The following is a 67997-nucleotide window of genomic DNA, read 5'->3' on the forward strand; positions in this document are numbered from 1 at the left end:
TGTATTCGATATACGATGTATAGAATACGGGCAACAGTGTCGTATTCGGCATAACATAGACCAAAAAACATTTTTTCGTACCAACATGACCGTGTACTGGAAAAGCAGACGCGATATAACCGTGTACCGAAAAAATATTTTTCGACACACGATGTGCCGAATACGATACTGTTGCCCGTATTGACACACCGTGTGTCGAATACAGTCCATTTTCAGCACACAGTATGCCGAATATTATTTTTTCGGTACACGATGTACCGAAAATTCATTTTTGATACATCATATGCCGAATATAGATGCTAAATTAATAAATATGAGTACATGTTATCTATTTTAACAAATATGTTCATATATATTGTCTAAATTTTGAATTTTTATCGCCACCTTATGCTTCATGTACACCCCTATGTACATGTATTTACCATGAAAATACATGTGCTAGAAGAAGAAGTCTTGGAGACCTCTTCACATGCTAGACCACTCTTAGATCATCTACAACGATTTTTCTTTGAGGTCCAAAATATTTTTACGAAGGGATTTTTTTTTCCTTCAGCGCTCTAATGGTTTCACTTTACGTTTTCTGTCACGAAGAGATTCTTAAGGTCATTATTTTTAGGACGAAATTATTTCTTATTTTACTTTACAAATCCCTTTGAAGTGAAGCTGTTGAAAATAAAATCAGGAAAGAAAATGAAAGAAATATGATTGAAGATGATCTTACGGACTTAAGTGTAATCGGGCCGAAGCTTAGCTTGTCCCTGACCCATCGTATGAGTTGGGCCTGGTCGGGGCCCGCACGCCCGGATAGCAACTCGGCCCAAATCGAGTCAACACACGAGATGAAGCACGTCAACACGAACCACTCGCACATCCATCCAATTGCAAAACCAGCTCGTGCTCGTCGGGGGCGATCAATCATTCAAGACTGTTTTTTTTAAGGATAAGTCGACGCACATAGGCACTCATATCCACACATACTTATTTTTTTAAGTACTTATGTGGATGTATTCTAGTTAAGGATACAAGTTTTATATTTTTAAATCATTGTGTCAATTTTTTAAAAAAACAATAAACTAAAGATTCACTCTCACCTAATTAAATAGAAAAACTAATTAATGACCCAAAACTATCCATTATCTTGTATCTCTGGTTCTAACATTAGAGGCATTCAAAACTGAATTGTTTATGTGAGGCCGTATATCCTGTTCGGGTCACAGCTCTGGAGCAACGGATATGAACCCAAATATTCGCCTACTTTTGGCGGATATTCGCACGGATGGAGACACAATCGTTCGTCTCAACACGTAAAACTGTTAGTGTTTCGTATATTTTCTTGTATGCAGGAGTTGTAGTGCGGAGCAACTATGTAAATTTTGGTGCATGATTTATATTTATACAAAAATTATACTAGTTCTACTTTTTAGAACGTTGATTTCATTTCATCGTTCCGGAGCCCAAAAAATCAGCTATCGGCAAAAATTAAGCATCGTAATTACGCATCATAATCCATATAGGTGCTTATGCTAACCATAGATTAACACGGTCTAACTCACCTCTTAATTGGAACCTTTACCGTATAAAACCTTCGGTTCTTCATTTATTTGAACCACCCTCCCTCAAAAGCGTTCTGTACACCCCTCTCCCGTTTCCTCTGCCTCGTGTCGTCGTCGTCCTCCTCCTTCTCCCCTCGCCGGCCATGACGAACGCCGGCTCCCCAGTCGGACGCGCCCGCGCCCGCGCCGGCAGGAGGTGCGGCGCCCTCACGCGCGTCGACCTCCTGACCTTCCTATTCGCCGCGGCGCTCTGCTCCGCGTCGTACTGTCTCGCGATATGGCACAACGGCCGCGGCGCCGCGGACAGCCGCGTTCTCGGTCCCGGCGCGGTCGTAGCCGACGCCACGTCCTGCGGGCGCGACGCCCGCGCCGAGGACGAGCCGCTCGACTTCGAGGCGCACCACACCGCCGAGGGGGCCCGGCTCTCCGTGTCGTCAGCAACGGCGACCACAAGCACGCGGCGGGCATTGCGCGGCGCGGTGTGGGCGGGGAACCCGGCCCGTGGCGCCGCGGAGGCTGCTGCCGGCGAGAGGTGGGCGGCTCGCGTCGACGGCGACAGTCTCCGGTTCACGGACGCCGGCGCCGTCCGCGCGTAGGTATGGACACCGCGTTCCGGGCCTGCGTCCCGGCCTCCGTGCGCGCCGCTCTCGACGTCGGAGCCGTGGTGCGTGGTGAGTTCGCGGGTCTCGGCCGTCAATCCCAGTGCATGGCGTTTGTTCCGGTTGGGTGCAGTTTTATCTTTTAGCCCTTTTCCGTTTCTTTCTGCGAGTAAAAAAGATGTGAAGCATCGATGTGAAAAATACCTTTGATGTGATAGGGACTTTTTGGAGTATGTTTGATCCAATCGAGTAGTGTTTCCAATTTTTTCCTCATCATCTAGTGTGATGCGTATGTTCGGACGGCGGGTTCTTACTTTAGTGGCGACGACAACCGATGACCTCGTCACCAAGAAGACTTCATAGTTGAGTTGACATTTTCGTTGGGCCACATGGAAAATATATCAGCACCAAAACCACAACGATTTGCAGTGGCTTGCACATCGATATGTCGTCTATTACATATATTAAAAGGCAAAGCATGAGAGCAATTCTGGTGGTTGAGTACCGTAGCTACAAAGGCGAAGAATTGGAGCAATTCTAGTCGTTGAGTACTGTAATGACGGCGATTCTAGTCGTTGAGTACTGTAGTGATGATTTATGTGTTTCATATATATATATATATACACACACGGATACGTATATATCCATATATGTGTATGTATATGTATGTATATACATACATAATTTTTTTCGAAATTCTAAAAAAATGTGGAAGGAATAATAGCTATATTGATAAATCGGTTGAAATAATTTAAAATGCATAGAAAAATATCTAAAACTCAAAATAATATGAAACAAATTTAGTTAGGTTCGTATTATTGTCCATTACATCTCAAAATTACGTGCATACATAAAACTACATCTTTTTTCCTCATAATTAAGTGAATATATTAAATATTGATAGATTTATAAATAAATATTAAAAAGTCAAAAAATAGTAAATCTAATTTTTCAATATTCTTTTATTATGCTCCCTGTAATAAAAAATAGTTGCGGCGTACACGAGATAATCCACCTAGCTTTTCTTGTGAGCTGTTGGGACCATTGCATCATACTGTTTTGTTCAGTTGACCAGTTCAGAGTTCAGTCGCAAGCAGGTTTTTAGTTACCATTTTACAAACAGTTACCGGTTCATAGTGGTAACCGTAGTTACCGGGGTAATCGTATAATAATTTGATGGAATTCGATAGAAACTGATTGAATTTTATCAAAAAATTTATTTATTTTGAATTTTAATTTTATGTTTGATCAATAACTGTTTGGTTTATAAATACGATACGGACGGAATCGTCCGGTAAACACGAAAATATTTGTAACCTGTTCGCAAGCACGTCGCTCCTCTGTTTCAGCGATGCTAGTTCCATCGAGTATTCGAGTATACCAGATAAATTACATTGGAGTCTGGGGGCTTGATCCTATCTGCATACAGTGACGCATTAGTGCGCGGTTAGGCAATGATGTTTCCAATCGTCGATGGCAAGACTTTCGGCAAATAGGGCGTGTACTTTGAATCGATCGGCCTCGGTGTCTGAAGAACAGCATTGGTTTTCTACCCGACCGCGACTTCCATCTGTCACGGTCGTTGCCTCGACGGCAAACAATAGCGCGCGGAGCTGCCGTCGGCCTCCCGTGGCGACGCGGCGTCCTCGCTGCGTCTGCCCGTCGCCCGGGGACGTACGTGCTCGCCGAGCTCGCGCGTCTCCCGGCCATGCTCCGACGTGATCCCCGACGTGCGCGCCCAGGCTGCTGCTCCCGAAACCGACGGGTATTAGACGTCGCATCGTGCCCGTCGCTGCAGATGTAGATGCAGCGGGGAGGGGTTGGTTTTTTTTACTCCGTCCGTACCCACTAGTATGTCCTGCACTGACGCCCTGCCCGGCCCCGAGGCTAGTTGGATTTTTTCCTGCCCCGCTCGGTCCTACGGAACGAAGACTTACACCCACCCCCGTCAGGAGCACACAATTATAAACTAACAACTCGTTAATATATATATATATATATATATTAAAACAAAGAGCTAAAAGAAAATAAATCTTAGAACTCAAATCTGAACCTTCGTGATTTGTAGCTAAAAACACAACGTTTTTGTGCATTTCTATTAACAATTTTCACCTCAAAATCGAAATTGTGACGAGATCTCCATGTGAAATTGACCTCCCGAGCTACACAACTAGGATAAAGAGGATAGATACCATCATCTTGCTGCAAATTGGAAGTAGAGGTCTGGATGCAGCAGAGTGGAGCAGCGAAGAAATGAGGAAATTGGATCCGAGTAGGAGCTCGAACCTTATATATGGAGCTGAGGCTAATTGTTTGTCTATAGTTTGGAGCTGGCCCAGTGATATTTACATACGAGCCTGTTCGAATTCTAGGCTCATGTAAAACACATTGCCCCTGTACACATATACTCTAAGATGAGGCAGACTTTGACTCTCTCCTGTCCTGTCTTGATTGGTATCTCATCTTATTTTGCTTCTGATATAATTAAAATAATAATAAACCCGTCCTGTTAGAAGCGGAGTGGATGGAGACTCAATAAGTAAAGTATAGACATAGGATATATTTAGTAGAGTTCTTAGAGGAGTTTTTCGAGTAAAATTAGGGGAGCTCTGTCAAATATTAGTTTTTAGTTTTAGTTTTTAAGTAAAATCTGCAAGAGTGATTTACTGAAATAAACTAAATGTTATGAGCTGAAAAAAAAATAGTTTTTCCAAATTCACTTTTTATGTAGAATCACTTACTATATAAAATTTATTATAGAGAATCACTAAAAAAATCATTTTCAGCCACAAAATTACTTCAATCATAAAATCACTTCTTTAAAAAATTTATATCAGAGAGAACTATACCAAATAACCCTTATACCCCCACTTGCTGCCTCGCGGCATGGCACCACTATATTAAAGCACCTGATCCTCACAAGCAGGAACTCCGCTGTGCATTCGTCGACGCAACCTCGCTACTATTGGTCGCTAACCGACGTGTGCTCCAGTGTCCAAGTGGGGTTCCAGACGGAGATCGACAACCAGCATGTCTCAATAAGTTGCCGAGCTATCCATCGAGCCCATGCAATTCTCCCCTGTTGTTTCTCCTGGGCCCTCACTTTGGTAGCATGGCTCGGCTCTTCTCCTAAGCCCAATAGACCCTCACTGTATTGTTTCCCATGTGCCTGCGACGTGCATCGTACCGAGCCTCGTGGCGACGCGCCTCAGTCCGACCCCCCGCTGCGCCAACCTGGGCGGTAGGTTCCACGAGAGGCGGTGGTGGATGGCTCGGGCTTGCAGCGCCCGACAGGGGAGGTAGCCAACTCGAGCTCGCAACGAACGGGGAGGGAGGGGCTGAGTTGGTTGAAGGTGAGCTGGCTTCGGAATTCGAGGAATGAAGAATGCTAGCTGACGACATGGTGACGAAGGAAGGGTAGGGGAGAAAAGGCCACTGACGTGGAGGCGGAGGTCGGAGACGGAGGCGGAGGGGAGTCTGGGCTCACTGGCGGCAAGAGGCAGCTAGGAAGGATGGGGAGGGTCTCCCGGGCGGATCCATCTTCCGTGCCTTCATGCTGCTCGTGCTTACAACTCGGTGCTGCTCTTACTCCCTAGATTTTTTTTAAAGCTACCAAGTAGGTGATTATATCAGATAGAGAAGAAGATACATCAAACATGCTTACGGAGCGATTACATGCATACAGGTTGGGCAATCCTTAAAGCCGATGTAAGGATACGAAAAAAAGTACAATAAAAGAATCAGAGAGTCATATTAAGATGAAGTCTCACGGCTATCTCTAAGAGTTGATAATGTATGAGCGCCTGCTATACCTGAGACCATGGACTCATCTTGTATCCTGTTGAATATTGCTTCTTCAGTAAGCTCTTCAGCCTGAAAAATCCACAAGTTTTGTTCTTTCCATCACTCCCAGAGGATCAAGATAATCAATGTCTTAACGCCTTTTTACAAGCTTCCCACTTGGTAGGTTCGTTCTCTCCACCACACTTTAATGGAGGTTTTGCTGGTCTATGCAGAAGGGTTTAAGGATGAAAGGTGTAGCCACCCCCAACATGTTTCAAAATTCTTCTAGTAGCCACACACTTATTAAATAGGTGCACCGAGGTCTCCAGATTACGAAGGCATATTGGACAGAAATATTAGTTGGTACAACGTCGAAGTAGTAAGCATTAGGCTGTCCAAACTCGATCCCAAATAAGTAGACATGAAAAGAATTTGTGTTTAGGTGGCGCCCATACCTTTTGAATTATTTTATTGTATCCTTTGTTTGGCATGTCCGCAAACTGGGCCAGATTGGCGGATTTGGATGTATATGCTCCATGTGGTGTGGGTGTTCAGGTGGTTGTGTCATCCATTTAGTTTAGCTGCACTGTATGGATTCTATTCTATAATACGACAAACTCAATGATTAAGGTCATCTTCAACAGAAACTTTAAAAATTCATCCCCTATAATAATATTACAACATCCCCTAATACTATTACAGTATCTCCTATTTTTTTTTATCTCTAACAGTTACTCTATTTCCTACCTTCCAATCCTCTCCCTCTCTCTCCGGGTCCACAGTCATCCATGTGCTACAGTGATACGGGCTCCTTTTTCTTCCCGCAAATTTGTCGACGCCAGCATCCTTTAGTATTGTTGTAGCACGCGATACAGCTTCCGTTAGAGAGCCCTTCCGCCAGCTCCAATCGGCAAATGTCAAAAAACGTGTTGCTACAATGTTTTACGGGATGGAAATCGTCTCCGTTGGAGATAGGCTAAGTCTGTTATCGAGTTACGACAAAGGTCACGGATCCAATTGTTATCCTAGAAGACATTGGCCACTATTCTATTATTTCTTCTCGAGTGCAAGTAAAGCGATGGGGTTATCTTCCTTACATTTTCAAGTGTGATCTTCCTTACATTTTTCAAGCGATGGGCCTCCCCATCCAACCATGGAGCGCACCAGAAGGTTGTCTTCCTTCCATTTTCAAGTGTGATCTTGGTGCAAGAGTGGAACAAAACTATATCGGCATGGCACCAGATGTCTTATCCAGAGGCTCTCAAGTTTTTCCCATTAAAACCACAACCACCGTAATCAAAGTGCCCGATTGAACTTCTGAAGAGCTAAGATTGCTAGACCTCCCTTTTCTATGGCCGATAGACCGCTCCTACTCCGTATATCAGATCGTTGTTTGACCCAATTTGTTTTTTGGACCGAATAGAAGCTTGCATATGTACTAAACTGCTACTTATCAAAGTTGGCCCATGATTCTGGTTGGGAAAATCGATTCTGGTTAAGCTTTTAAAAAAAATCGGTTCTTGTCGGGGGATAGACAACACGACTAGGAATACAGAATACAAAGCACTCATGTGCGAAGGTGTAAGAACCAAGGTTCACGCATTTCAAATAGCTGAATTAACAGAATGAATCATCAATAAATCAGGTAGTCATAACATCATAACTCATAAACTCGGGGAGTCATCTTCTGACATTATGTACAGTAAATGTTGTATCTATGCGTCGAAATGCTTGCGCGAAAAATGCGCTCATGGCCCGTCTCCTGGCTTTAGTCCCTGGTGTCTGCACAAATTCACTTGCCACAGCTCCATCTCGAGGTCGGAACGCAGCTGAGGTAGTGGCACCACTGGCAGTGGTCGTTCGCGTTCACTCCTCTGAGCAGCATCCCCATCCCAACCGCGAATCTGCGCATGTTACGCACCATAAACATGAGTTCAAAATGAGCCAAACCGATCTAACTGACAGAGTATAATTTTTTTTGGCGGGGGGGTGGGGGGTGGGGTGAAAGCTGACAGCATGCAATAGATTAGCATCAGTGTGCATAAGATAGATCAAGTGGCATGTTAGGTTGGCCGAGGAAGCGGCAGCAGCATGTGGATGCGATGCTTACCCGATGACAACGAGGATGGAAGCCACGGCCAACAACACCCACTGATAAGCCAGGTACTTCTTGGTGGTGTACTTGACGTTGGAAGGCAGGACATAGCGCTGCATCCAGCCGTAATGCGGGCGCACGAGGAGGATGAATCCGAGGAGGAAACCAGTGAGAAATCCTCCGATGTGCGCAAAGTTGTCGACGTGCGGGAGGATGCCTATCGCGAGGTTGATCGCGATGACGACCAAGAGGGTCAGCAGAGCTGCAGCCTGCAGGATCGCAGATGACCCAAGTGAGCCTCAATTTGGAAACTACATTTACTGCAGAAAGATTTGCACTGCAATGTGAAGAAGTTCTGTGGGTATAGACAGTAGGGAAGAAATGCACCTTGTTTGCGTAAATGGTCCAGTTGGTGAAGAGCTCCGACAGCATGGCTCCAAGCAGTCCAAACAGAGCTCCAGAAGCGCCAACAGAGATGTTGTTCCTGATGAATAGAGACGAAAGCACGCTGCCCCCGACGCCAGCAACAAGGTAGATGATACCAATTCTCACTACAAGAAAACGGAAACGTTAATTCAGATTCAGATATTGTAGAGTACTATCAAGTCGGTGTCTTGGGCGGTGTAATTTTACATAAGAGCGGTGCATACCGTATCCAAACTGCTGCTCAAGTCTGAGTCCGATGAGCACGAGGCTGATCATATTGGCTAGCAGGTGCAGAACGCCGGCGTGCAGCCAGATGCATGTCACGAGCCTCCATCCCTGGTGTTCATGCACAACTTTGTCCCACTCAAGTGCTCCCAGCTTCTGTAGACTGGGGAAAAGATAGTTTTGCGATGTAAGATATCGTCACCCATTTCACCAATCGTCGAGAACAATACATGGCAAAACAATTCCGAATCTCATATCTGTAATGAAGCTGTTAGAGTATCTGACTTGAATGACAAGACAATCAGAGATAGGATAGAATCGGTTATGATTTGCATCTGACATGGTTTCCATCTATCTCTAGTAGATTGATCTCTAGTCGAGGAAGAAGCTTCAAATTTGTTTCAATCGAAGCAATCAGCAACAAGAACCGGATGAAGATATGGAACTGTAACTGAAGGAAGCTGGAGATGGATGCTTGCACTTACGTGGCCGACGAAGGGCCGAAGAGCGGGTTCTCGCTGAGCGGCTGGAAGGAGAAGCGTCGGAGGAACCCAGCGACGCAGGCCCCGCCGCCGCGGCGCGAGGAGGCGGCGTGGGCGGGGCAGTTGTTGACGTACATCGCCACGGCGAACAGCGCGATGTTGGCGGCCACGATGGCCGGCACGAACCACGGCACCCACTCCCTCTCCCTCTCCCCCTCGCGCTGCGGGTACTGCCCTGGCGCCGGCGCCGGCGCCGAGTAATCCCCCTCTCCGTTCCTACCGCCCTTCTCCACGTCGTAGCGCGAGGCCATGGTGATCGTAACGTAGGACGCTGCTGCTGCGCGTTGGGTTCTTGAAGCTTTGGCTTGTGGTGCTGGTGGAGTGGTAGTGGAGGTGGAGGTGGAGCCGGGGAAGGCAAGGCGTGTAAATAAATGGCGCGGCGGTTGGGTGGCCGCGCAGGTTGCAGTTACGCGTTGTTTCCGGCGCGCGTGTGGGGTGGTGGCGTGGACGCGTACAGCACGGCCTGGTGGATTCGCGAGTTGGCAGGCAGGCAGGCAGGCGAAGCCGCGCGGCCAGTGGGGAGGAACGTGCGAAGCGAGGCTGGCCGCGCCGAACTAGTCGGCGCGACGCGGCGGTGCGGTTCGATCGGTTCCGGTACGTGGCACCTAAACGCGCTTGCGATTTGCGACCCACCATCTGTTGCCGCACGGCCCGGGCTGTCCTACGCGCGGTACGAAGGGCCCCTGTGCTGGAAACGGGCGGTACGACGGCCCAGGCGGGCTGGTGGAAACGAGGGCAGATGCCAACGAGTTGTCGAGTTGACGGGCCGCACGGTCCTTGTGCCGGATGGTATGGCTGCCGCGTTCGGCCCCAGCGTGCCCTTCGTACCGCGCGTAGTTAGCCGGCCGTGGTGCGGACTGCAGAGAAGCAAAGACAGCGGAGCTGCCGAGTTCTTTTTATATTTTCTAACATTAATATTTAAATAAATAAATATCTGATAAAATAATTTATAAAAATAGACGTCTATCATTTTTTTAATATGGTGGTTAGATCTTATCACTCTTGTAGAGAGGACGGTAAACATACATAGTATAGTAGCAGCGCCTTACGCTCCTTGATGGGTGGTTAGGTCCTTTCCACTTATCAGAGTGCGGTAAACCTCGTGTGAACAGTACTATATCAGAAGTACTGTCTATAGCTTTATTTTTTTCTCTCATTTTTTTTTACAAAATAGTGGTCTTCTGTTCCTCTAAAAATTCTAGAATTTTTTATACATGTTTTATAATACATGTGCAACCCATTTTAATTGATTAAAAAAACTATATAGAATTTAAACTAAAATTCTATAAAGGACTACTTTTATAACTTTTAACGATTGTTAGGGCCTCAGATGAATTTCTAAAAATTTGGAATAAAATCACTAATATTCTTCTTATATGATGAACTAATTTCTAAAATTATTTTTGGCCCTAGGTTATATGACAATAAAGTGAGTTCTTTTATAATACTCTATTTATATATATTTTATCATTTCATGTAATATTCTTTTTTTTATTCAATTTGAATTGAAACACATACACCCTTGACCGTGTTAGAAGTATTGTTCATAGCTCTATTTCCCCCTCACATCTTTTCTCTGATACGAGATGTTAAAGTACCAGTCAGTTCTATTTATTTTTCATTACATAAATATTTAATATTACACTGCATGTTACATCTGGGAAACCTTACATCCTAGTCATCATTCAGACCATACCAAGTATAAGCACAAACATTATTATCTCAAGGTGGTTTAGACAGTTTCCATTTCATTCATCTTCATAGGCACTTCTTTCAGAGCAGACAGTTGTAACCTCATGTCATGTAAAACTTCTACTTTGTACTCTGCATGTGCATTTTGGTTCATCACTTCCTCGATAGTGTGGCTTATGTTCTCCTCCAACACACCCTTCCACATGAAAAGGTTGTATTTTCTGCAACTCATGAGAAAAAAATAATAAGAACCTTCAAAATCCAACTGATGTTGCACATAGGAACAAAATTCACTATAGCATAGCATATGAGGAACACCCTATCATAGTTTGGTCGAAGTTCTAGCCCTCCATCTTGTAGCTTTGCTCTTGCAATCACAACAAAATCTGGACAAGCCTAAATACGTAGAGCACTTGGGTCCGCTGGAAGCATTCCTCTCTGCCCCCCCTCTCTCTCGCTTCTCTTCTGTTTTGCAACCATGTTTCCACCGTTGGTTGGCTATTTATAGCCATGTAAGGGTAAAATAGTTCAGTTTCTGATCAAACTCTCTGACTTGACGCTGTGAACCGTCCATTGCAAAATAGGGGCAAGGCGATGACTTCAAATCAGAAAAGCAGGGACACTGACACTTTTGACCCATTAAAGAAACTAGAAGAATCAGGAAAATAAGTTTAAATGAAAGATAAAAAATAGTTTGCTAAATGAATCCTAATTTGTTGAACGTTAATTATGAGACCCTGTTCTACTATTTAGTTTTATTTGTAGTCCAAAGAATTCCATACCATGACGTATCTGGGATATTAGTCATTATTGAAAAAGAAATGGTTATACAAACTAGTGAAGTAAACTCATCTCCAATAATCCATAATTCTTATCTTTAGATCACTCTGAGCTGTTTACAAACGAGTGAAGTAAACGAGTTAAGTAAACCCATCTCCAATAGCAACCGCCCTATGGAGTTAGGTGCTTGAGTCTATAAAAGCACATGCATGTGTTGAGGTAGCTCTATAAAAATCGTTTACAACTCATGCATGAAATGACTACCGCTTTTCAGCAAATCAACCCCTGAATTGTCATTTCATGCTTAAACCTCTATCGTGTGGTTGCTTCGCGTCTGAAGCCTTAGTCAGGATAGAGGTGTTGACATTTATATGATTAAAGCTATATCGTGTGGTCAGTTTCGTATCTAAAGCCTAAGTTAGGACAAAGGTATTGTTGTTTTATGGTTAAAGCTGAGTCGTGTGGACATTTAATGTCTAAAGCTTGATGCACGACAAAGTGTTGGTATTTCATGTCTAAAGCTCTGTTGTGTGGTCGCTTCGTGTCTAAAGTGTGAGTCACAACAGAGATGCTCTACTAGTAGTAGGATGTTATCATTTCATACTTAAACCGAGTCATGTGGCCATTTGCTCTTTGACACACCTGGTTAGTGGAGAACGTAATAGCCAAATTCATACAATTGGAAAGTAGAAATTAGTCCATCACATAAGAAGAATATTAGAGAATTTTACCAGATTTTTGGAGCAACACAAGTTATCTATTTTGTACAGAGAAGATAGGAGGGGAAAATAGAGCTATGAACAATACTTCTGGCGCAGTCAAGGGGTGTGTATGTTTGAATTCAAATTGAATAAAAAGAAGAATATCACATGAAATGATAAAAATGCATATAAATAGAGCATTACAAAAGAACTTACCTTTTCACCATATAACCTAGGGCTAAAAATAATTTTAGAAATTAATCCATTACAGAAGAAGAATATTAGTGATTTTTTATAGATTTTTAAAAATTAATCTAAGACCCTAACAATTGTTAAAATTTATAAAAATAGTCTTTTTGAGAATTTTAGTTTAAATTTTACATAGTTTTTTGGTTGAATCTAATTAAAATGGGTTGAACATGGATTATAAAACACGTAAAAAAGTTCTAAGATTTTTAGAACAACATAAGACTACTGGTTTATACAGAGAAAACATGAGAGAAAAATAGAGCTGTAAATAGTACTTCTGACACAATAATGTTCATCAAGATGGTAAGGGCCTAACTGTTACATAAGTGATGGTAAGGTGCTGCCACGGTACTATAAGTGTTTACCGCTTTCTAAAGGAGCGGTAAGGGCCTAACCGCTCTACGAGAAAGCGGTAGATACTTATTCCTACAAATATTTTCATCAGAAATCTATTTATTTAAATATTAATGTTAGAAAATAGAAAAATAAAAAACTCCTGAGCTGCCTGGGGAATTCCTCGTCCGACCCGTGTTGTTCCCGCACATCCCAGCTTCGTTTCGTGGTGGCCCAGGCAGTAAGGTGGGTGAAGATCTAGACTGGAGCTTTTTTTTATTTTTATATTTTTTCAATTAAAAATTTAAATAAATAAATTTCTTATGGAAAAAATAACAAAATTAGACACTTACCGAGTTACCGTCCTCTCATGGGCGGTTAGTAAGCAGTCACGGGGCGGGTAGGCTTACAGCCATATGTGAACAGTACTCCGAAGTTCAATTTCACATCACATAATTTTAGAAATTATCACATCACATAAAAAGAATATTAGTGAAATTTACCAGATTTTTAGAAATTTATTTGAGACCCTAAAAATTGCTAAAAGTTATAAAAGTAGTCTTTTTTGGAGAATTTTAGTTTAAATTCTACACAGGATTTTTGGGTGAATTCAATTAAAATGTGTTACACATAGATTATGTAACAGGTACAAAGAGTTTTAGGATTTTTGGAGCGACATAATATCACTGTTTTGAATAGAGAAGGTAGGAGTGAAATTGAACTTCGGAGTAGTGTTCTCCGACATTTACTGTTCATATAGAGAAGGTAGGAGTGAAATTGAACTTCGGAGTACTGTTCACCGATATTTACTGGAGCTATTGGAGGGTGAACTCCTAAAGCAGGGATCCGGAGGGACCCCTTTGAGATTCGGCCGGAAGGATGATTCTGAATCTGTCTTGCGGGAGAAATAAATGGGCATAAATGCGATGATATGTGGAATGGAATGATCGGATGCAGAATGTAGTAAATGAATTGGAGGAATTTTTAGACAGGTTCGGACCGCACTGAGCGTAATACTCTACTCATGTGTGGATGCTATAAATGCACTGAGAATGTCTCTCAGGGATGTTGCTGGTTACAAGAATGTTTGTCTATCCTAGAGCTTCGGGCTCCTTGTTCTTCGGTGATCTCAGATTATGTGTTTGTCCTGGAGTGTTTTTCTGTCTTCGATCTTCATTCTGGGTCCGGGGGCGGATCCTCTTTTCGTATCCACCGGCTTCTCTTAAATACTCGCCGGCGGTAGCGTGCCCAGAAAGGGAGAGCACGAGTTCTAAGGTGCTATAAATGGAAAGCAACCATCATGGGTTGTTGCGCGAAGTGATGGGGGGTTGAAAACGCGCCCCCGTCTGGTCTCGGTTGTCATGATGTCGTTCCGCGACGGGCGCCGCGGAGAGGGCCCACCGGGCAGCCACCGAGCAGCCCGGCGTGCCCGTTCGGTCTTGTACGTCTGACACAGCAGGGCGGTAGACGGGGCGCCTTGGGCCTCGCGATGCTATCCCGAGGCGCGCCGGATGACGCGGGATGGGACCCGTGCATTAAATGTCCCCACACCCTTCTACCAGAATGTGGCAGGGACTGACACCGAGCGTGGCAGGAGCAGTGGGAAGTAACAGGCCACGCGCCCTCTTAAATGCGGCATCGGACCTTTCACTGGTTGACACCTCACCGCTAGACCTTTGTGGGGACCACCGGCGAAGGACTTCTTAGGTCGTCGGGGAACCGATTGCTCGGGGGTCACTGTTCACAACCCTGAGCACTCTCTCCCAGGTATGCCCTTTCTTGGTCCTCGGGGAACCGAATGCTCGGAGGCCACTGTTCATGGTCCCGAGCACTCTCTCCCGGAATTGACTGTTCAGATCCTCGGGGAACCGAGTGCTCGGGGGCCGCTGTTCACGGCCCCGAGCGCTCTCTCCCGGAACTATCTTTCTTGGGCCCTCGGGGTACTCGGGGCTCGGGGGGCCACTGTTCACAGCTCCGAGCACACCCTTCTCGGTACTCAACTTTTCTGATCGTCGGGAGACTTGGATGCTTGGGGGCCACTGCTCACGGCTCCGAGTACTCTCTTCCCGGCACTTGGTCTTCGCGGATCATCGGGGAACTCGGGTACTCGGGGACCGCAGTTCATGACCCCCGAGCACCCTCTCCCGGGACTTAATCTTCTCGTACCTTGCGGAGATGATCCCCGCGGGAGGGCACCACGTGGCAAATTGCTGATCTGGTCTCGGGACTCGGGGACCCCTGTTTCCTGATTCACCGACAGTAGCTTACCGCCCCTTCAGAGAGCTATAAACCTACCCGCCCCATGAAAGAGAGGTAAGAGTCTGTAGGACTGCTTACCGCCCTCTCAGGAGGTGGTACGCCCATGAGAGAGCGGTAGGCGTTTAGTTTTGTAATTTTTTTCATGAAAAATCTATTTATTTAAATTTTTAATAAAAAATAAAAAAAATAAAAAAAAACTCTCTAGATTGCTGCCACGAGCCGATGACTCCTCGACGTTGTGGAGCCGATCTGACAGAAGCAAGCACTGAATCAGGCACGATGTAGTCCACAACGCAGGGCCATCATGGTCGTGGCGGTTGCGTCTTGACCTGTGATGGCGGTGGCGGCGACCTGACAGACGCAGGACGATGGAGGACGTAACCGGGGAAGGCTTGCAGTTCAAACGGCGACACCAGTGGACAAGATTCGGTGCATGCGTACAGTTCTTCACGTCACGCTAGTTCGGACGAGAAGTTATCAGTGCGCCAGTCCTCGGCGCGACCTGCTGGTCATGCTTGTCCTACGTGCGATCGCCGCATCGTTCTCTGATATCAGCAGCGAAGTTCCCGGACCAATGATTGTCGGATGCATTGTGTCGTCCTGATAAGCTGTTGCTTCTCGAATTGACGCTGCTACGCGTTCACACAAATTCCATTGCTGGTGCTGAGAGGATCGCCAATTGAGCTTCAGCGTGGAAGTTCCCTGGCCCCTCGTTCCCTAGCAAAACACGGACAAGAAAATCCAGAGGAAAAAATAACTGTTCTTCGGAGTTAAACTGAAGTCGAGCAGTCATGCATACTCCCAAGACATCTGGGTTCTGGATGGAGGTGCTAGACTAGAGCTAGTCTAGCCAACATTTCGGTGGTTCTTGGTCCGTGATTAGTACCATAACCTAGTCTAATTGCAACTGTAACCCTACCCTATGGTTGAAAGAGGTGCAGCTAAGATTGGCGTCAGCTCCAAGGAGATTCCATCCCAGTTCCGGATGAGAACCAACAGAAAGAGGAAGAAGAGGTTGGTTTCGTTGGGCCGGCCGCGGACCGGGGCTTGCGGAGTGGCCGCCACGCGCGCTCCGGTTTCGAGCCCAAATCGCGAGCGACCGGCGGGCGGCGGGAGACCAGACCGCGAGCCGGATATCCCGTATGCTTGCTCTGCCCGCTACTGGTCGTCCGATCGGGTGGGCATGAGGATCGGACGGGTGAGGCATGGGAGGGGACCGGCGCGCGGGGACCGACGGTGGTGGCAATGATTGGGCTCGCACCCGGGAGCTTTGACCGGCGACTCCCCTCGCCTATGCCCAAAAATTCCGGTTGGATCTCTTTTGCACTTTGGACCCCGGAAGATTGTCTAATTACCAAAGATGTTCGCCTATCTTCAAAGTTCAAACAATCAAAAGGTAATTTCTCTCCACTCCGCGTAGTGATGGACTAACCTATTTAAATCTCTCTAAGACAAAAAGTTGGTACAATTTAAAGTTTGGATCTAATGTTACATTCATCGTCACATTCTTCGATCTTCATACCGGTGGCTTAACCGTTCGATCTTCATAGAAGCGGTTTGACCATTTCGTTGTTATTTTGTAGTGGCCTATATTTACCATGAATAGCATTAAAAAGTGTGTCATATTGCTAGCAATTTGTCGTTTGGCATCTAAGTGAGTTATAGCTGATATTTATAGTACTAGAATGAATGTAGTGAGTTTAGGATGCCATCCCCATAATACCACAATGAGTCACAACCGTTATAGCATCACACCATTGGTTAACATCGAGTTAATTCTACCATGAGTAATACTAGAATAAACCACACATCCTATATCATATTGACATTACTTTTGTAGTGATATAATTCTATCTGAAACCAGTTTCACATGACTATAGCATCTCCCTTTACTTAGCAATGAGTTAAGTCTACCAATACCGCTATAAGTGTCACACCACTATAGCTTTGTGCTGTTACCTTGTAGCATATGTAAGTATACATGAATCCTGATAGCCATGCATGTTTCTGATTAAGATCACGTGTTCAGTCTACATAAACCAATACCAAGCTAGCTGAACAAAGCATATCCAAATTACTTAGACACAAAGTGCAAGGGGTTGTTTGGTTACGTTACAAAGTTATCTACACATTAAAGTTCGACGAAACTCAAGATTTGGAAAGGTTCTTACCAAGTTTTGGTAAAAAAAGATGGGCCCAAGAGCTACGAAGGAAACTTTGGTATAACAATTCTCTTCCTTCTCTCTTCATGACATGCAAGCTCGTCATTGACATGCCAAATTCTATTTATTATTTAGTTTGGATATACTTGGATTGTTGTTTGGTCCGCGAACACATTTTTTTTGGGCTCGCACATAATTAGATCATAAAAAAGTGGGTGGTACATTTATAAAAAAAATGGTATTACACAACAAGCCTCATAACCATTTGAAAAAAGCCCGAATTAAAGATACAACAACAATCTAGGGTGCTGAATGCAAAGGACTTCCAACTTTGCCATTTTGGAGACCATCAGCAACAACCGGAGGAGAGAGAGCGCGAGTCACAAATCACAAAAGCTAAAAAAAGCACCGTGAAATCCAGTGGTGCAGCGAGCGAACCCTTCCCCTCCCTCCCTCCCTCCGTTTCCCACTCCAAAATTTTTCACCTCTCGCCGCGACGACGACCCCCGAAGAAGCTTCGCGAAGCTTCTAGGGTCCTCTCCCGCCGCCTCTCTCCCAGATCGCGGCCTCCGGCAGCGGCAAGGCTGCATAGCGAGGGCGGAGGAGGAGGAGCCGGGCGACGGGGACGACGGAGGCGGGGTGAGGCTAGGGTTTGGGCTCGGGGTCGGGCTGCAGCGGCCGGTGAGGGAGGAGGATGCATATGATGCGGCGGCTCAAGAGCATCGCTTCCGGCCGCTCATCCGTCTCCGATCCGGTGAGAGCTCGATCTCCCGTCCACCCCCCCCCCCCCACACCAGCGATTGGTGGCCCGAGCACCCGCATTGGGTGTTTCATGACGCGATGCTAAGGTTCGGGTTCGTTTCGGTGGGATTCGTTCGATCGTCTCTTGCAGCAGCGTCTTGGTTCGTTCTGTTGCTTTGCCTTGACGCCGCTGCCTCTTGTCTTCGAAAAGCGTTGTACGGCGGCCATGCCCTGTTGCCTCATCAGGTGGCAAGTGCTTTATTTTGCTTTAGTGGATTTGGCATTGAGCTCCTTGCTCTTTAAAGGCGATATCTTGTTTGTTTCTGCTGAAGTGTTTATTTTGTCTAGCTAGTTTAAGAGACGCGGTTTTGGCTGTAACGAGTTAGCATTGTGAGCTTCGGGTTCATGGACAATGGATGGTAGCCTAGTCGCCCAAGCTTTACTAGCAAAGGATAAGGTGCAGGTTTCAGTTAGTTCGTTGGCTTAAAATTACTCTCATGGAAATAGTTTACTCAACGGATTAACCAGGAAATGGCTCCCGTTCAGGTAAAAAGGGAAATGGGAAATGACAGTTTTTAAATTTGAAAAAGCGTTTGCTTATTTCTTCTTCTTTTATAAATGCTTAAGAATCACGAAATAAATCATCTCATCAGTTTCTAATTGGCTATTTGCTTACGTTGCTTTGAAAATTTTCATTACTCTTGTCAGGGTGGTGACTCTGGCTCCAAAAGGCCAAAATTTGATCAGGATGGGGCAGGAGATATTGTTATCGAACCACACTTAACTGACGACAAACCTATGCGGATAGACCAAAAATCATCGTCTTCATCCAATAGAGATGCTGAGGCAAGCACATCTACTAGCATGAAGCCTGTTAAAACTGAAGAAGCAGGGGCAGATCTTCTTCCAAAAGAAATGAATGATATGACAATTAGTGATGATAAAGTCGACGGCTATAATGATAAGGTTATTTGATTTCATTCACCCATAGTTCGTTGAGCTCATACCATTTCTACTTTTGGTACTTATTCCTTGTATTTCTCTGACTATAGGAGAGTGAAGGGGTTACTGTTGATGGAAATGGAACCGAGACAGGACAGATCATTGTGACAACAATAGGAGGTCAAAATGGGAAGCCAAAGCAGGTGATGTATTAACCTATATCTTCACTATTGTCTCGTATGTGTTCTAGCATTGAATACCAATTACAGTGCATTAGCATAGAAATTCCCTGCACAATGGGCAAGCAGGGCCAGTTGCTTTTTCCTTTCAAAACTTCTCTGGGGAGGACATCGCACTAGGCTGCTTTAGTGGCTATGATTATTGGATATTTTTTGTTTATAATGGCTGCAAACTTTTGCTTTGATTTTTTTTCCTCTGAATGTATTATCCTACTACATAGTACATTCTTTGTTTTAGAACATACTATGATCAAACTCCAACATTGAATCATTGATACCGGTGCTAATTGTCTTACAGAAGGTCTCGTACATGGCAGAACGTGTCGTCGGTACTGGTTCCTTTGGTGTAGTTTTTCAGGTAAGTTATGTGACATCTTTTGGCCTCATATAACACTTACTTTCTTTAAATGGAAATTTACAATGATGGGGCCAGAGTCATTGAATACATCTGGCACAACAGGCAAAGTGCTTGGAAACGGGAGAAACAGTGGCAATTAAGAAGGTTCTACAAGATAAGAGATACAAGAACAGAGAGCTCCAAACAATGCAGTTACTTGACCATCCAAATGTAGTTCAGCTAAAGCATCACTTCTTTTCAACAACACAAAGGGGAGAAGTTTACCTCAACCTTGTACTTGAATTTGTATCCGAGACAGTCTATCGTGTTGCCAAATACTATAATCGGATGAACCAGCGTGTACCCATAATATATGTTAAGTTGTATGCGTATCAGGTTTGTGAAAATATTCCGTTTCATCTATCAGCTTTTTCAACAGTTTAGATTCTTTGATTGTTAAGGAATGATTTGTTATTCCATCTTGTCATAGATGTGCCGTGCGCTTGCATACATCCATCGTGTTGTCGGCGTGTGCCATCGTGATATTAAGCCTCAAAATCTACTGGTAAGTTTCCTTTATTCTCTCTCTTTTTTTTCTTGGGGGCAATTTGAGGGTTGTTGGTTTTGCAAGTATTTTTCCCCTTTCATTTTTTGACCCTTTGGACATCATCTTGCTTGTGTCACCTGTAATACAGATTTGCAGTGTAAGTGTATGTTTGCAGGTTTTCTCATGCAAAATCTGTCTGCTTACATCTTTAAGTATTTTCTATTCTGTCTTCTTCAAACTGCTGAGCATGTTTCTTATTGCAACTTGATTAACCTTTCAGGTCAATCCGCATACACATCAACTTAAAATTTGTGATTTTGGGAGCGCTAAGAAATTGGTATGCTTCTCTCGTTTGGTTTGTTCCTGATGAATTTCTCCATGCATTTAACAATGTAAAAACTCCATTTCAGGTCCCTGGTGAGCCTAACATATCATATATTTGCTCGCGGTATTATAGGGCTCCTGAACTAATATTTGGAGCTACGGAGTATACCACCACAATTGATATCTGGTCTGTTGGTTGTGTAATAGCCGAGCTTCTGATTGGTCAGGTATAGAATCTCATTCTACAAGTTCACTTTTCTTCAAGCTGATTATACTGCTCGCTATCCGAGTGGGAGATAGTTTTGATTTACCATTGTAGAATCTGCTGGCCTCAATTCTTTTTGCTGAAAATTATGATACTAAACTACAAAAAATACAATTTTGGACTTTGTGGACATTTGGGTTTAATCAGCTGGACAATTCATCGAGATATCCTTTCCTGTATCAGCGGACAATATTTGTTGATGTCTCTTCTGTCCCCCAATTGCAGCCTCTGTTTCCTGGTGAAAGTGGTGTTGATCAACTGGTGGAAATAATAAAAGTTTGTATCCACTGTCAAATTTTGTTATAAAATCCACTAACATAACTTTCTAGACTAAAGGTTTATTTTTCTTATTCAAGATTTTGGGTACTCCAACAAGAGAAGAAATCAGGTGCATGAACCCAAATTACTCTGAATTCAAGTTCCCTCAGATAAAAGCTCATCCATGGCACAAGGTTAGTGAATCCGTGATCTCTATGGTTTTTTAGTTCAGCTGTAGACAATTGACCTGCTCACCTATAAGTTTGTTTTTCATGCAGCTTTTTGGTAAACGCATGCCGCCTGAAGCTGTTGATCTTGTGTCAAGGCTACTTCAATACTCACCAAATTTGCGCTGCACAGCTGTAAGGATGATTTGACATCTTAATTGCCTGAATCAATTATTAAAGTCAAATTAGTATAGATGGGCTGCTATTGATGCTAAGCTTTACATTCTCCTTCAGCTAAACAAATTATTTCTGCTATATGCTAATTGTCATCTGAAGCAGTATTATATTTGCGCTATCATGTTCATATTATTAAGAACCATGAATCAGTGGCCTTTCTAATTTTGGGGAAATAAGACTACTTTGAAACTTGAGCGCTTTTCTGATTAAACATATTTAATCATCCTTTCAGGTTGATGCTTGTGCCCATCCATTCTTCGATGAGCTGCGGGACCCCAAGGTCTGCTTGCCAAATGGACGGCCACTACCACCGTTGTTCAACTTCACAGCAGCTGGTAACATTTCATTGCACTTAATGTTGTCAATGTTTCATTGGTACCCTTTTCTCTAACCCTACCTTTGAAATGTGGGATGCAGAATTAGAAGGGCTCCCTATTGAGCTCGTCCACCGGATCATTCCTGAACATATGAGGAGGTGAAGAGGTGGACAGGTTGCAAAACTCCGTTTCTCTGTTAGTTGGGCTGAGAAGTGCGAGGAATGCTATGGAGTAGGCCTTTAGCTAGCCAATGCATTGCTAGAAGTAAAGAGGACCGATAATTCCTCATTGTCGCGTCACAAGTGAGCGCAGAGGCAAATATAGTGTTTGCTCGTTTCCCATGGTAAATTGTGAAATCGGCTCGTACCTTTGGTCACTTTTATCTTGAGCCCCTAGATGTGTATCAGTTACTAGGCTGTTGTATTATCGGAGCTGTTGTTTTTTCGGTTTCATGCTGAATAGATAAGAGAATTCAGAGTGCTTGCTTTCTTATCTGGAAATCCCAGAATGTCAATTTTGGTTATTACACGTCTCTCTTTCCATTCCTCTGATGTCCGACAAGTATCAAATTGTGCCCATTATTGACTTACGTGTTTTAGGTGATTCTCTTTTATGCTCATTTCAAATGGATGGCTCCACGATCACACAAGTGTCCCAGACTCCAGGCAACTATTTGGTTCTTCCATTTTCTGAAGATCTCTGAATCTTTCATGATTGATAGATACCTTTGACTTGAGCAAGTTGCCGACAGTTGCGTTTACGGCCATCAAGGCAGCATAAATCTGCATTGCTTCTCTCCAGGTGCAGTGTGATCCGGATCTGGTATCGACAAATTGGAATCCATATAAAAAACAACAGCCTAGTCTACTTACACGTGCATGGGTTATGACTGTATGAGCAAGGGCAAATTTGAGAATTTAGATAACATATGCGGCTGTATTTGCGAAATTAGACAAGCCTACGAGCAAGAGATGCAAGAAAAATGTTTGTTTGCCCAAATAACTTTCCGGTCACCGATCTGGAAATGGCAGATGACAGTTCAGTAGCTGAACCGAACCTCACCAACAGCCCAAGAACATGTCATTTGTAGGTTGGTGACAAGTTGAGTTAAAATAAACAGAGAAAGATTGGTGACAAGTTGACACAGCACTAGCGTAGATATTTTCTTGTGTCAAATAAGATAACTGCGTGTAAATAGGACGGGTCAGTATATTAAGAAGGGGCACATATTTTATACCTGTGAAATTTTAACGCATCCGTAACAGTTAGTGCATTGTGCCGTGTGGAGAGAGCAAGCTCCGATTTAAAGGGTTGAGCTTTTTTTTATAACAAATATCGGTATAACTCTTAGACATATGTACACATTTACACCACTATATATATATGCACTCATAAAATATCTACTGAAGATCAGAGATGTGGAGCTTCAAGATTAACGAAGTCACCACAAATATCCCATTGTCGACGGGTACGTCATCTACCACTAAAACAAAATTCTATTTTGGTGAGGCACATAAGGAGCAAATCTGATATTTGATCTTTGGTGGGAAGAGGGTACAACCACCTTCACTAAAGGTGTATTTGGTTGCCTGCATCAGGGGCATTCTAGCTCTGTCTGTGCTTATATTCCCACTGAGAAGGTCGTTTGGTTGCCTGTATGCATTGTTCCTTCCTGCATCCACGGATGCAATTATACGGTTGGAGTCTGGTTCGGTGGATACGTCCGAAAAGTGCTTCTCTCTGAAGTCTGGCCTGGTGAATACATTGCATTTGCTACAATGCTGCAATGGGCCCACTCGTTACTCTCAAGTGTAGGATCATTGCATCCGCAGATGCAGACAACCAAACACCATTCTTTTTGGAGTCACTGTATCTGCTCAGCCTGCTTCTACTCATCCACTATATACCCTGCAGCTCTACGAAAATCCATACGGGCAAGCAAACATACCCTAAGTGTAACACACTGAGTTTTAGCATTTTAGAATATAGCAAAATTCCCTCATGTTTAATTTTTTTTCTAATTATTAACCAAACATAAAATCATGAAAATATATATTTGATGTATATATACTCATATGTATATATTAAAGTATATTATTTTGGCTAAGTATTCCAGAGAGCACCAAATTAATTTCTAAATTGATCCATGCATTAGTTTGAATCATATGCATTTTGGTTTAATTGTTTTCATGGTTCTTCGAGTGGAGATTTGAATTTAAACCTCTCTCAAATTCAAATCTATTTCTTAGATTCTTTTCATCTGAAATTCAATCGAGTTCAAATCTTTTAAATCCAACTCCTCTCCCAAAGTCAGAGCTTTAAATCCAACTCGTAATTCAAATACCCTTATTTGAATTAATGCCAAACTCAATTTCAATTCTAACTTCAAATATTCTGTTTGAATCAATCTCAAATCCAAATACTCTTATTTGAATTAATGCCAAATTCAAATTCAAATCTCTCGTTTGAATTTATCCCAAAAACATTTTCCTTTTTTCCTTTTTATTTTTTCCCTGGGCTCAATCTCTCCCCCTCCCTCTTTGCGCAGCCCAACAAACAGCCAGTCGGCCCGGATCCGTTTCCCCCCCTCCGCTCCCCGCGCTCGGCTCACAAACACGCCTCTTGGCCCATTCCCCGCACGCCTACGCAGTCCGATCGCGCGCACGCGCGCTAGCGCCGTGCTATCCATGCGTGTCGTCTCTCTCCGCCAGCGCGATGCTGCCGCATTGCTGCCCCGCCACCGTAACGGCCGGCGCAATGAATGCGTCGACGATTTTCTCACTCCTCCTCGCTCTCTCTCCCCTCTCTCTACCCTCACAGCACACAACCCGAGCGTCTGACATCCGCAACTTACGCGCCCGCGCACGCACATGACCGGCACAGAGCGGCCATGCCGCGGGAATTAAGATGGGCGCCGCCTCACCGCCGCTACCGAGGATAGCGCAACACCGCCCACCGCCTCTCTATGCGCTCTCCCCCCTAAAAATTGAGCGTTCGACCCTCTATTCCTCTTTTTTCCCATCTCCCCGCCACCACAGCACCGTTGCCGCACAATTGCTAGCCGTCGCTGTGTTGCCGTCGCCATTTCCTTCCCCGTGAGCTGCCGAGGAGAACCAAAAGCTCACAGCCAACCCCGTGCCACCCTCCCTCGCCCGGAAGCCCGACGGAAGTGCATCCGAGCCCAAGCTAAGCATCGCTGCTGCTGAAGCTCCGCACCGCCGACCGTCGCCTCTTCTTCAACTCTGGCCACCTCCTCACCCTTTCCAGCCTCGATGAGCTTCCCCTCGCTCTTCTCTTTCAATTGCGTGCACCGTTTTTCCTCTGGCTCGATGCCAGCGCACCCTTCAGCAACGACCGAGTGTTGTCGTACCTCACCTGCACATTGTCGGCTGGGCTACGGTCTAGCCATCGACCCTTGAACCCCCTGGCTGAGTTCCCCGCGTTGCACCGCACTTGTAGGCACCTTTAGCCGGCCAAACCCCCCTCCTCCTTCCTCTTCTTCGCTGCCCCAGCCGTGCTCCGCTGCCTAGCTTCACTCCAACCGTCGTTTGACGCTGCTGGTCGACGATAAGCCCCCAAACGGAATCCCCATCACATGTAGAGGTCCTGCGACCGTTTCTCTTCGTGAATCACCGGCGGGAGCGCGAGTTCGACGAGCTATCTAGCGTGACTCCACCGTGATTGCTCGCTGTCGGTCCCCCTTCGCCACTTCGCTTTGCCAGGCCAGGCCAGCCATCAAAAGGCCATGCCCCAGTGGGCCGGCCCAATTTCCTTAGCCCGCGAATGCAGTCAGGTCGACTTGAGTGGGACGACTACTGTGCAAGCCCAGGCCCAGTACTAGACTGGCCCATGCCCAAATCCAGGCCTGAGCCCATCTCGCCCGTTATGGTACTGTGCAGTGGGTCCCATCTGTTACTGTTTTGTGGGTCCCACAGTATTGTTCAGTGGGGCCCACATATGAATAGTGTAATTTCACGTTTTCTTGATTTAATTTTAGATTAAATCTTCTGACAGCCATAACTTGTCCATTTCAACTCCGATTTCGGCGATTCTTTCGTCGATATCCCTCTAAAATCATAATCTATCTCCCGACCAAATATCATAATTTTTGGAGTTCGTTTAATTTTCTCATCCGGTATTTATTTTGTGTCACGGCGTTTAACTTAGAATATATTTTGTCTTTAGTAAATAAAGTTGAGTTAGTTAACTCAATAACCATGTATAGGTATAATCCTGGATTAGCCGCTTATGCCAATCTAGCTTAAGTGAAGGTTTAATCCTTATGTTAATTAAAGAATTAATCTTCTAATTAAATGTTTAGAAGTAGATTGTTATTTCATGCTTTAAGCTATAGATTAATTTTAGTATAATTAATGTAATAAGATTAACTAGTATAACTGCTAAATAAATAAATACCTATCATTAGAAAATGATAGAATAATTTAATGTTGGTAATTAATTAATTGAATATCTTTTTAATAATTAATTAGATATAAAGAATAGTTAACCTAGTTAACTAATTACATGCATGTTTTTACCATAGCAATAAAATATAGCTTAATTAGAGTGGCAATTAAGTAACACTAAGTAATTAAGTTTAATTGCTAGATAACTTTAGTTTAGTGTTATAGCTTAGATTAATTAATTGGTACTTAAGCACATAATCACTTAGAGGTATATTTACGTATATATGTATGCATGCTCACATAAATATAGACGTAATTATCACATGTACATATATGTCGGTACACATGTACTCACTTGCACGTAGAAACCCTAACTGGCATTTTTCGGCAGTTAGGCTACTAAACGCTCACCTAGTTGAGAGTAACTTGATTATGCGCTCTCTCTTAAGTTAATAAAACGAATAGGTGAACAACTTGTCCTAATTTCACTAGATAACTTCGCTAGTCTTTGTATGTCAGTTTTGTTGCAGCTTAGAGTTGTCGATCGTATTTCCGCTAGGTTATCTTTCGTCGTTTTCCCAATCATTCTTCTTTCGCTTTGGTGTTCCTTGGTTTTGTTCTAGTTTTCCTTTGCTTAGTCGTTATGCATCTTTCATCGTTAATCTGCGTAGGCTCAAAGTTAAGAATCTAAGCCAGGATGCAAGGAAGGAACTGAAGGCAAGATTTGGTGATAAAGAACCCGGAAGACCCGAACGATAAGACCAATCGTGAATTGAACTTCGTGAAGGCAAGTCCTATCTCGTTGATAATATTGAACCCATGTTTTCAAATAATCTAATTGATCAATTTAAAACTTGACTTATTATCGCATGTGCTATGTATTGCACTATTTAAACTATTTGCAGTAGTTAAATCCTATCAAACAATTGCCATACCTTAAATGTCATCTGCCATAATACATATCACCTTAGGATTACCTGTTGTTATCTATATTAATGTCGGACGACACCTTGATATCTAGCATGTTTAGGATTAAATACGTCTCTTCGGAGATGTCACCTTGGAATACATCTCTTCGGAGATGTTACTTCATTGTTTATCAATTAACTCATATACCATAGATTCTTGATGGTTGTGAAATCCTTAATGTCGTGTGATATGACGGGTGATGTGTAAAATGAGTGAAAACTATTTCTAGCAGGGGCAGGTAGAGTAGTTCTTCGAGGAGAATGCTCTTGGAGGCTTGAGTTACTTGGTGATATTCATTACCAATGAAGATGCTTGCCTCGACTGTATAAGGACCGAATCAATTGCTCTGACATGCTAAGCCACCCCGTGCAACCATATGTCCTGAATAGGTAGGATTTGACTTTTCTTTCACTGGACCGAGTTGGGTATCATACTGGGAGGCTGAGAGCAACGCATGATCCAAGCGACTATCTGGCCCTCTGTTTGAATGTTTCAAATGACGGTAAAAGCCAGTTTGGCATTTAGTATGAGGTCACTGGTACTTGATGGATCACATAGAAAAACCTGATAGGAAAAGTGATTGAAGTGTCTCAGTATGATTCGCTCCTCTGCTTGCAACGGTTGGAGGCTGAGCATATTACGTGGGTATAATATACAACCTCTGCAGAGTGTAAAACTATTCGAATAGACGTGTCCATGGTCATGGATATGCGAAGCATTACCTCACTTGATTAAACTCGGGGTGTGTGTCTTGATGAGTGAGTGTGTAGACTAGATGTCTGTGTGATAAGGTTACTAGCTCAATCCGTTAGGAGCTATATAGTATTAGAGGTACACCAGACATGTGATAGGGACTGCAGAGTGAGGTGTCGCCCCTCCCAGGATCGAAAAACCCAAAGATATACCTTGTTATCTTATTTAAACTATTTCAAAAGCTATCAGTAGAGAATATATAACTGGACACCTGCATAAAACTACTTTACGCTTAAAAATAAATTGTAAAGCCTTGTCCTTGCATTATCATTTATACATCTATCAACCCCTTGAAGTAGTATATGACTTGTTGAGTACCTTCCGTACTCAGTCCTGCCGCTTTCAGATTGTTGAGATGGAGATCAATCTCAACCCAGATGAAGTTAAAGAGGAGATGTCTAAGGTCGCATCCGCACCTGAGTTGCTTGTGGCATTGTGTTTCACCATTTGTTTCACTCCGCTCCGCTGTAGGCTCTTATGCCTCGCTGGTCTGCTGTGGATCCTTGCCCACGAGACCATCTTTCGCTCCTTTCAGGTAATTATTTTATTCGAAGTATGTATTTGATAATATTCTGTTGAATTATGTGTGTATCAACTATTTGATCCAGGGACTGATACATGAGGCGTAGGAAAATCCGAGGTCGGGGTCCTGACACTAAGGGTTTGAATGGTTGCCTGCATGAGAGGAAACTAGTCTGGCGGATGTGAAAGTTGCATCTAGCACTTATGTATGGTTTTAGTAATTAATAACAATAGCTATGGACTAACAATGGTGTTGAGTTTGTTAGTAGTGTATTCCATAGGTGATGCATAGAGAAGACATATGCATCAAGATGAATGATCTCTAAGTGATGCTCGGGTAAGTTAATGATGACAATACATGTGGACTAACAATTTTGTTGAGAATTGTTATTAGGTTATTTCATAGAAGATACATAAATGATGAAGCGTAGATTCATTAAGAATTGCCATGAGTTCAAAGAATTGTATCAAAGTCATTGAGATCTTAGTGATGCTCATAAGAAGAAGAAGCTTGAAGTATGAAGGCTAAGTTACTTCTGGAGATCAAGCAACTAAAGGTATGCCATTATCAATTAGGTTTTATGCACTAACCCATATGCTTTATGCTTGAGAGTGAGTTGGAGTTAGGATCCATAAGAAGTCATAAGTTGAATTGAAATCATACATGCCAAGAGTGAAGAACAAAATTGAACTCCATATATGATTAATTGAATTTATTGAAGATGCCGGATACAAAATGGTTTTCTATGGCAAAACGGTGAAGGGCAAGTAAGACTTGGTTGTGATGGACCATCCGGTGGTGAAGGGAAAGCAAATGGCTTGGCGTTGAATGACCAATGCGGTGGTGAAGAGCGAGTGAAGGCTTTGCGCCAATGGACCATGTGAGGTTATGGGAAGCTATGAATGATTCGTATCAATCATATGAAGAATAAAGAAGAGATAGAGTAAAGATTATATGGAAGTTGACAACTCTCAGAGTTCGAAAGAAAGAAGCGGTGCTCGGAGGTATTCGAAGGCTCAAATGTGATTCAAACGAGTTTTATCTTTGAATTTGAGTATAGGTATGCCGCAATATTAAGAGGGATGCAACATAGAGCTAATTGTCGTGTCTCAGTGCTCAAGAGTTTCTAACCAAACCCAAAGTGAGAGTTTGCTTTAGGAGCCTGGTGCGGAAAGTGTTAAAGTGTCCGAATTGGGTTTCAGAGAGTTCTTAGTTTGATACTATAGGTTTAATACTATGAATTCAGTTGGGATATGTAGTCCTCTGAGTAAGCTTTTTATAGAGTCTGAAATTGTTGAAATCGGACTTCAAGATCAAAAGTTACGATGTTTTCTTTTTAGTGACCTAGGTTATTTTGTTAACCTACGGAGTGTCCGCACTTTTTTGCGGATAGTCCGCATGTTTGCGAAGGGTCCATAAATTCTAGATCTAACGACTAGTTTTTTGTAAGCACTGGCTAGTTGGGTTAAAATCCGAAGGGTCCGTTGGAGTATTCGCATTTAAACAGGACTGACGGCTAGTTTTTTTTTAGGGGAGGGGTTGAGTGTTTATACCCTCACCCCTTCCTTTGAGGGCTGCTGGTGCCTCCACAAAAATACCTCAAAGCCAAAGCCATTTTTGCTCTCCCCGCTTTATTTTAGTGAGATTTAAGAAGAAAAGTGAGTTGAATTGAGAGATTGGAAGATTGAGAGCAAGTGAGCATAACTCCCATCATGAACACTCGAGTTCATTGGTAATAAGTTTGCGGAGTGTTTGTTACTCTTGAGGATTCAATCGCCTAGGTGGTTAGATGTCACCGTAGAGCATCTAAGATTGTGGTGTGCTGCAAGAAGTTTGTGAAGGTTTCGATTTTGCCTCCGCAAGGGAAGAAATCAAGAGTAGAAGCCAAGCTCAAGTGTGATCGAGTCCCTCAACAGAGACGTAGGAACCTCTAGATGAGGTGTCCGAATTTTGGGAAATAAATTGTGTGTCTCCTCTCTTATTTCTTCGTTTTGAGTTCTTGTTCAATATTTATGCATATTGCTCGATCTACTTTTTTTGAACTTCGAGCTGTAGGTACTTATTAAAATAGGTTGAAATACATCTATTGGTGTTGGGTAATTTGTGGATTTCAACTATATTGTATTGCATAGATATCTCTTGAGTTTTTACTGAAATCTTTGAAGTATCTGCAGATTTCTGCTGAGTGTCCGTACTTTTACGGAGACTCTAAAAAAAATCTACGGATTGTTCGTATATTGCTAATTCACTGCATTTAGTTTGTAAAATTTTCTAGGACACGCATATTCACCCCTTCTTTAGACGATATCGTTGTCCCTTCAGGATACGTATAATCTTAGGAAGAAACATGTTTGATTGTCCTCATGTATTGTTATAGTCTGGTTCGATTGGATGCAAATGTACGCTCGTAGCCTGGCTCGGTGGATGCAGTCTCCTGCATCCGCTCATGCAGATAAGTACACATGTCAGTATCACCAAATCAACTTAATGCAATCAACCAATCACAATCTTAACTCTTACATTCGCTCGTGTGACCTCAGATTCAGTCAACCAAACAGAAACTCTGCTCAACTTATCTAGATAGATACAACCAAACACTATTTTTTTTAATAAATATAACTCTAATCAACCTATATATACGGTCTATACAGATAATAATCACACCCTAATCATCTAAGCTAAGACCTATTCTTAGAAAAGGGTTGAGTTCTCGCCAACCATACATTAAAATCATAGGATTTGGTGATTTCCAAGTCAATAGTGGCACGTACCTATCAGTGTGATGCAATGAGTCACTCACTTCTTAATCAAACATGATGGAGCGCCTACTCATGAACTGTCAATGATGATGACTTGCTTAATATTAGGTGTGTTTATAAATTCATTAGATTTTTATGATCATGGGTCCAAGTGTTCACCAGGGAACAAATTGCCGTCCATCGGTCGGTCGTCTATGAAAGAAAACATATCACAACCGAAAAACTTTGTCTTCATCTCTCCGTTTCTTTGCTCTTCGGTCCCGTTTCTGGAGAGGACAGATCCAACGTCCGTATCAAAAACCTGTGACCTGCAAACACGCAACACCTACCCCACTCGCCTGCCGCAGCATTGACCCCATTCCCATTTGGCCATTTCACATCGTAAATTTTTTGCTTTACCCCCCAAAAATGCCGGTTAAAATGGAAAATGCCAATTAGGACGTACAAATTTCGTTTATGAGACAAGTAAAGGCACGCTATCAAATGAAAAGGGTGCTATATGTTTTTTCCTAGATTTTTTTCCACATCCTTTTCTCTGAAGGTGGCTAAAACTACACATCGTGATCAGAAAGGGACTTTGTGAATAAGAAGGATTGGTCCTAGAGTTTTTTTGAATTATGTTGATGATTTGATACCAATTTCACTATCTAAAGTCCAAACATGCAAGTGCACAGATCATTCATTGTACATTCGTACCGAATCACCCGACAGATATTAATAATCAGCTGTGGATAAACATCTTTACTAATTTGGGAGAAAAAATTAAAAAAGTCGAAGCGAGGCAAATTCAAAAGAACTTCTTTGAAGTTTTTAATGAAAGAGATATCTGTGGCTCATTTTTTTCTAGAATTCTAGATAAGAAAACAGCTGCTCCTTCCACCAAAACAAAAGGTGGAAAAGCTGTGAGTCTGTGACGGTTGGGGCACGTCAGTGTTATCATGCAAATCAACTTGTGTTAGCCACTAAGCACAACCACAACAAATGATTAAAATTTCATCGAAATTTCATCAATTTTGAGATTTTTAAAGGGAAATGAAATATCTAATTTCAGAATTTTCTTTCATTGATACGTAGAACCCACTTAGCGGATGACGAAAAATGATCGAGATTCCGATGAAATTTAGCATATTTCAGTTTTTTCGTTGATAAACAAAAAAATTATAAAATGAAATTAAAATTCCTAATCACAACTCACATGATCACATCCACACTAGCTTTACTCACTCCTGCCTGCCTACTGCTCTATCTGTAATGGCGCATGAGTGAGCCAAATCCAACGGCCCAGTTAAATCCAAAAAAAATTCAAACCAAGAATATAAAATGTGATAAGAAAAAAAAATTAATAAAGGCCTTACATTTCCACTCCCTCTCCTCCGCTTTCCTCCGGAGCTGCGAAATTTTGAGACCCCAAACGGACGAAGCGAAGACCACCCACCCCACCAGCCCCCGAAATTCCCGCAAATTACAAAAGCGCCCTCCCCTCGCCGCCGGGCGCCGGCGATTCCGGCGAGTGGTCACCGGCGCAACCCCGGAGGCGGCGGATTCCTCGCGCCCTCTGCCGGCGTTCCGCGTGGTTGCGGAGGAGCCGACGCTCGCCGTCACCGGCGATGGGCAATTCGCTGGGGTGCTCGGCCTCTGGCGAGCGGCTCGTGTCGGCGGCGCGCGACGGGGACGCCGTGGAGGCGCGGATGCTGCTGGAGCTCAGCCCGGCGCTCGCGCGCTACTCCACCTTCGGCGGCCTCAACACCCCGCTCCACTTCGCCGCCGCCAAGGGCCACCTCGACGTCCGTGCAATTTTCTCGCGCCCCTTCTGTATTCTGAGTGCTTCCATTGGATTCGATCACGAATTGTGGTTACCCGCGCAGATTGTCACGCTGCTGCTGGAGAAAGGTGCTGACGTTAACGCGCGGAACTACTGCGGACAGGTAGATCTTTGTGGACTTTCTGGGTTACAATTTTTTTGATCCTTGTGTTTCACTTATCTTTGTGCGTGCAAATAGAACAAATGTTAAGATCTGTCACGTAAAAGTGATAAATTTGGCAGCTCTTATGTCGTGTTAAACAAAAAGTGGTGTGAAGATTCAGTTTTTAGGTGGTTTCTTGTGTTACTCTGTTCAGCGATAGGACAAAAAGACTCATTATATACACTTTTACCCGTGCTGGAGCCGAACCAAGATTCGATTTGATTTTTATTGCTTTGTGGCTTTCCTGCTCCTCTTTTGGCAATGGGATAGGTGTTACATTTCTATTCGTTTCTTCAGTATCTATATGAATTGGATAGTTTGTTGATTGGTTTTGTTTGTTTGGATGGATCAAGACTGCGTTGATGCATGCATGTCGGCATGGGCACTGGGAGGTGGTTCAGATGCTCCTGCTCTTTGGATGCAATGTATGACTTTTTTTGAAATATAGCTTTTCCTGTGTATTACATTTCTGCTTTGACACAAGTGAGGTGCTGACTGTTTCATGTGTTTGGGTATCTTGGAAGGTTTCAAGGGCGGATTACTTAAGCGGTCGAACAGCATTGCATTTTGCAGCACATGATGGATTTGTTCGGTGTGTAAGGCTTTTACTTGTGGACTTTGTCCCAAGTGTTGCCTTGGAGGATATTGCCTCTGTGGTGGATGGTGGTGATTGTCAGACGAATAGTGGGAGCAGTCCCAATTCTTCATCGGGACAGAAGTTTAATGAATCGTACGTATTGCCAATGGATAATAGCTTTACTGTTTGAAATGACCTGTCGTTAACACCATGTTTGTTTTAGTGCCCGTGTGAGGTACATCAACAAGCCTGCTGATGGCGGTGTAACAGCACTTCATATGGCGGCGTTGAATGGTCATTTCGATTGCATGCAATTGTTGATTGACTTAGGTGCCAATGTCTCAGCTGTCACGTTTCCCTACGGTACTACAGCAAATTTGATAGGCAAGTGGTTGTTGTTAGCTTGGATGGCATGCATTAAACAATGCTAATTACCTTATATCTAATGTGGTTTTAACTATGCGCTGGTCGAACAGGAGCTGGCAGTACTCCTTTGCATTATGCAGCCGGTGGGGGGAGGCTGGAGTGCTGTGAGGTAAGTTAATGTCATAAAGCAGCATCGTCTTTTGGACAACGACCTGTTTTCAGTTACAGTTGTCCCAATTGGAATTGATTTGTTCTGATATCTGATGATGCCACTATTTCAGCTACTAATATCAAAAGGTGCTAGCAGGTTGACACTCAACTGCAATGGGTAAGAATTTAAAATCATGGATTAATCTTACCATATAGTTATTTAATAAATTCACTTGATTAGTTTTATCTTGTGTTTAGGTGGCTTCCCATTGATGTTGCTAGGATATTTGGACGGTGTTCTGTGGAGCCATTACTTTCTCCAAATTCAAACTCGAGTGTCCCTGTATTTCAACCATCCAGTTACCTTGCCTTGCCACTCATGAGCATACTTAATATAGCCAGGTTAGTGCTTAGCAACTCATCACTTGTTGATTTCGTATGTTGGAAGTAAATATAAGAGTTATTACTTTTGTGGACAACAATGAGTGCTGGCTTTTGATGTGTGCATGTATTCTCTGTGCTAAAAGGCTTTGGATATGTGAATGTATGCTCAATGCTTTTCGAAAAAATAAAGGATGCAATAAGAGCAGTTTCATTCTGTATACCAGGGGATCTGATATTTGTGAACATTTAGGCATCTTTTCTGTTGTATGATTGCAATATTTCCAGAAATGGGTACTTTCATTCAGGCAGCTACTGAACTATGCTCATTCGTTGGGTTGAATTTGTTGCAAATATTGTCATTCATCTTTTTTCTTTCCTTTTTCGCCTTCAGTTTCATAGTACAGTCAGCTCTCTTACTGGGCTATTGATTACATCTGTTATTATCTGAAATTTACTTAATTGACTAGACTGAACTAGAATTGCTTCTGCTGAATCTCACCTCCTTTTGCTAATTTGGCAATTTAACCTTGAAGATGCCTGGTGTTTTTCCACTAATAACAATACCACTCATAAGCGCTTCATTTCAAGATTCTCAAATGGTAAAAACATATTGAACATTTATTTATATATTTCCTTTGTTGTGCATTTGCAGAGAATTTGGTTTGCTGCATACAATACCCTACGTTGATGATAGCGATCTTTGTGCTGTTTGCCTTGAAAGGTCTTGTTCCGTAGCTGCGGAAGGTGTGTCTAATGCTCACATTACACACTTGCTTCAATATTATCCCATTCCTTCACTTATATTGATGTGTAGTTGGGTTACTTTCTTTATAATTTTGTGAGGAGATGGCTATCTAATCTAATCTATGCTCTGGTTTTTGTTGGTTTGGCATTGCTTGTGATATTTATTTTCCTGGTTTGTAGATGCGCAGGTGCTTCATCTTCTCTACCCTTACAACTGTTGTAGGAGAACAACAATGTATTTCAGCACTTGTAGTTTGTTATTCAATCTGATAAGAACACTTGAACAGTTGAACTGTTTTATTTCACAACTAACTCAAAACATTCAACGAGAATTGCTTCAGTAGTAGACCTTGCTGTAATGATACAACTTTAGGCTATATTCAATGGTGTAATGATTTTGAATTTCCATTTCTTTAAAATTTACTCACCTAATAATGGCTCTTCTTTAATTGGTTTTTTTTGGCTAATCTGACGAATTGCATAAGATGCTACCATTTTGTGAATTATATTTATGTCATGAAACCTTGGAAAACAGTGAGAGTAACATAAAAGTAAATATCAAAACACTGATGGCTGTTGCATAAGCTGAACCTGACTGTTTGGAGTACCTTTACGCTTTCAGAAAGCTGTATGTTTTTAATAGAATTTTTCTTGATCGTGTACATCATGGTACAGTGTGCCACAATGTGAAAAATGCACATACTATGCTAACACTATATTCTGTTCTTTCAGGTTGTGGTCATGAGTTCTGCATCAAATGTGCTCTCTATCTTTGCTCAACTAGCAACATCCGCGTCGAGTTCACAGGCCCTCCTGGGTCGATCCCATGCCCTCTCTGTCGGAATGGAATAATGTCATTCACCAAGCTACTAAGCACACCAACAGAAGGGCTAAAATCAAGTTCAGCACTCACATTCTGCAATCCATGCATGCTAAACACTCGATCTGTGGACTCGCCAGCAACTGTCTGCAAATCTGAAATCAGGCGCAACCGTGTAGCAGCTGTTTCTTCCGAGCTAGTTTGTCCACTTACCTGTAGCCCGTTCCCGTCATCAGCCCTCCCGACCTGCAGGTGCAACAACGATGATCCATGTGGTGCTACAGAAGCACAGGATGGTTCCGAGGTCCAATCTCCTCGGCCCTCACACAGCACAAGTACGGAGCTGGACAAAAGGGACGAGCAAGATCTTGACCGGACCAGCTGCTCAGGCATGTTCTGGAGTCGAAGAAGCTGCCACAGGGAGCAGCAGTGTAATGCAGAAATCAGCGCGTGATTCTTTTTATTTCTGGTTGTGAATATATTTGGGTTCATAGCAGCTCAATGTGGGAGATGAGCGCCGGTTGTTTTTTCCTCCCCAGCTGTTTCTCCTATTTACAGACAACCTTTTCTTGATTGGTAAACCTTCAGCCTTTGCTGCCGTAGTGTGTACTGTATTGTATTGTAACATTTTTGTTACAATTGGTCATGTGCCTCTAGATAGCTTCAAAATCGCTAGTCAGTTACTGTTCTTTGTAGCTGTATGTAAATTACAGGATTTGGATTAAATTGCTTTCTGATTCTGATGGTAAAAAATTATGTACAATGAGTCAAATACCCATGTTAATGATATATAGAACTAGCAATGTGGCTCACGTTAATAGCATGGCTAGTCTCGCTATAATATTTTGGTACAATAATATTTGATTAATTGTATTTTATTTGGACTCTTTATTTAGATATTTGATTTTCATAGTAATTTGCTTTTTTACGACTATATTTGATATGTATCTTTTTTTCTATTCTAATTTTAATTCTAATTTCAATTATTGTTTATTTTATTTTATTTGGAGTCTTTATTTATATTTAGATATTTTGCTTTCTAAACTATATGTAAATTGAACTGTTAATTTTTTATAATTTTTAATTTTGAATTTAACTATTTATTAATCATATTTGATATATTTTTGATTTAATTTAGATCGTCAGATGTTTACAATAATGTGTGGTTTAGATTTTTTTTCCCGATTAATATGGTAATTTTGTAGCTTTAAGAATGAACTTCCTGCCAGCCTGCATCACCATCATCACCCCGCGAACGAAGCTTCTTTTTTTCTTCAAATATTAAGATAATAGATTGATTCATCATCAGTTTCTTTGTACAGTATAGTAATGGCTCAGCCTAAGCTCCGCAGGAAGTGCTCTTCTTCAGCATTGCTTCTAGATTTGTACCTACAACAGATCAGTCATATACTTCTACTTGCAAGACGCTGCCGTCTTTCGGGCTGTTACGCCGACGCCGGCGCTGGCAGGAGCGTGCTGACGATCCTGTCGCTGAGCCCCGGCACCGCCGACAAGAAGTGCCCCGCCCCGGGGAGCTCGTGGTAGTTGACCCAGCCGAGCCGGCGGCATATGTGCCGCTGCAGCTGCACCGGCACGACGCCGTCCTCGTCGCCCTGGAACAGGTGCACCGGGAACGGCGGCTCCTTGAGGTCGGTCGGCTCGAACTCCGGCCACCTCCCGAACATCACCGCCATGTCGCGGTAGAACGACTCCTGCACCCCCTGCTGCGTTGCCAGCCTCGCCTTCTGCACACATCGCAAGAATACACCACTGCAAATGAGCACGGCCTCTGCAAGGTGCCAGCCATATGGCTTCAAGATTAACAAGCAACATGCGATGCAGCACGAACGGACCTTCTGGAACATTCCGTTGGAGAGGGCCATGACGCGGTTCTTCTCGTCGAGCGCGTTGGGGAAGGGGGCGGAGCCGTCGATGACGGTGGAGGTGGGCAGCCAGGTCTGGTTCATCCACCAGTGCAGCAGCCACGGCGCGTAGTAGGCGACCCTGAGCGACCACTGGTCACCGACCGGCTGCATCCTGTACAGCTGCCGAGCCAGCCCCCGCGGCAGCCCCGACCACCGGTAGTTGATCACCGGCGCCATCATCGCCACCCCTGCCAGCCTGCATCACCATCATCACCCCGCGAACGAAGGTCGTTTTTAGACCTTTTCACGGTCTCCAAGACGTAACTTTGAACCACGCTCGCTTCAGCGATGTCAACTGTGATGTGTGTTAGTAGTGGTTCACCTGTGCGGGATGTATTTGATGGAAGCCCAGCCGGCGTGGCAGCCGAGGGAGGAGCAGATGAGGTAGAACTTGGAACCGAGGCCGAGCGCGTCGGCGAGGTCCTGGATGTCCAGCGCCGCGCTCTTGAGCGACCGGCGCCGGTCCGGGTCGCTCTCGCCGTACCCGGCGCGGTCGAACGCCACCATGTACACGCCCAGCTCCTCCAACAGTTCCTGCGTGTCAGGTAGTCCAGTCCATTCAGCAGTTCAATTAGTTGCACTGTCGTGTACAATTTCTACGGCGGTGTCTGGTGAGCCGCCCTGAAAATGATTAGCCATGCATGGACTGGCTTGCCCAGCCGTTTTCGTGGAACAGGCTTGCCGAAGCCCGAACGTCGACGCTTGTTTTTGACGGAAGTTAGGCGAGCGAACATGACGCCGGCGCGTACGCTACGTAGCTAGCAGCCTTGGCGTCCTTGGACGAAACGCGCGCGCGGTTGGTGGTGGAGTTGGTGCTGGCCACCAGCAACTGCACGAGCCGGCCGGTGCCCGTTCATGCACTAGTGGTTTTGCCACAGCCGAAAGCATGTGGAAGCGCGCGCGCGCGCGCGCGCATCATGCGCTGGTGCGCGGCGGCGGCGCCATAGTGCCGCCACTACGCGATCCATTCGTTTCCGGCACAAGAGCAACGACGAAACACAGTGGCAAGCGCCGAGACGAACCTGGGAAGCGCGGGGCGAGTCCATGCGGCTGCCGGAGAAGCCGTGCGAGTACACGACCTTGAACCGCGCCCTGTCCCTGCTCACCCCGGACTCCGCGTACGCCAGGTACCGCCCGTCCCGCATCCGCACCCTCGGCGCCGTCACCGGCGGCCCGCCGGGCGTCCCGCACGGCGTCGGCGGCGGCGGCCGGACGGCGTTCACGAACCACCCCACCACTAATGCCGCCACCATAAGCACCAGCAGCCCCACCGGAGTGCTGCCCTTCCCTGCATGCCCAACCAATATCAACACATCACACATCAAATTTTAAAGAAAACCAACACATAATGCACGCATTCGTTTCACTGATCAACTAACAAAAGCTGCTTTGTTTTTCATTCTTGTACGTACTACAGCTAGTGTGCAATTACCTGTGGAAGTAGCTGCAGCCATTGGAATACTGGAGTTGGAGCTGGGAAAGAAATGGATTGGGTTATGGTGTTGATCCCTTGACGGGGCAGGAAGGATCTGTGGGGAGGGTTCTTATTATGTGTTAGGTAATGCGCTAAGCTTTTGCAAGATGAATAGTGGTGACGCTTTGCTGAAATGTGGTAGTGGAGGGGCAAGCCTTTCACCAACCTACCGACGTCTGTGTGTGTGTGTATATATATATATCGATCTCACCAGTGCATGATTTTTTGGTCATGCCAAATTGCCAGTAAGTAAGATCCCACCTACCACCCGTTCAATTGAAAGGGGTCTTCCCAATCCTACCTGAAAAGCTTTGTTTTCTCTGGAAAAATAATTAGGCCAGTTTATTACTAGACGTGGGTCATGTAATAAACTATAAATTGCAGTTCCTTTTTGAGTAAAATATTGAGTTTACATGAGTTATAGTCCTTTTTAACCAATGATTAATGCAAACTCTATGGTCTTCTCAGACATACAACTTACGAGATCATAACATATAGATATTCTATGCCGGTTTGACTACAGGTTGCTCAATAGTTGGTGACGATTTCATAAACTCAAAATGTGAAATAGATTTTTTATTACATGGGCATGACATAGGCGATGATGTTTTGCCAAAAGTTGTACTGACTGTAGCTCATCGTGGAGGTGGTGGTGCCACCAATAATCTATCATGCAACCTCTGAATTACCTATCCTACTTCTCTTTTTGAGTAGTAGTTCTTCTAATTTTTAGTTGGGGTTGGTGGAGAAGTATGAACGGAGAACAATCCCTTCCCTTTGGCATCTCATGTCAAAGCACCTTTCTGGGATCTCCTCACCAACTCCAAATGCTGACCTGTTATGGCTCTCAAAAAAGAAACGGTGACTTGTCGTGAGAACCTGTAGATTGGTGACCAATGAGACGCTACGAGCCTTTGTGGGTTGCTAGTGATCTTGGTAGGTAAAGACTTGTTTCAGAAGTTGCTTTAGTACACGATTAATTTGTCAATGCACATTGGTCTTTTGGTAAAAGTACGGCAGCACCTGACTTGTTTGGATATTAGAATCATTCTTTAGACTTGGTTAGCTCCTTACTCTCATACCAATTTTCTTCTGATTTCACATCTCCTAGTCTTTCCAGCAGTAGATTTCCAGTTAAAGCCGAAGAACACCGAGTCAGTAACGTCATCAATGCCCCAATATTTCTGTCAAGAACAGAGTGTTGACATTGTGGAGACAAGAACAATCCATCAATCAACCTGTTGTGATTTGTGAATTCTCTGAACTTGTCTTTATTATCATTGACCATGTTTAAGCTGTTCTACAGTAACCAATGATTTTGTCAATGATGACTTTTTAAAAGAGTTATGTTGTCAATAAAAATGATTCTTCTCCTGAAATTGATGGCATTCCAGGCAAGTCATGTTCTGTATCAAATGAAATACTTTCATTTGTGCAGTCTCCTAACTCAATTGATTTTTCAAAACAATGGTAGGAGCACTGCCATCTATTGAAGAAGAAGAGAGATTTTTACATTAACAGAATAACTGCCGAGCGAAATCGGCAAGGAGCAATGGCTAAAAAGAGAACATTCAGGGATGGCTACAAACAAGGAAAATTAACACCGAAAGAATAACATATAGATATAACATCGTAGCAGGCTTAGAGGTTTGGCACCTTCTTTGTTCCTAGTTTTACCGTGACCTCATCTATCACCAGAGAAGAAACTTGAACTGGTTGCAACCTCTTATTTTGGAAAATTCATCTGTTCTTTTCTTCCCAGATGTTCCAATGGGTATAGATGAAAACTGGATTAGCCACTTTCTGGTCCATCTTGGGGATCGCCGCTATCGTTTCTTCCCACTAGGTTGCAACCACGGCATGGTCGTGCAGGAGCATCGCTCTAAATTCTTGTCTCTGTGACTAACGAGAGACATGCTCCCAAACCTCTTTTAAGAAAACGCATTGCAGTTTAAGGTGTAAAGCTGATTCTTGTTTTTGATTACAGAGTGAACAACGAGAGACATAGCAAGTTCTTTCGTGCTAGATTGTCCAACATGTTTAGCTTGTTTTGAACCAACAATCAAGAAAAAAAAATCTACATTTGTTCTTCACCTTAGCCTTCCAAATTTGAGTAGCTCTAAATGTGCAAAATACACTGTACAAGATATACAAATTTTGCACTATAAGCACCATTTGTTGTCCATTTCCAAACAATGTTATCTGGGTGAAGGACAACACATTGGATTTTCACCCAGAGATCAATGAACTTGTGTAGTTGCGCAGACGTCATGATGCCTCTCACCGAGTGGATCCAATTATCGTTTTGTAGCTCATGCTCCACTGTTCGGTTCTTCCTTGTAGTGATGAGAAAGAGATTGGGAGCTACATCCTTTGGAGTCTGACCCTGTAACCATCTTATATCCCAGAATTTTGCTTTACTACTGTTGCCAATGGTGACAAGAATAGAGGCTGCAAATAGGCGTCAATTAGTTTTATCACAAGGAATAGTAGCTCCAAAAGTGTGTCTTTTCGGTGTTTGGTTAAAGTGTTTCGAGATATTTAGTTCATACCTTAAAGTGTGGCTATGACTTGAATAAAGTCCTTCTCTTGTGTGTCAATAAGAATGCCACAAAAGTGGAGATATGAGCTAAATATTCTAGGTCCTCAAACCAAGGCTTGATTTGTTGCATGCTGTTGTTTGTGATAGGATAGATTTTTTTAAAAAGAAGAAGAAGAAGAAGTTTTAACAAAACTAGTGTGTTTTTAAGAAAACATTTGATTTTTGATTTTATGATCATGTTGATCTACTTGTGATCATAGCTATGTAATGCTTGATTGTTCGTTGATCACAAATGGAAAAACCTCTTATGTTCAGCTGATCAACATTTAATCGAAATCGGTTCTCCAAATCTTTTTAAAGTCCTTCTGGTGTATGCCTGTTCTAGATAACTCAGAAGTTCCGGGCTGATCCTGGAAGTTCCGAGTTACCTGGATATTCCAAATGAAACTCAGAAGGAGGTCTCCGGGTTGCTATTCTGCTCCAATCCGAATGTTCTGAGTTGTAATCGAATATTTCGGTTTCTAGGTGTTTTAACCCCAACCTAGAGGAAACTTACCCCCCCCCCTCTCTCTCTCTCTCTCTCTCTCTCTCTCTCTCTCTCTCCCCCCCCCCCCACGATGCCATCGCCGAAGATTGGACCAATCAACCTGATCTCATCTTATAGAGGATCTTGGTCGAATCCCTTTGGTGGATAGGTTCCCTAGGTGCCGTAGAACATTATGCTCGAGAATCATGTGTTTCCCTTGGTTACTAGGATCAAACCCTCGAATTAGGTTTTGATTTGTGGAACTCGGAACTACCGAATTTAAATCAGAACTTCCAGTTTTGCACAGTCAAAACTAAATTCGAGTTTTTGATTCCTTTTGACCCAATCTTTTAAGGTTCTCAATTCCATCATTTCTATCTCTTATAGAGTTGCTCGGGATGGGGGAAGGAAACATCAAGGCTCATTACGAAAGGAAGAAGAAGGCGAGGCAAGAAGAGGCTTGAGGTGAGCCTCAAGAGGAGGAAATGCATGTTCAAGAGCCCCAAGGCCATGTTCGACATGCAGTACACAAGCAAAGAGTGTCTCAAGCGCTAAGGATAAATGAGTCCTTATAGCTAGCTCAAGAGGGGACTCTTTGCCGCAAAGGAGAGCTGATTGCAGTAAAGCTCCCGCTTCTTCCTCTCGTGCTGAAATATAAGCATCTGAAAGTGAGGAACAAGAGGAGGAGGGGGAGGAAATTGGACCTCTAAGGCTAGATATTCCCAGTTGGAATGAGTATGGAAGACATGCTATCAATTACAAGGGAATAAGTGGAGAAGTGAAAAGGCAAAGAGAAAAGGATCCTTGCTTGTATCAGTAGCTATTCGATGACCGTCGTTTCTGGAACTTTTTTCAGCAAGACTTTTACTCTACTGTCATCGTTCCAAGAAAAGACCCAGTTTTGCAAATGCAATGGATTGACTGAAATACATGGAAGAAAAGCATGATCTAGTTTTTGATGAAGTGATTGCAGCTTGTGAAGCAAAAGGAGTTAAGGAGATCATGGGTTTCAAGTATAATTGGTGTGTTGAGATAATAGCCCAATTCTATGCCACCATCTACTACCTCCGTTCTCAAATAGATATCGTTTTAGAATGCGTGCAATCAAACTTCAAAAACTTTTACCATTAATACATACAAAATTGCTAGGATTCGAGACATGCAAATGGTATGAGTGGATTCGCCATGAAAAGTACTTTCATATGATTATATGTTTATTAAATTTCACTAAGAAATAATTATAAAAATAATGTTAAAATATGTGTATTGGAGACCGTGTCGATGTCCTAAATGATAAGTAAAAAACAATAGAGGTAGTACTTTGAGAAGGATAAGGCAAGGACCTTTCTTTGGATGACCCAAGGCACATGGTATTGTGTGACCTAGCGTCAATTTGCTCGTTTGCTCGGCTTTGATCCAAGTGATATTCAAACGGAAAGCATACACTCCGATGAGCAGTTAACATCATCCGTGATGGAGTTCATGTATGTGACCGAGGGTGAGGTCAACCTCGGACACACAAAGGGGCTGCTACCATTCTTTCATTACCTTAATAGGATGTTTTAGGTCACTTTAGCTCCCAAGGGAGGGAATGCATTGCGTATCATGACCACGTCCGGAACTTGTTGGCATGGATGGATAGCAATGCCAACACCTTCAGCGTGTTTGATTTTATTTGGGAGGAGCTATCAACCCTGCCAGAGGTTGTGCTTATGCTCTTATGTGATGTAACTGATTGAGAAGGTGATAAAGAAGAAGTTTGTGAAGGAAGCTAAGCATGAGCCTCTGAGAATCAGAATTCTACTTGGTTAGTCTTCTAGGGCGGCACTAGAAGGGGTTCTTTGAGGTCTCAGCCTCCAGCTACATCATCGTGTGCTCCCCAATCCTCGTCATCGTCTTCACCAATCCGCTCTTTTCTGAAGGCAGTATTCAATATTTGTAAGAGTAACTCCGTGAAGATACATAAGCAGTCTCAGAAAATCAACAAGAACACCCAGCGGCTCAAGAAGATTCACCGCCACCTGCACATCGAGCCTCCATGTTCTCCGGTTAGTGCGGAGATGGAGGAGAGCAACCCGGAGGTGTTTGAGGACCCATTTGCTCTCTTTGAGGCAGCCTAGGCTATTGCCACTTCCTCTTCTCGTCGTCTTCACCGTGGAGTTTGTGAGGAGTATGAGGAGTCCGAGGAGAAGGAAGAGACCGATGCCGACGACGATGAGAGCTAGTGATCGTGTTTGTTTGCTTCTTTCTCTCTTTTTTGTGCTTGATGCCAAAGGGGAAGAAGAAAGTTTAATCATTGTATCGCTCTTTTATCTTTCTTTGGGATGTTGGACATGAGAACTTTTTTTTAATGATGTGTTGAACAATGTGGTGTGCTAGGTAGATGTTGAACTTTTATTTGTAAGACTTAATTATGTTAGTATGATGCCTAGGTGATGTATTAGTGTAATGTTGGTTTTATTTTCTTTGTGTGATATATCTTGTCATATGCATCACAGACTTAACATGTACACTCACACTCTTTGCACCCCCCACGTATGCTAAGATATAGGGGGAGTTCTCGTAAAATCTTTTTGAATATGTGCATTTGATATCAATCAAATTTATCCAATGCACACATTTAGGAGAAGCTTACCATATATCTTAGGATTCAAAATGTTTATTTATAAAATTATTTGTAAGCTTTAATCGGGTTTTCATTAATCACCAAAAAGGGAGAGATTGAAAGTTCATCTAGGCCTGGTATGTGAGTTTTGGATGATTAATGACAAATGATTAAGGAACTAATGCGTTCAATGAGTTTATGAGCAGGTGATAGTCCTATGAAACAATACTTGAATGATCAATAACAATGAAGCAAATAACTAATGCACTCATTGAGTATATGTACAAAGGATAGTCCCATCTAGAGAATACTTGAGTGATTGATAGCGAAAAAAATCAAGGGACAAATGAGTTCAAGGAAAATATAAAGAATTGATAGTCCTGTTGGATGTTTGTGAAGACAATTGATGACATAGAAGAATATGGAATATAATTATCATATTATTGATTAAAATGACAAAGTAAAGAGATTGAAGATGCCAGATACAAAGTAGCTTTCTATGACAAGACTGTTAAGGGCAAGTAATACTCGGCTGCGATGGACCATCCGGTGGTGCAGGGCAAGCAAATGGCTTGACGCCGAAGGACCAATGCAGTGATGAAGGACGAGTGAAGGCTTTGCGTTAATGGACCGTGCAAGGCTATATGAAGCTATGAATGATTCACATCAATCACATAAAAAATCAAGAAGACATAGAGTGAAAATTATATGAAAGTTGGCAACCCTCAAAATTTGAAAGAAAGAAGCAGTACTTGAAGATATTCAAAGGCTCAAATTGGTTCAAACTAGTTTTTTATTTTGATTTTGAGTATAGGTATGCGCACTATCAAGATGGATACACCGATGAATTTACTTGACATGTCTCAGTGCTCATAGAATATTTAGACTAATTATGAGAGACACAAGATACTCCATGTACACCGGAGTTTGCTAACAGATCTTCTGTACCCAAAAGTTCCAAGTAGCCAGAACCTCCGGATGGGGCTCTGGGCAGGGGTGCTCGACTTGGTTTATCTAAATCCACCCGGAAGTTCTGGTTTTGGACCAGAAGTTCCGAGTTAGTCAGAAGTTTCGGGTTCAACCTAGAAGGAGGCTCTCGGGTTTGGTTTTTTCTTGTAAACCAAAGTTTCGGTTTTAGACCGGAAGTTCCGAGTTTGTTTAACCGTTGGATAGAAGAGCAGTTGTAATGGTAACTTTTCGACCGAAGTCGAAAGTTCCAACTTAGGACCCGGAAGTTCCGGGTTATGCCAGAATGCTCTAAAACAACTAGTTTTGGGGGGTTATGTATATATACCCCCTCACCCCTTTTGAGGAGAAAGGCTGTTGTGCACGGAAGAGACAATCTTTAGAGCCAAAAGACACCCACTCTCACCTTCCTTTAGCTTGAGTTTTGCAAAGCTTTATGGGTTGGGTTGTGAAAGAAAGATAATAAGTGAGCATAATTCCTATCTTGAGCACTTGAGCTCGTGATCAAGTCGATTCATCACCGGATTTGTTACTCTTGGAGCTTGGAGCTCCTAGACGGCAAGGTGTCGCTTGTGAGCATCCAAACTTGTAGTGTGCTGCAAGAAAGTTTGTGAAGACCACAATTTCACCTTCTAAAGGGAAGAAATCACATAGTGACAACCGAGCTAGATCTATGTGGTCGCTTGGTGAGGCAAATGGTTGAAAGAGACCCGGCTCGTTGGAGCTCCTCAATGAAGAAGTAGGAACCTCATTGGAGGGGTCCGAACTTCTTTAAACAAATAATTGTCTCCTTCACTTGGTTTGCATTCTTGAGCTCTTGTTCGACTTTGTTCATTTCATCTTATACTCGATCGATCTCTACCTTTGTGGAGCTCTAGTTGAAATAGATTGGTTGCATAGGTCGGTAGCTCACTTGTGAACTTATGGATATGCATTACAAGTACTACAATTGAGTAGGTGTGGTTAAAGTCAAGTTTATCTTTCTATCAGCGGAATATCCGAGTTGAACCCGAAAGTTCCGGTTGAGGTTGGAACTTCTAGTTTTACTAATTTCTGCTGCAAGTTTAAAATTTCAGATAAACGTGTATTCACTCCCCCTCTAGGGGACATCAAGGTCCTTTCACATTGATTCAAAAGCTCCTCAACGCTAAGAGTCTGCTTGTTTGAGCTTCTGCTTTTGAGTTTTTCTGAAAAATTGTGCTTTTGGCTTGTCTGAAAAGCTGCTTTTGGAAATAGGTTATTGGCTTCTCAGCACATAGTTTCTCAGAAAAGTGTCTCTCAGCGAGTTTCTCGGTTTTAGTTCATTTTCTTTAGAATCAAGCTTATGGCTTCTTCAGAAACCACTTCTTTAGAACTCCGTTTGTTCTGGTTTCTGGTTTCTTCAGAACTACTAATTTCTGCTGCAAGTTTAAAATTTCAGTTAAACACGTATTTACTCCCCCTCTAGAAGACATCAAGTGGGAGTTCGTCTCTTCCATAAAGTTGCACCTAAGATACGATGATGGCACTTAGTCAAAGCTTTTCCTCTCCTCCATATGAATCTGCCAGGGCGCCACTAGAAACCAGTCTCAAATGATTCATATGGTCTTGTCACGAAACGAGTCAGATAAAAAAATTGGAAAACAATAACGGATAGCCTACCTAGGCCAAATTAATCCTTCAAATCGTCAAAGATGGACGCATACCATATCTTGAATCTCAGAGTCAAAAACAGAGAACAGATAAAAAAGAAGCAGAGTGGTATAATTTCACTTTCTGTTAAAGAATTTTCATTTTTTCAGGGCTTCTTGGCAGCACAATTTCATTGCAAAAGAAAGGATGAACAAAATCTACATGCTGCCTCATGTCCCCATGTATCATGACCAACTTAACCAATCATTGCACTCTACTTTGCAAAACACTAAGGCCTAATCTATAACCAACTCTTCTGTACTTTCTTGATGCTGCCACGCCTTTGCGGCGGCTCAACCGAAAAGTGTCCGGAGAACGGTGTCTCCAAGCCCGGGGACGGCAGACATGAAGTGGCCGGTGCCGGGGAGCTCGTGGTAGTTCACCCATCTGAGCTTCCCTGCGATGTGCCGCTGCAGCACGACCGGCACGAGCCCGTCCTCGTCGCCCTGCCACAGGTGCACCGGGCACGGCGGCTCCGGCAGGCCCATCGGGTCGAACTCCCACTTGCCGAACATCACCGTCATGTCCCGGTAGTACGACTCGTGGATGCCTTGCTGCGTCGCCAGCTCCCTCTTCTGCACGCACGAACGAATCACAACATTTTTCGTTAGGTGCTGCGTGCAGAATTCAGTGGCGTTCACTCGCCGCACTTCAAGAAAGAAAGGTGACTCACCTTCTGGAGCGTGCCGTCGGCGGTGAGGGTGCGGCGGATCTCGGCGTCGCGCTTGTTGGGGAGCTGGGTGGTGTTGGCGACGACAGTGGAGGTGGGCAGCCAGCTCTGCTCCATCCACCAGTGGAGGATCCCCGGGGCGTGGTGCGACACGCGCAGCGCCCACTGGTCGCCGTACTCCTGCTTGCCGTACTCCTCCGCCGCCAACTCTGCCGGGAACCCGGTCCACCAGTAGTTGACCACTGGCGCTAGCATCGCAACGCCGGCGAGCCTGCAGCATGCCGTCAACGTTAACATCACGCATGACATGACGAGTAGTACTCCTAAGGGTCTGTTTGTTTCAGCTAGAGATTCTGAAAAGCAGCTTATAAAAGTTGAATTGTTAAAAGCTGGATTGTGAAAAGCTGGATTGTGAAAAACTTTTAGACTGTAGATTCTAAAAAAATTTAATGGACAGTTTAGTAAAATGAATTTTCACAATCTATCAAAAGCTGAGAAAAACCAGCTTCTCAGATTCTCACAATCCAACTAGCAGATTTTAAAAAGCTATAACCAAAAGCTGCATGTTTATTTCAGCTTCGGATTATAAAAGCTGAAAGCCAGAATCCGAAGCTGAAACAAACAGGGCCTAACTAGCAAGTAATAGTGGCTGACGTGGACGTACCTGTGGGGGATGTACTTGAGCGCGCCCCAGACGGCGTGGCAGCCGAGGGAGAAGCCGACGACGTAGAACTTGTCGCCGAGGCCCAGCGCGTCGGCGAGCTCCTCGATGTCCAGCGCCGCGCTCCGCACGGAACGGTTGGGGTTAGGGTCGCTCTCGCCGTAGCCGGCGCGGTCGAAGCCGACCATGTACACGCCCAGCTCCTCAGCCACTTTCTGGATTACACAGATGGTATGCGTGCTGTTAATTTAGTATTCCGGGTAAAAATCATGCGATGTCCGGAGCAGAACGAGGAGGAGAATTGCTCATCTTTGACACGAAAGCTAGTTGTTTTACAGGAAAGGAGAATTGTTCGTAGTTCTGACTTGTTATTCTTTTTCATGAGTTCAACGTATGCTGTAATCAAACTGAAGCTCATGGCCGTTGACGAAATAAATGACGTTGATGTTCCTACATTAACTCTGGTCAGCTCTCAGACTACCTTTAATCCCAACCGTTGATTTCTAATCAGATGATAGACGCATGCCATTCGAACCCCGTGTTGACAACTCGAAAGCTCCAGGCACAGCTGGGACAGCTAGCAGCTAGTTCATGTTCCCTTAATTTTCTGCGCGATTAGAGGACAGCTACTAGTCATTTCATCATTTGGGTTCGACGTGGCCTCCATAAAATTTCAGTAAACGCGTTCCATTTAAAAAAAATCAATTTTTTTTCTTGCTTCAAAGAAAATTCCCTGGAGGCTGAGGCTCTCTAGCTGATGTTCTAGATGCAGGGATGAACAGAGCAGTAAATCCGCGGCGCCATTTCCCCCATTCTCTCTCGCACGTCGCAGAAGGAAAAGCCATGCCGGGCGGCCGGCGAGAGGCGCACGAGCCAAGGACTCGGCGACTCAGGAAATGCTCCGAAGGCGGAGGAGGAGGAGGCCACTAACCTGTGAGGCGCGGAGGCTGTCGAGGCGCGAGCCCGTGAACCCGTGCGAGAAGACGATCCTGTACCGCGCGCTCTCCCTGGGCACGCCGGACTCCTCGTACGCCAGGTGCCGCCCGTCGCTCAGCCGCACCCGCCGCGCCGTCACGGGCGGCCCGCCGGGCGTCCCGCACACCCGCGGCGCCGGCGGCTGCACCACGGCCCGGCAGAGCCACTCGCCGAGCTGCCCCACGAGCGGGCCCATGCCCAGCGAGTAGTCGGACGGCCTGGCCCCCTTGCCCCTCATGCCGCCGCAGCTCAGCGCCGCCGCCGGCGTCGACGCCCACAGCACTCTGTCCATGATCCGATGACCCCGGCTACCTGTGGCCTTGGATCGATGGTTGTGTAGTTAGTTGGGCTCCTCTCTCTCTCTCTTCCCGGCTTGGCGTCGCGTAGTCGCGTTGGCTTGCGCTGTGAGACGGCGACCGAGGATGATTGGGTACAGCCAGCCAGAGGGAAGGAGGGAGGGAGCGGTAGGTGGCCAGCAAGCATCCCGCGCGTCGGTGTTATATAGTGGGAAGCAACCACATGTGGACGTGGTCGTTGTGCTTGTTGGCTTCGCTTCCAGTTTGGTGAACGATCTGGCTTGTTTATTCGCCGGCCGGGGAGCAACGCGGTTTCACGGGGTGTTTCGGCGAGCCTGCATGCGAACGCGCTCGGTCGATCGGCATCCGTTTGGTAGCCACACCCATTCCTGCCTCACCGTATCCTCCGTGCTTGCGGACCCCACACGTCGGTCTTGGATAGAGGGGCGTATGGTATGCTGCTCGTCAGGAATAACAAATGCATGCCCTAAAGCGAACTCGTAGTGTGGAGCTTGCCCCCGTATATATATTTTTTGGGGACAATCTCGACCGTACGTGGAACATAATAGAAGTGTGATGTATCTATCGTTTGTGGAGCCGAAGATTTCGTGAATCTGTTTAGTAGAACGTGTGTGTATAAGTTATTGATCTAGCGCATGTCTTAAGGTGTATGTATATAGGGTGTGATGTATGTTTAGACGTGAGTTCAGATAATACAGTTTGTATCTAATATTGAGGCTCCAAAAATAATACATGCCCTAAAAAAGGAATAACAGATGCATGGCGGACAAATCAGAGCTTGGATGTTCCCATGGGTTGGGTTGAGTGATTAAATTCTCACGCGCTCTTGTCTGAAATTTAGGTGGTGAGATCAGCCGATGAAGGATGACAGCTGCTGGCGAGGGTTAGGATTAGTGGTTTCGAAATCTAAGGAGTTCTTCATGGCTACCGGACTTAGAGGAGGTTTAGGGGAGGAAGGTTCGCCCGGCTAAGGAGGCGTACGCGGGGGAGGAGCGATGAGGCGGTGACGACGGCGCCGATCGTGGGCGGCGGAGGACGGCCGGTAGGCGGTGCCAGGGCAGGGACGAGCAAAGATGGTCCGATAGAGTCGGGTTAGTGCAGTGGCGAGTGGCGGCGAGGTGCCTCCGGAGATGGGTGGAGGCGGACAGGAGGCAGGGGAGCCTATCACCGACATGTTCGGGAAGAAGAAGAGACGAGAGGCGAAGAAGAAGAAGAAGAACAGTAGCGCACTTTAGATGTCATTGGATAAAGATCGTGAGGCTCATATTCGTCACTAAACAAAAGCTGACAAATAGCAACCACCTTAAATTTTGGGTTCTTGCTGATCCTGAGTATGAAATGAAAAAAAGTGTTAACTAGGCGGGAATATATATTACAGCCGACTTTTTTATTAGTTTGAAAAAAGTGTTAAATTCTCCACTCTTATTTTTTTGCTTCTCCTCGATCGGTGAATATGTTTTCAGAGGACGGCAAGTGTCTGAAGTCCGCGATCTAACCTTGACTAACTAGTAAGGACTCGACATGTTCCGGCAGTTGTGCCTAAACCGATGCCACGACAAAGCTAAACCCACCCCCACTCAACTAGGAACTCCAAAGCTCCACCTATACAGTAGTCGTTTGTCAGACAACAACATACATGTATGGACAAGAGTAACGAGACATTGCGTGCAAACGGTGCACTCGTACACCTATATATACGAGCAACTTCAGTCCATGCACGTACACATCTCGCACAGCTGGACTTCCCGTCTTCCCGAGTTGGCGTTCTATACTCTAGAGTGCGTCCTTTTCTGGGCTCTTGCCAAGCTAGCTGTCCTCACTAACCTTTTCTAGAATATAAGAAGATTACTGGCTCGCTTACTACACTAAATCGAATCTCTGTGGACTGAATGCATATCCACAAGACTGTCCGGGTTACATCGACAGTAGTCATTGTTTCAGATAACAAATCTGACATGGGAATTGCCGATTCAGATAGGCTGCCGAGAGAAGGCGATGCAGAGCCAGGTCGCCAACGAGGACCCGAGCAGCGCCGCGCCACCGTCCCCCGCCCCGCCTTGCCGATCCCATCCGCCCCTCGCGCGCCCACGCTCGTGGCATTGGTTAATTTTCCGGCGTCCCGCACGTACGCGTGCACCTAACTTGTTCGTGGAGTTGCACGGGCGCTGCGGCGTACGCTTATGGTTACGGGTGGGCCGGGGCAACGTGCGGGTTGACAAATTATCTCACTTCCAAATCTTCGCTTCAAAACGACGGGTATCGCTTAGGCGACGTTCACTAGCGGTGGCTAGGGGAGGGGATAATTCTTTTATCGTCAAGCTTAGAATAGGAGCTAGGAGAGGGAGGCTAGCCTAGCAGAGTAGGTGAATGCGGGGTGGGGCGGCTGGGCTGCCGTCTATCGTGGGCAATGAAGGATCGTCGGATGGGTCGTTGGTAGAGTGGGGGGTTTCAAAATGGAGAGGTTAGCTTGGCGATGGGCTGTGGGAGCGGATTCGGTAGTGGGGTGCCATCGGAGACAGTGGAGGAGGGTGGGACGGGGGTGAGCGATTGGACGATTCACGAGCGAAAGCGTTTGAAGGTTGAAGACAATTCATCCACTGTTAAAATCATATCAGACAATTGAGATCCATTGTCTAAAAATTCTTAGATTTTTGTTATTTCATATGCTGAAGTATAGTATCGCCCATAAACTATTGCGTGAGGCGCGCGAGTCTTAGATGAGTTTTTTTTTTTGCGAGCAGGGGGCTATTTGTAGCGGGCGAGTTGGGTCGCCAATCAAACCTCGTTTAGACCCGACCAGTTCTACTATTTGCTTGGAAGGTGTTACGGGTTTGACCATGTTGGTAGGGGTGGCAGGTGGGTAGGTGAAGGGTCAGAAAATGGATAGGATTGTACGCGTCCGCGCTTCCATAGCTTATGCTATGAATATGACCCGGCCGTCCGACTGCGTTCCTACTTCGTGCTGCTATAGTGTTCTGCGCTATAGTACTCGTGCTACAGTACACAGGTCGAAACGATCGGTCTGCCAACCGGGTCGTACGTACAACAGTTCTCCACTTCACACGCAAGTCAAGTACAAAAGTTCATCTAGAGTCCGAGCGGTAACTCGGTTGGCAAGGGCGCTCATACACGCCCGAGCCAGCTTGCGTACGAGCGGTGGCTCATGTGGGTACTCGCCTCTCGGGTTTGTTCCGGGTATAGGGTACGTACACGTATATGTGTTTAGTAGTAATGTATATGTTTACATACTGTAAGTTTAGCATGTGTCTAAGATATGTATGCGTGTACGTGCGTGTGGGGTGTGTGAGTCGTGTGTGTCTTAGGTTGCACCCTATTTAAAAAAAGTTCGTCTACTGGTAAACTGAAATGTGGAGATGGAATCGGGTCGTGACACGCCTTACCGAATCGAACAAGAGTGCATTTTTCATGTCATCACACACGTCATGTTTTGGATCACATTAACAATGAGAAAGTTTAAAAGAGCGCATATCTCAATTGGTTAGGGTATTTATGGTGTAACGTGTTCACTCAATTTCGAGTTCTAAATCTTGACACGGGTGCTCTGGTATAGAGACCGGAAGTTGTATTTCTTTCATTAAAAAACATGGGTCAATTTTTAGTAAAAGTTTACCATAATTTCTCCATTCAAAAGTGGCCTCATTATACTACCAAGAGCAAGCAAACTTAGCTCCTGTTTGGAAGCAAAGTCTTTTCAGAGTTTTGGAAAAATACCATGGTGTTGTAAAATACTTTGGTTTTGGAAACCTCGAAAGTGTTTGGATGTAACAAATTTTGTAGTTTTAAACCATAGTATTGTCAAAACTATGATCTTTTTGGAGTTTTAAAAACTCCATCTAAGATCTCTTTTTTCTAAACAGCGGTATTGCATAGCTTTGGTTTAAACTGTAGTTTCTCAATAACATATTTTTTTAAGAATTATGACATCCAAACATGGCCTTAACGCTCTAGTGTTGTATGATCACAAAAGGAATTGCCATTGCTAGTTTGTAACTCCGCGTGCTTCCGTGGAAGGCAACAACGATCAATAGCGTGAGATTCCTAGGAACACACCCAGGAGGCCAGGATAGCAGCCGCATATGCCCCCCAGCACCATGGCAGCAACATGTGCAGATTATATACCATTAGTGCGCCACTGCGTCGGAGGAAACCATCCACTCCAAAGCTTGCAGACACCAGCAAAGCCCTCACCTTCACCTGCTAAAATTATTCTCAGCACGCCACTTTGTTCTATCAGTTCAGCCCAGTCGTTCGCAGATTAAGTCTTCAGAAAACACAGAGGAGTCATCATTCGCATCAGCCTGAGTCAGCAGCACTCTGGCAAGAACAAGGAGGGAGGGGAGTTGGGTGCTTTACAAATGTCGAAAACTTTCATCGGTTGCATCGATCAACTTCAGTTGTAAAGTGCAAACTACCTGACATCTTTATGTCACTGCTCACGCTGCGAGTTGTCACAGCCACTTCTACTGCTCTGAGCCTCTGATCGCTAATGAGCTGATCTCTCTATCTGAAGATTTGAAATCTGTCTAAATGTTTCCCAGGAAAATGGGAGAACCAGAAAGTATCACTGCTCATGATGTCATGCAACTGGATGCCAACCGTTGACAGAAAAGGAAACTTGTTTGATGCAAAGGTTCCTAGTGATAGCGAAGCATTGGCGGAGCTACGGGTGTTCCGGGTATACCCGGGCATCCTAAAAATCCTAGATGTCACATGTAAATAGTTATTAAATATAAATTTATATAATATTAATTTAATTATATGTGATCAATTACGTTGTTATGATTGTACACACCTACTGCTAGTTTTCTAGCTCCACCACCGTAGCGAAGGCCTATTTTCTTTTATCAGGAGAAGGCGTAAAGCCATTGCTTGCTTCTATAACCAACAACGAACAGCATAGAAGTACATGCCTCACTTTTTTATTGTAAAGTATTTACATCACATCTGAGAGTAGGTGAACGTACATTTAAAGTGCACAAGAAAACAATAAAAACTCAAAAAAGCAAGTGGTTCCTAAACGAAAGCAATCATCTTGGGCAAGGCCGCTTCGGCCGAAGAAATAAAAAAAATGGCCTGCCAAAAAGGCCCGCATAAAATGACCCAATGGCCTGCCGAAGCGGAGCGCTCGGCCCGCTGAGAGAATGAAACAGCCGAGGTGGAATGGAAAATTTCACAACATGTGTGCACGCACCTCCGTCTCCACAGTGCATTTACGTTAAGATTTATATTAGACAGTTAAGTGAAAAAAATATAAGATAGATAAAATAATTAATGGATGATGAGAGAGATGAACGGTTGAGATAAAAGATACATGCACACCATACTGTAGAGTTGCATTTCCCTGGTCGAGGTCGACGACGATACCCGCCAGCTGCAAGTACGATCTGCAGCCATGCGGGCGGAGGAGATCATGGCCGCCAACCGAGTAACCGACCGCTTTTGGTGGTGCACGACGCGAAAGAGGGGCATCTCGTCTACGACCTCCGCCTCGAGAGCGAACTGACGTTGGAGCTGCGCCCCTTCCCACGCCCCGTCGTACAGCCGCTCCACTACCGCTCCCTCGCCGTCTCCGGCGCCGGCACCACCCTGGGCGCCCCACCACAGTGGCCAAGTGAGTTCCGAGACACCGTCATGCTCTCCGTGGCAGATAACACGGTGATCAGGACGGACACAGCCATGCACGGCGAGTGCTTCTGCTTTGAGGCGCTCCGGCCGGCTCCTGCCTGGCGGCGCCTGGCACGCCGTCCCCCTCCCAAACCCGCCGGTTGACATCTCCTTCCCCTTCGCGACCCATCTCGGCCTACTTTGTTATGGGCACACACACCGAGCAGGGCGTGTGGCAGATAGAGCTTGTCAGGGAGCTGCCGTTTGAGGGCCGCGCGTTGTTCGTTCCGGAGCTTGGTTCGGTCGCTGGCCTCACCGACAAGAACCATTTCCTATGCCAAAATGGAGAGAAGCAATTCCCTGGGAGTGCATCGACGCCGGTCACGATCTCTCGGAGGAGATGGTCAGCCTGGCGTACCTGGGCAAGGGCAGATTCTGCATCTGCAGGGGCATCAACGTGCTGCTGGAGCGCACCCTCGATGGCCGCCCCGTTAGGTGGTGCGGTCAGCTCCTTCTTGGTATTGGAGGAGACGCGCTTGGCTGACGGGGATCTTCAAGTAGCCAAACGCGGTAGACTGAGCTACCATGGCATGTGGCCGGAAGTGCAATGCTTAGACCTTCACTTCAGTCCGCAGAAGGGCTTGTGCAATGTATTATTAGTATCTCTTATTGAGGCCTCTGCAACATCAAACATCACAATGGCAATACAAGATTGAGTTGGTCCCTGAACTTCAACAGTTTGCTGTCATCTCAACCCTTGGGAGACGAAGAATGCTAACTATCGTAATATACTGAAGTTACATTTGTGTATAAACTATTCCACAAATCAAAATTATTCTGGCCTATTCTACCCGAAAATACAATACAAATCAAATCTCCACCGACCCAAAAGCCAAAGGGCAGTTTGCTCATCAAGGCGCACGAGTAACCACAATTCACCTGCGTTTCCGGGATTTGCCTCTGGATTTGACTTTCTTTTCGAGATTTTTGACCCGATAGCCAAGAGCAGCAGCATCAGGTTGCCCCAAAGTAGATTGCTGGGTTCCCATGATTGCTACAGGTGACTCTACTGCAGGTATTGCCTTGGATCCACCAAACAAATTGAAGCTTAACTTATTTGCAGGTGAAGGCCGAGCTACCAATGCAGGAAGATTAAAAAGCTTCCTGATAGCCGGTCGCCGGATAACTGACGGAAAAAAAATGAAGTGACACAAATTGTGAACTGCTAGACCATGAAACAGAATATAAGGTACTAGAGTAATCGTATCTTAAAGCCTGGGATCATACTCACCAATACCATACACTAGGGAGAACATGTTTGACGTGAGCCAGTAGCAGAAAATTGCCTGGAGAGGGGAAAAGGAAAAAGAGAGAGGATTTGGAAAAAGTTGTGAGTACTGAGAAAATGGTCGTATTGCGTATCTAGCTAATATGGGGACTAGTCAGAATAACCTGTGCTTTTTTCTTAACAGTCTAGGCTATTTTCGTTTGCTATGCAGATTAATGGCGTGCATCTTTGTAAGTTGGTATACATATCAAACACTAGAATCCACTTGAGCCGTAAGTAAATATGATTTGTAACTAAAAGGAAGAACTTGTGATTACTGATGAACTTCTAGTACTAACTCATGACCCTTCCTACCATTTGCCAAGTACTATCGGAGCTACAATAAAGTTATCTGCTAACACAGAACAAAACACCAACAGCCACAATAGCGCTCGCTATGGCGGTAGCAGGATCTAGGCGCTACTGATATAGCCAGTAGTCCATAATAGGGTTTAGGAATAAAGCAGTGGTAGCTGTGGATATCATAGACCTGACAAACTTGACAGAAGATCTTGCTCAAGAATATGCCTACCCTAGTGCTCGTCACTTAAGAAGTAAAATCATATTCTTCAAGTATTCAAATCTTAGTTGTTACACATTCCCAGTATTTCCATGTCATTCATTGCAGATCATCTCAAATAAAATCATATCTAGAAGGATCAGGAAATAGCAATATTGTCATACCTTGGCAAAATTCATTGTAAATGGGACTGTCATAACAGCCATTCCTCTAGAAAAGTTCTTCATCTTACCAGCCATAGGATTTCCCTCCATTCCTTCTTGCAAGTTAAGCTGAAATAGCAAGAAAAAAAACGTTAGATTTTACTGAGACATTGGCAACAAAAGAGGCAACACAGTAGATGTTTCAAGTTGAAAAATTGGCTGTTTGAAAGTGCATGTTGTGTAAGGGGAAAATTGCCCATAGAGCAGATTATTTTACTGGATGCACGATGAAAAAAGAGTGTAATTACCTGGGTAAGTTTTACAAATGAACACATGCAACTGCTTATGGGGATTTTTATTTTAAAGGGATCAGATTGTACTAAATTCAGATCCACATTAAAAAAACATAGAAAAATATGATCACCTAAAACTGCTTATGGGGACTTTTATATTATAGGTGGGAGCAGTCTTATTACACTACAAATTTAAGCATACAAGAAAGAAACAGAGGTATACATGTAAATTGCACAATAACATAAAGACAAATCATACACCTCCATTTCACCAAAGTGCATACCTCCACTGTAGCCAAGAAGGTCAGTGCTGTTAACACAGGAAAGATGTAAAGAGAATCCGGAGTTGTCAGATCAGTAAACCACAATGTTCCACCTCCTTTCAATGAAGGGACTTTCTCAACCATGTTTGATACCTATAATTGGAAGAGAATGAGGATAGGTAAATAATGTGCAAGATACGAATTGGAGGGGCGTGAAGATGTGTGTGTAACTCACGGCAAAGAAAAAGCTCATGAATATTGGCCCTTGGATAAGGAGACCTTTCAGTGGAGTAAATGGACTAACACCATGACTAAAGTGGAGAAAAAAACGGCAAAGAAGTTAGAGAAACTGGAGCAAAGAGCAATATTTCTAATAATGACACATAACAACAGAAAAAAAATATTCGATACCAGTTTCAATGTTTCATCATGTATTCAGTTGCAAGTACATAGAAAGAGAGGTAAACAATGAGGGATAAGCCCTCCAACGTTTAACATTCGGTCATTCACAAAAGAAAAAAAAAACTTTAGAAGACTTGGTACATAAGCCAGAAAAATCTAGCTGAGCCCATGAACAGCATATTGAAGCTAGGAGATAGAGCAAAACATGTCATTTTTAAATAGAAATAACTAATAATAATCTACTCCAAGTTACATACTTTCTGAATAGTGCAGTCATTTTATCTTTCCCTTCTTGCGCTGATTTTGGATCCATAGACTGCAGGAGATAAACATGAAAGATTAAAGCATTAACCATAACATGCATGTGACTAATAGTGAAGTGACTGCATCCATGAAAAATTCTCTTGTAAGTAGATAGTATACTTAGCAAGCTAAGAACACAATCTCACATTCATTTGATCCTTAATGGCTTCCATTTCTGGCTTTATTGCCTGCAAAACACAAGTTTGACATAACAAATAAGCAAAGAATAATCTGAGAACTTTACCAAGGGAAAATTGTGAGGCAAGTATGAAGCTCAAATAACATAACAGCATGAAGAACAAGGAGCAAAATACAGTGATCTAATGTGACTTGCTACAGATGTCTGACATGCATAGTCTAGCTTTCTTATTGGAATCATGGAGCTCGAACCATGGAACCATTTGCCAGATCAAGGCATTTAAATTTTGACTTGGCCACTTAATGCGCTAAAATAAAAAAATTAGTCAACTTACTCCTTATTTTAATAGAGTTCCAATCAAATCTCAGTAAAAACACGTAGTATAGATGTACACTTTACGACAAATATGACCACATTTTCTTACACCCAACCCAAATACTTTGAAACATATAAGTGGACAAACTAAAAGTTTCAATGGCAAGGGTGCAAAAGAGTAGTATTTGAACAGGAGGATGCAGCATAGTAGTATAGTACATCATCTACAGCTCTATGCTTCTGACATTGAGTGTCATGATGACCTATTTTGGTGATGCCCAAGAATCGTGAAGCTAAGCAGGTTCTTGAACTGAGCTGAGTGACTGCATGATGCACGAGAACCAAGAAACAATTTACACAACAGCAGCAAGTAAGTACACAAATTGTTCGGGGGGTAGTGATATGTATACAAATTAGCACACAATCTAATACAAATATCTAAGGACCCTTGAGAATTTCACTAAAGCCACGGTGCTTCAATCTAGTCAGTTAAACCAAAAATTTTCCAAACAACACTAGCCACAAGCTTCATATCTCGTTTCTTTTTTTTTTTCCTGTGCACTGACAAATTTTAGTGTCAAAGAACACATTTTGAGCACAAAGGCTATACTGTTACACGTAAATTCATTTGATTGTTATAATAGTTGCAGCACATAAAAGGCAACATACCACATAAACACAAGGCACACTAACTTCTTAACACTATTTGCAACCTTAAAAGAGTAAAACGACCAGTTTGCATATAAAGCAGAATTATGTCCGTGGCTCCTCGTGGAACATTTGAGTATGACACAAAAAACAAAAAAAGGAAATTTATGTTTCTAACATTCAAACCATACCACGAAACGAGAAGGTGTTGAGCCAAACATACCTCAAAACACCAAGCAAACAATAAAGTCTACAAAAGGTTAGTTGAATCGCATTAAGGACACTTTACATTTAGCTTCGTCGTGGCCTTCAACTGGTTCACAAGCAGCGGGATCGTCGCACTCCGGATCACCACCGTCGTCAGCGCAATACATGCCCACCTAACCATACAGCACAGGGGAGGCTAGCAAATCAAGCACACGATCAAACTAAGCAGATCCCGAACCTTGTAGTTACATCGCAAAGCTCACCAGTTCAGGCCGGTAAAGGTATGGACGGCGTCGATAAAGTGCTGCAGGGCGGCGACGGGGAGGAACGAGTCGGCGGCCGCAGCGGCCACCTCCCCCGGGAACGGCGCCGGCACTGACGCCGCCGCTGCATCCGCGGCGTCAGCAAGGACGGTCGCTGCATCAACCTCGGCGGGTGGCGCGGGGTCGGGGGCGGAGGAGGAGAAGCTGCGCCGGGTCGGCCCCGGGAGGTATAGGGAGAAGGGGAGGAAGCTTAGGGCATGGGTCACTCCAGAAGTGCGCGGGAGCGCGGTGCGGAGTGGCGGGAGCGGCGCGAGCCCCGAGCTTGGGGGGTCGTCGTGGGAGTGGGAAGTGAGGGCGTGGGCGACGCAGGGGTCGAAGCGGCGGGTGAGGTGGTGGGAGAGGCGGGTGGCGACGCTCCTCCGCGCGGCGAACGCCATGGCTGGTGGGTGGCGGCGCGCAGGGGGAGGCGAGCCGGGTGCTAGCTGTGACGGCGGCGGCGCGGGAGCATGAAGGCCCGAAGGGTCAGTCCAACCATCAGCTCTGGGCTAGGCCCTCTAAGGTTTGGGCTTTCTCAGAATTAATTGGGCCGGTTTTTTGCTATTACAGCCTTTTGCACCTTTCAACGTCTTCCCATCCATGATTATGGGCTGGGCCTATAAATGGGCTTTCATGGCCCAACATGTATCGGCTTCGGATTTTTTTTATTTTTAAATTTTAAGTTTAGCAATTTTAGACGCCTATTTAAAAAATAACATGAATATTGCATATTTTAAAAACTAAATATGTTGCGCTCCCAACAAATGAAAGCTTAAAAAATACAGCATTTATTGTTCTTAAAATTCAAAACATTATGTAAATAATCATAAAAAGTTCTAAAAAAATTATGATGTACAGGATGCTAACTCTCAAAAAAATTCAGTTCAAAAAACTACTTGTACAATGATAAAAGAAATAATGAAGTCTATAGTTGCTATTTTTCTAAAGAGCCGTCTAAAATTGCTAAATTTGAAAAATTAAAGAGAAATTTTGTTAAATGATACTGTTCGTATGTGGTTTTAGCTATAGGATACTCAATGTCTACAGTAAAGATATTTTTTAATTTATAGTTCATACATAATGTCCTGTAGCAAAGGTTTTTTCAGTGTTTCGCGGTCAATATCAGATAAGTGTAGTCTCCTAGCAAAATTCTCCAAAATTAAAATATAAAAATAAAACAAATCTCGGCTTCGGGGTCTGAGCCTCTGAGATGGACGGCGCGGGATGACGGAGATGAAAGGGAGATTTGACTGGACGCGGCGCACGGTTCCCATGATCCCATCAATGCGCTTCTTTAATTCCAACTCGAGTGAGAAAACTAAAATAATCGGCCCGTGGATCCCCCTCCGCCGCCGCCGGGAGACCGGGATCGTGACGAGGGCGCGGGGCACATGGCGGCGGCGGCCGCGTTGCCATGGGTGAGTTCCCCATGCCTCATCTCATCTGCTTTTAACCCCCTCCCATCTTCTTTACTCGGTCGCTCTTCCCGTAGAGCAGCTACTGATCAGACCGTCAGTTCATGGAGTTTCTTGGGTTCCCGGCAATGGTCGTTTGCTTTCTTTTGCTTCGTTTCTTTACCCCTGATCTGGGCAAGCTTGGGGAAATGTTTGTTCGTGTTGGGCTGATAGGGGATGGTTCTTGGTTGTTCAGGGAGGCGGCTCACCGGCGTGGATCGACGTGCCGGAGGGGAGCAAGAGCGCGTTCATGGAGCTGAAGAGGAGGAAGGTACACCGGTACGTGATCTTCAAGATCGACGACAGGAGGGAGGAGATCGTCGTCGAGAAGACTGGTGCGCCGGGGGAGAGCTACGACGACTTCACGGCGTCGTTGCCGGCCGACGACTGCCGCTACGCCGTCTACGACCTGGATTTCGTCAGCGATGATAACTGCAGGAAGAGCAAGATATTCTTCATCTCCTGGTCAGTGCTTTCTTCCCCACCTCTGCTTCTCTCATCGCTTGTGCTTCAGCTGCATGTGCTTTTGCTGTCTGCGCATCTGATTTGTTGAACGAGCAATGTGTGAAACTGTGAATTGGTATGATCAAAGCCACTGGCCACTGGTTCTTCCACTGATTCGGTTCGGATTGTTTGGTTGAGACTTGAGAATGCTGTCTCGTTTTGATTCCTGTGGCCAGACATGCAAAACCACAGCAATTGGAGCTGGAATGCTGACCCAGGCTGACAGCAGTTGTACAAATTTTCGTTTCGTTGGCCTGAATTTATGAATTCTTGACATGATGATCTGTCCGACAAGTTGTTAGAATGCGGTTATAGTATGTTTCAAGCTCGTCGAACTAGCAACTTAGTTCCGTATAAACTTCCAAAGTTTTTTAGGTCCATAGCCACAAACACAGTTGTTAGTACTTAGTACTGACAGCAGACTCACTACAAAAGAGCATTGTTAGCTTAGACAATAGAACAAGTAATGTTTGGAAATGAAATTTTAGCTTAACAAATGCAGCAGTTCGCGTTCGTTACTTTCTGCTTTGAGCAAGTAAAAGTAATCTTTAAATTTGAGAAGTTCTCAGGGGCTCAGGGCAGATTACGTAAGAGTCAAAGTGGTCATTGATTTTTCATTTTACAGTAAAACTGAATTTTTCGTGTCAAAATATGACAGCGTACTAAGTGATGGAGTTTTCATTTCACAACTAAATTCTTATAGCATATTCTTGTTACCTTGTTTTCTTTCTTTGCAGGTCTCCTTCTGATTCGCGCATCCGTGCAAAGACCATATACGCCGTGTCAAGGAATCAATTCCGCCACGAGCTTGATGGGGTGCACTTCGAGATTCAGGCAACTGACCCTGATGACATGGATTTGGAAGTTCTCAGGGGCCGTGCTAACAGAACCTGATCACTTGACTTCGCCAGCAGCTAGCTTGATGATAATATACACTGGTAGCTCAAAACGCCTAGTGTGCTACTGAAATGCAGCTCGGGTGTTCTGATGTGAGGCATGATGTAGAAGTAGGCTGCTGATCACACCCGAGCATGCAATGTTTCTTTTCCTTTCTTCTCTTTTTTGAGATAGCGCTTTGTGCGATGTTGTCGTCTAACTAGATAAGTTCCCTCTAATACGATGTGGAAACTTCTCTATTTTACATCTAATTGTCTACTATGTAATACCTTTCTGTTGCTAAGTCAATTTGTGTTTCATTGAGTTTCAACTGCTGCTGGTTTCAGTAGTTTCTTCACTGAATCCTGATTCTTTGACGTTCTATAGGCTTGCAATCAAGAATGTGGTGAATAAAAGAATTTCTGGAGTTCCCGTTTCAAAAAGAGTAGCATGGACTCTGATGTTCGATGACCTTTAACATGGAGACAGACCAGACAAATGGAATTCCCAAACAGAAATCTATTCTAACCACTTCAAACAATTCTAACACAAAAAATATGAAAGAGAACGCGTCGAATTCTGCTTACGGATAAGCTGACAAACTGGAAAATTACATGAAATCGCGGCGCTCCAGTAGCTCCATCTCGCCGCCATGGACCTGATTGAACCGGCAGCGGCAGAAGCTCCCGCCCATGCCGACGGCCACCACGGTGTTGCTCTGCGCGCCAAACGCGACAATGCACCGCTCACCATCACCGATCCTGAACCGAGACGCGCTGGAGTGCGACGAAGCGCCACCGTCCTGCCCCTCCACCGGCAGGCCGAACACCTGGACCGCCCCTCCGTCCCCGGACGTGGCCAGGAACCGCGCGTCGGCGGAGAACGCCAGGCTGTGCACTTCCGACCCGGGCGCGAGGCTGGCTTCCCGCAGCATCTTGCCGTCGGCGGCGTCGAACACCCTGACGGCCGCGCCTGCGCCCCCTGCGCCGGCCGTGGCCACCGCCCACCAGCCGGCCGTCCGTGACAGCGCGAGGCACGGGACGGCCGACGCGGGGTGCTCGTCGTCGAGTAGCGTCTTAGTTCTCCCTCCCCGAGCCCGAGGTGCTCCACCCTCACCTGTCCCTCGTGCGGACCGGGGCTGAGCGGCGTCACGGCGCACTGACCCCGCGGGTTCGGCGACGTCTCGTACCGGTGTAGCAGCCTCGGGTCAGAGAAGCCGTAGACGGAGACGCTGGTGTACGTGACGGCCGCGCGGAGGAGCCGCAGCCGGTCAGCAACCCGACGCAGCAGCGCTGGTGGTCGTCCCATATCACCACCTTGTTCGCATGCGGGTTCTCGCCGCCGTCGATGAGGGCGAGGATGTTGGTCCGGAACAGCATCTCCACGGTCTTAACGCCGCCGCCAGCGCCGCCGCGTCCTCCTGCTGCATTGTTAACGAGGTCGCGGCGGAATATCTCGCGGAACGGCTCGCAGTTGTAGTTGTAGATGCGGAAGCCGCCCGTGGTGCTGGCGGCGAAGCAGCCGCCGTCCTGGTTGAAGGAGACGTGGAGGAGCCTGTGCGGTGGGCCGTTGGGGATTTCGACGGAGCTGAGGTTATGACTTGCGATGCTGACGCCGACGGCCATGGCGGACGTGTCGAATTATGGCGACGGTGTGCTTTCGTTCTCTGGAAATCGTGTACGTTTAGTTTTGTTATTTCGACGAGTGTTGTTTTCTGTTGTGTAGTAATACGCTGGAATTTAGTTGTCTTTATAATTTGTTTGGAATTGTATACGAGTTTGACTAGAATTACTGCGGATACTAATGATCTGTTTTTGAATTTTTTTTCAATCCAACGGTGGAACTTCTTTATTCCACCTCCATCTTCGACATTCTGCTCCCCGTGTTATCGGATCCGCCGACACTGTCCATTACTGTGCTAATCTAACATCCTTACCTCTTCACTCTAGCATTTAGCCCATACTTACCTCACCGCCCACGACCACGATGCTCCCAGCCCCTGCGCCCGCCTCTTTCATTGAGCTAATCAGTTTCTTTAGTCATCCCTCTAAATCTAGTAAACACATAGATCATTCAAAAAATCCTGTCATCAAATCCTAAATCTCACCGGCCATGACGCACGCGATGGCCACCGTTGCCTGATCGCTACTCCTTCTGAAATTTAGAAAGTTCCCAATTAATCCCAGGTGTAAGTATATACACAGTCTGGTTTAACGTTTCATTTGTGTTACACAAAAATTATGTTCAAATTCGGTGAGGATAGGAAATGTATATCAAAATCCGTCACCAGGTTATCTAAACTATGAACTTTGTTGCAAATTATATGGTAGTTTAATTTGGCTGGTATATTGAAATAGTAATAGCAAACAACCATTTTGTATCTCTGCAACTTTTGCTTCGTCAAAGAAAGAGAATTGCCTGCGTTACAACAATACCTTGTACTTAGCTGCATAGACGTGACATTGTGCATAGTTGGCGCGGCTGGTGGGCAATGCCGGTGCATAAAATTACAACTGCGGCAAAGACAAAGGCTCCGTTTGTCTTATCATAGCTCCTTCCTCCAAAACCCATATCATCCCCGCCGTCAGCTTTCTGTGGCGCTCCATCAATATCCTATCTATTGTGAAAATCTCCTCATCACCATCTCATCTATCATCTCTGTTATTATCATTATCACTCATCCCGACCCTGCCCATCACTAAACTGATAGCACCCTTATCACTTACCGTACTATCCACAAACCGCTACCACCATCTAGCTAGCATACCACTGCAGACTTCACTCTAAGCTCATAAGACTTTGGTGAATCCTTACCTCAAATCCTAAGAGGAAATTTCTTGTACGTCATTGAAACCTAATATTTTCACCTTACATACCATCGGAAAAAACATTGATTTCCCTTTAGTGCCATTGGTTTAAATTTTTCATACCCTCATGGCCATTTCCGTCACTTGGCCGTTAGGACACCGTGAAGTGGTGGAACATGTCAACTTCTAAATTTTGTTAGGTAATGCTGGCGTTGTGTATATTTGGGTTGATCACGAGAAAGAAAATGTCATTTCGGTCAAGAGTATTTTAGAAATTGCATAAGTAATTAAAAGAAAATGCCTGCACACAGCACAGTCTAATTATTGCTGCTAACATATACTTCCAATTTCAAGTGCGCTTGATATTACTGTGTGGCATGGAACTAATTGCAGAAATTATCTTCTGACACGATCCAATTATGTGCAATCCCTAGTTAGAAATAAATATCGTCCAGATCCTATACATAGTCTGAACACGTATATTTGATGTTGCAGATATAGGGAAAAAGCGTATTGTGCGAGGCTACAGTAACTAAAAAATGAACAAGGGACCGGTTTTTAAGTTTGCTAAGGGATTCGGGGGAAGGGGAAAAAAACTGCATAAGGATAGAAGGCAGAGGTGGAAAAGGCTCCGCAATATTGATACAGATCGAGATCCTCTCATTTCAGCCATGTGAAGTCAGAGGTGTACACAGTAAACTGTGTCTTGGTGAACAGTATTTGTTATTGTAGCACATGTACTATTTGTCAGTCTTGCAGTACGATTTTACTATTTATCAAATAGTATAGCACAGATCTCAACTGTTCACTTTGATCAATGCTTCGCAATATTGATACAGGGACCAACACAACAAGAAGAGGGACATGCGGTCTCTTTGGATTGAGCGACGTTGGTGCTGGTTCACTTCCATAGGATTTGTATCCATTTCCTCTCTCTAATAGATAAGATTTTTAATATGTAATTTTAACCATTATTTTTTATTAAAATATATTTATAAAATCTAATAAATTTAAATATTATAAAAATATTCTTCAAGATAAATCTACATATATGATTTTTATATTTTTAAAATAAATATTTTAAAAGTTATCGATATTCAAAGTTTCATCTAAAAAGTTAAGTATTTGTGACTGGAAAGAGTAGATGTGAACATTAAGTATTGTGAGCTCTCACATGCCTTGATTATGACTTGGCTATTTGCATGTAAATTATCAAGTTATTAACTGTAAGATAATATGCACCTTTGTGCTTTATCTTGTAATTCAAGATTTTGTTGGCCCATGCAAATTTTCATCTGCTGTAGTGTTGTAGTGATGTGCTCGTTTCCTACATCCATGCAATTTTCAGTTGC

General features: G+C 44.3%; 9 protein-coding genes across 12 annotated transcripts; 4 read left to right on the forward strand and 5 right to left on the reverse strand.

Moving 5' to 3' along the window:
* The first annotated feature begins 1594 nt into the window (after positions 1-1594).
* LOC133907605 (uncharacterized) lies at positions 1595-2687 on the forward strand. Its single transcript, XM_062349677.1, has one exon. The coding sequence runs from the start codon at positions 1697-1699 to the stop codon at positions 2147-2149; it is 453 nt and encodes a 150-aa protein (XP_062205661.1). The 5' UTR covers positions 1595-1696; the 3' UTR covers positions 2150-2687.
* Positions 2688-7529: 4842 nt separating this feature from the next.
* On the reverse strand, positions 7530-9572 carry LOC133907523 (RHOMBOID-like protein 2). Its single transcript, XM_062349577.1, has 5 exons — positions 9167-9572; positions 8681-8844; positions 8418-8581; positions 8046-8299; positions 7530-7839 (listed from the first exon to the last, which is right to left on the reverse strand). Exons 1-5 carry the CDS (start codon positions 9472-9474, stop codon positions 7728-7730), a joined length of 1002 nt encoding a protein of 333 aa, XP_062205561.1. The 5' UTR covers positions 9475-9572; the 3' UTR covers positions 7530-7727.
* Positions 9573-17778: 8206 nt separating this feature from the next.
* LOC133907389 (shaggy-related protein kinase alpha-like) lies at positions 17779-22301 on the forward strand. Of its 2 annotated transcripts, none has more exons than XM_062349421.1 (13): positions 17779-18153; positions 18849-19106; positions 19193-19285; positions 19620-19679; positions 19782-20054; positions 20149-20223; positions 20486-20542; positions 20616-20756; positions 21020-21070; positions 21151-21246; positions 21331-21414; positions 21689-21791; positions 21874-22301. In XM_062349421.1, exons 1-13 carry the CDS (start codon positions 18094-18096, stop codon positions 21933-21935), a joined length of 1413 nt encoding a protein of 470 aa, XP_062205405.1. In that variant the 5' UTR covers positions 17779-18093; the 3' UTR covers positions 21936-22301. The 2 variants fall into 2 exon arrangements, with proteins under 2 accessions (XP_062205405.1, XP_062205406.1); XM_062349422.1 differs by having other exon boundaries at positions 19623-19679.
* A 10220-nt stretch (positions 22302-32521) lies between these two features.
* LOC133907477 (probable E3 ubiquitin-protein ligase XBOS33) lies at positions 32522-37045 on the forward strand. The gene is made up of 10 exons (XM_062349530.1): positions 32522-32967; positions 33049-33108; positions 33501-33572; positions 33672-33877; positions 33948-34108; positions 34201-34259; positions 34372-34418; positions 34499-34642; positions 35277-35368; positions 36101-37045. The coding sequence occupies exons 1-10, from the start codon at positions 32791-32793 to the stop codon at positions 36640-36642; spliced, it is 1560 nt and encodes a 519-aa protein (XP_062205514.1). The 5' UTR covers positions 32522-32790; the 3' UTR covers positions 36643-37045.
* A 409-nt stretch (positions 37046-37454) lies between these two features.
* Positions 37455-39771, reverse strand: LOC133908089 (uncharacterized). The gene is made up of 5 exons (XM_062350215.1): positions 39546-39771; positions 39136-39401; positions 38436-38647; positions 38042-38309; positions 37455-37933 (listed from the first exon to the last, which is right to left on the reverse strand). Exons 1-5 carry the CDS (start codon positions 39565-39567, stop codon positions 37634-37636), a joined length of 1068 nt encoding a protein of 355 aa, XP_062206199.1. The 5' UTR covers positions 39568-39771; the 3' UTR covers positions 37455-37633.
* Positions 39772-47948: 8177 nt separating this feature from the next.
* On the reverse strand, positions 47949-50747 carry LOC133907546 (uncharacterized). 2 transcript variants are annotated; one of them, XM_062349607.1, is made up of 4 exons: positions 50160-50747; positions 49196-49443; positions 48571-48890; positions 47949-48472 (listed from the first exon to the last, which is right to left on the reverse strand). In XM_062349607.1, exons 1-4 carry the CDS (start codon positions 50493-50495, stop codon positions 48102-48104), a joined length of 1275 nt encoding a protein of 424 aa, XP_062205591.1. In that variant the 5' UTR covers positions 50496-50747; the 3' UTR covers positions 47949-48101. The 2 variants fall into 2 exon arrangements, with proteins under 2 accessions (XP_062205591.1, XP_062205592.1); XM_062349608.1 differs by having other exon boundaries at positions 48571-48838; positions 49232-49443; positions 50160-50745.
* Positions 50748-56786: 6039 nt separating this feature from the next.
* On the reverse strand, positions 56787-61484 carry LOC133907797 (mitochondrial inner membrane protein OXA1-like). Its single transcript, XM_062349888.1, has 9 exons — positions 60969-61484; positions 60788-60878; positions 59543-59584; positions 59351-59409; positions 58927-59002; positions 58713-58844; positions 58157-58264; positions 57437-57491; positions 56787-57331 (listed from the first exon to the last, which is right to left on the reverse strand). Exons 1-9 carry the CDS (start codon positions 61403-61405, stop codon positions 57081-57083), a joined length of 1251 nt encoding a protein of 416 aa, XP_062205872.1. The 5' UTR covers positions 61406-61484; the 3' UTR covers positions 56787-57080.
* Positions 61485-62287: 803 nt separating this feature from the next.
* On the forward strand, positions 62288-64169 carry LOC133907569 (actin-depolymerizing factor 10). Of its 2 annotated transcripts, none has more exons than XM_062349634.1 (3): positions 62288-62422; positions 62655-62923; positions 63700-64169. In XM_062349634.1, the coding sequence occupies exons 1-3, from the start codon at positions 62396-62398 to the stop codon at positions 63854-63856; spliced, it is 453 nt and encodes a 150-aa protein (XP_062205618.1). In that variant the 5' UTR covers positions 62288-62395; the 3' UTR covers positions 63857-64169. The 2 variants fall into 2 exon arrangements, with proteins under 2 accessions (XP_062205618.1, XP_062205620.1); XM_062349636.1 differs by lacking the exon at positions 62288-62422 and adding an exon at positions 62443-62550.
* A 279-nt stretch (positions 64170-64448) lies between these two features.
* On the reverse strand, positions 64449-65463 carry LOC133908003 (autophagy-related protein 18a-like). The gene is made up of 2 exons (XM_062350137.1): positions 65079-65463; positions 64449-64996 (listed from the first exon to the last, which is right to left on the reverse strand). The coding sequence occupies exons 1-2, from the start codon at positions 65461-65463 to the stop codon at positions 64449-64451; spliced, it is 933 nt and encodes a 310-aa protein (XP_062206121.1).
* Between the last annotated feature and the right edge of the window lie 2534 nt (positions 65464-67997).

The sequence above is a fragment of the Phragmites australis genome, chromosome 24 (genome assembly GCF_958298935.1).
Source record: "Phragmites australis chromosome 24, lpPhrAust1.1, whole genome shotgun sequence".
In the NCBI taxonomy this organism is placed as follows: domain Eukaryota; kingdom Viridiplantae; phylum Streptophyta; class Magnoliopsida; order Poales; family Poaceae; genus Phragmites; species Phragmites australis.

Bases quoted from the DNA above. Each gene is read 5' to 3' on its own strand.
- LOC133907797 (XM_062349888.1), bottom strand. From the start codon at position 61,405: ATGGCGTTCGCCGCGCGGAGGAGCGTCGCCACCCGCCTCTCCCACCAC. The intron at 60,879-60,968 runs GTGAGCTTTGCG...CTGTATGGTTAG, and splicing joins ACCTTTACCGGCCTGAACTG to GTGGGCATGTATTGCGCTGA. The intron at 58,265-58,712 runs GTATGCACTTTG...TTGCTATTTCAG, and splicing joins CCTTCTTGGCTACAGTGGAG to CTTAACTTGCAAGAAGGAAT.
- LOC133907389 (XM_062349421.1), top strand. From the start codon at position 18,094: ATGCATATGATGCGGCGGCTCAAGAGCATCGCTTCCGGCCGCTCATCC. The intron at 20,543-20,615 runs GTATGCTTCTCT...ACTCCATTTCAG, and splicing joins TTGGGAGCGCTAAGAAATTG to GTCCCTGGTGAGCCTAACAT. The intron at 21,415-21,688 runs GTAAGGATGATT...TCATCCTTTCAG, and splicing joins CAAATTTGCGCTGCACAGCT to GTTGATGCTTGTGCCCATCC.
- LOC133907546 (XM_062349607.1), bottom strand. From the start codon at position 50,495: ATGGACAGAGTGCTGTGGGCGTCGACGCCGGCGGCGGCGCTGAGCTGC. The intron at 49,444-50,159 runs GTTAGTGGCCTC...TGTGTAATCCAG, and splicing joins ACAGCCTCCGCGCCTCACAG to AAAGTGGCTGAGGAGCTGGG. The intron at 48,473-48,570 runs GTGAGTCACCTT...TCGTGCGTGCAG, and splicing joins CCGACGGCACGCTCCAGAAG to AAGAGGGAGCTGGCGACGCA.
- LOC133908089 (XM_062350215.1), bottom strand. From the start codon at position 39,567: ATGGCTGCAGCTACTTCCACAG. The intron at 38,310-38,435 runs GTGAACCACTAC...ATGGTGATGCAG, and splicing joins ATCAAATACATCCCGCACAG to GCTGGCAGGGGTGGCGATGA. The intron at 37,934-38,041 runs GTCCGTTCGTGC...CGATGTGTGCAG, and splicing joins CCAACGGAATGTTCCAGAAG to AAGGCGAGGCTGGCAACGCA.
- LOC133907605 (XM_062349677.1), top strand. From the start codon at position 1,697: ATGACGAACGCCGGCTCCCCAGTCGGACGCGCCCGCGCCCGCGCCGGC.
- LOC133907523 (XM_062349577.1), bottom strand. From the start codon at position 9,474: ATGGCCTCGCGCTACGACGTGGAGAAGGGCGGTAGGAACGGAGAGGGG. The intron at 8,845-9,166 runs GTAAGTGCAAGC...TCTTTTCCCCAG, and splicing joins TTCGGCCCTTCGTCGGCCAC to TCTACAGAAGCTGGGAGCAC. The intron at 7,840-8,045 runs GTAAGCATCGCA...TAACATGCGCAG, and splicing joins TCCATCCTCGTTGTCATCGG to ATTCGCGGTTGGGATGGGGA.
- LOC133907477 (XM_062349530.1), top strand. From the start codon at position 32,791: ATGGGCAATTCGCTGGGGTGCTCGGCCTCTGGCGAGCGGCTCGTGTCG. The intron at 33,109-33,500 runs GTAGATCTTTGT...GGATGGATCAAG, and splicing joins CGCGGAACTACTGCGGACAG to ACTGCGTTGATGCATGCATG. The intron at 35,369-36,100 runs GTGTGTCTAATG...CTGTTCTTTCAG, and splicing joins TTGTTCCGTAGCTGCGGAAG to GTTGTGGTCATGAGTTCTGC.
- LOC133907569 (XM_062349634.1), top strand. From the start codon at position 62,396: ATGGCGGCGGCGGCCGCGTTGCCATGG. The intron at 62,423-62,654 runs GTGAGTTCCCCA...TTGGTTGTTCAG, and splicing joins CGGCGGCCGCGTTGCCATGG to GGAGGCGGCTCACCGGCGTG. The intron at 62,924-63,699 runs GTCAGTGCTTTC...CTTTCTTTGCAG, and splicing joins AAGATATTCTTCATCTCCTG to GTCTCCTTCTGATTCGCGCA.
- LOC133908003 (XM_062350137.1), bottom strand. From the start codon at position 65,463: ATGGCCGTCGGCGTCAGCATCGCAAGTCATAACCTCAGCTCCGTCGAA. The intron at 64,997-65,078 runs GTACACCAGCGT...CCGCGGGGTCAG, and splicing joins CTCCTCCGCGCGGCCGTCAC to TGCGCCGTGACGCCGCTCAG.